Here is a 72089-nt window from a genome sequence, read left to right as displayed (position 1 = left end):
ATCACTTATTTTGTCGTTCTCACATCTCCATGTCACTGCATTCTCTCTACCACATTCTTTGACTCTCACTCGATATTAATGTTTAACTGTCTCCGCTTTGTGTATCCTAGTGACCCTCTCTCTTCCTTGAGTGTTTATCTTCATAGGTCCGTCAGTCTGTGTCTCTGTCATTAACTAGCTCGCTCACAATTTGTCTGTTTCGAACACATCCCTCCGGTTCTGTCATTCTTTCTATGTCAGTGTCTCTTCTTTGCCTGACGGTTTCCTATCTGCTTTGCCTATCTCCTTCCCTCTCTGTGATCGTCTCACTGATACCTGTCTTCTGTTGTCGAAATCTCTGAAATTTATCGCTGTCTAAATGTCTGTCCCAACCCTTTTCTCGCTTTTTTTATGTCTCCCTCAGTCACTTATGTCTCTCCCTCTATTTATGTTCTAAAATTGCTTCAATCGTTGTGCCTCCACCTCTATCGATTTCTCTTTTTCTTTTAGTGTGTTCCTCTTTCTGCCTTTCCCTCTCACCTTTCAGTCTGTCTCTTTCTTTCTCTGTGCTCTACTCTGCAGATTGATTCGCCAAATGTCTGCCCTTTCTTACAATCTATTTCTGTGCCACACTCTCATCAGCTCTGGGTATCACTCAGAGTGTTTGTTACTAATATAATAACTAGAATCATGGGGACTTCATTCAGCCCTTCAGGACTGCTGCGCCTTATAATATAGTCGTAGCTCATCTTACGTCAGCTTCAACTCCACCTCCCTTCAATCTTTCAACGCATTGCAAACTAAGAACCTGTCTGTCTTCCATTTTCTCAGAGTCCTGTATATCCAGTGCATTGGGGATCAGAATTCTACAAATTCGTGATTGTACGAGAGAATTAATCCTTCTCATCGCTGCTCGAATGTTATCCCAAAGCTATGACCTCTAGTTCTAAATTTCCCCACACAAGGAAACGACTTCACAAAATGTACTTTGTCAAACCCCTTCGGAATCTTATAGATATATATCAGCTCTTCTACTTTAGTCCAGAGTGAGTGAAGGCCTAAATGATGTGGTCCCACTTCATAAGTTAAACCCATCTCCTGTGGAATTTTTCGAAACTCTGTTTAAGTCTTTTGCACAAATGCGCCTATGCTGTCGAGAAATGAATTTCATGAGGAATGTCGGGAAGTTTGTTTTAACGAGACTGAGATTTACACAATACATCACAACATTATTCAGCAAAAGTGCTTCATGCCGACAAATCTATCAGGGGACATTTCGTGCTGGGTTTCTGGTCTTTCTTTTTTATTTTTATTCATAGATCATCTGCCAATGCGCAGAAGGATCTGATTGACAAATTGATTTAAAGCAGTTTAAAATCAAGAGAGTGTCAATTCCTGCACAGACACAGATACTATGACTGACAACACTCTCCCTCTGCTTGGCTCCATGTCAATAAATAGATTCACGTACTGTCTTCCCGTCTCTCTCTCTTTCACTGTCTCTCTCTCACGCACACATGTTCATAGCCACTCACACTCACTGACATTCAGATGCAAATACACAAATGAACACATGCACTGACATGCACACTATCACATAGACATGCACCTGTAATTTGACACGTATACACTCACATACAATGGTATTGACATACAGAAAAATTAGATTACTTGCAGTGTGGAAACAGGCCCTTCGGCCCAACAAGTCCACACCGCCCCGCCGAAGTGTAACCCACCCATACCCCTACATTTACATCTACTCCTTACCTAACACTACGGGCAATTTAGCATGACCAATTCACCTAACCTGCACATCTTTGGACTGTGGGAGAAAACCGGAACACCCGGAGGAAACCCACGCAGACATGGGGAGAACGTGCAAACTCCACACAGTCAGTCGCTTGAGGCGGAAATTGAACCAGGATCTCTAGCGGTGTGAGGCAGCAGTGCTAACCACTGTGCCACCGTGCCGCCCACAAAATGTACACACACATAAACTTGCAGTCACTGAGATATACAGATACACATAAAAACATGCGCACAGACAGGGGCATGCACACACAGTGACACATACGCATATTATCATGCACAAGCACACACTTTCACAGACATAAACGCACACACACGAAAATTAACTTCCACTCACGCACTCATTTGCAGAAACACAAATGAATCAAACACAAAAAGTGAAAAATCGACAGTAATATATCTATCGTGTAGAATCATTAATCTACGGGCACTCAACAGTATTCACCCAATGTATTGTGCACAGTAATGCAGTACCTACTGTGTAAATTGGCTGATACATAGACATTCAGCTGCGTTAAAGTGTGAATTGTCGACATTCATATCTGGCCTGTGAAGGCGACTACATATGCGAAGGTTCGTTGTTTTGAACCGTGTATGCTAACTATAGTAATTCAATGACTGCATAATGCAATATCCATTGTCGGGGACAGCTGCCACTCGTCTGTCCGTCGACTATGTTATCGCAACAACAGAACAAAATCAATAGTGATAAAATAACTGCTGCGTGGAGTCACCTGTAATTGGCATTGTGCAGTTTCTGTACTGTCAAAAGTAAAGCAATGTCTACAGTATGAGATACCTGGTATTTAAACAGAGTAAAAAATCACAAAACACCAGATAATAGTCCAACAGGTTTATGTGGAAGTACACTAGCTTTCGGAGCGACGCTAGTTCATCAGGTGTTACCACCAGATAAAGGAGAGTCGCTCCAAAAGCCAGTGTGCTTCCAATTAAACCTGTTGGACTATAACCTGGTGTTGTGTGATGTTTAACATTGCATACCCAAGTCCAACACTGGCATCTCCAAATCATGGTATTTAAACATTACGCGTCAGTAAATCTGGAGGTGTGGTTCCAAGACATATTTACGAATGGTATGGTTAGTCGCTCGTAGAAGTAAACGTAAGGGAACTGGGAAATGGCTGAGTTGGGGAATGAGGAAAGTCGCTTTCAAGATTGCTGAACTGGAAACGATGTTGAGAAGGGGAGCTGGTAGCTGAATCAGTTGTACCATGCAGCGTTCGAAGGAGATATGCAATAGAAAATAAAAGCCACATCAGTCCCAGCTGGAAAATAGAAGTGATAGGGCAGAAATGAATTCCCAATTCTTTCAAAGATCCAAATGCACCAATCGCTGCAGAATTGCGATATGTTTAAATACAGACTGTTGTTTCTTTCCCCCCATGCATAGGCTGACCTGAACAAACAACAACCATATTTATTTCTCAGCAAAAGTAATTGTGACGATTTCATAATTAGACTGATGAGGAGATGACCAGCTGGATGAAAGATGGAGACAGTTCTATATCAGCAAAAGAGCCCCAAGTAGTTTCCTTGTTATTTCCGTTTGACTATGTGGATTCTCCACAATGCTGCGTGCCCAAACATCAGTTGCTACACAGATTAAGAGTAATCCACTGCCGACATTGTGTTACAATAGACATGTAGAAAGCGCACAAGTTGCTCAATGCTGACGGTCCAAATATTTGGAGACCCACACTGTAGTACTGGAGACAGTACACGCTTGTACCAGCCGAGGTAAACCCCATAGGACAGAGGGCGAAAAGTACACACGTGGATACCTTACAATTGCTCTGAAATTCAACAGAATCAGAGCCGTTCCAACATTCTTCATATACGTTTTTCTATATTTTCTCTCTTACTCTGGATTCACCGATTGATTATGATCTATCTATCTCACCCTTAAATGTACACAATGTCTGACCCCACAGCTCACTTTCTCCTCATCTCAGTTTTGAATTGTCACCATATTATTTTGAATTTTTCATCCTTGTCTTGCCCATGAGGGGAAATTTACTCTAGGCAATTACCCTGCCAAGCCCCCTTCAGAATCACATATATCTCAAGTGAGAACACCTCTTAAACTTCTATATGTCAGTGGGCAGATTCACAGCCTGAATAACCATTGACCATGAGACAAATAATCTAGACCAGAAATCATCATAGGGGACATTTTCTCATCTCCCTGCAATTAATTGAATGCTTTCCTTCAATAAAAAGCTCCAACTTGCCCTTTGCTCTCCAGATGTGGTCCGACTAACACCTTTTAAAAGTGCAGTAAGAAATCGCGAAGCTTATCTTCGAACCACCTTGAAATCAAGGTCAGATTCCTTTAACCTTTCTGATTACCTTTTGCCCTTATGCTGGTTTCCTGTGTCTTATGCACAAGTTCGTCCAACCCTTTTGAGTGGCAAATTTATCCACTTAAAATATGTTCTATTCTTTTGTTTATCTTTCCAAAATGAACAACTTCACCTCTCCCCATTTTACGCACTGTTTGCCAACGTTTTATTTTCCCAATATCTCGTTATACACTGCTTTTATCCTTTGAGATATCAACAGCCAAACTAAAGTGATTTACAACATATCACGCAAGAATTGTTAAAGAAAACACTGCGTCAGACAATCCAGCAGGACGCGTACCACCAGGATAAATGAACACCAACTGGCCACCAAAAGACACAATTCACTATCAGTAGTCTTCAGACATACAGAAAATAGAAGGACAACACTTTGACTGGGACAACACACACACCCTAGTACAGGCGAAACAAAGACACGCACGGGCATGCTTAGAGGCATGCCATTCTAAACAGAACTCCATCAATAAACACATGGATTCAGATCCTATCTCCGTTCCGTTCAAAAAATAGAACTATAAATGAAGTCACCCTCCTTAAAAAACTAAGACCTTTCAAAGAGAGTCGGGACATGCCACCAGCGTTTCAATGGAGACTCCAAAGATGAGGTGATCTGGCATGGTGTCGAAACGTCTCAAAACAAACGTTCAGGCTCAGCTTGCTAACTTACATACTTATCATAAGCCTGACCTACAAATCTTCTCAAAAGTAGTTTCTATCCCTCTCACAATCTTCCTTCCCTTCTTTTGTTAGACATTTGCAATTCTGACGATGAGACATCCAATTCCTTTCTCCAAGTTAATAATACCGTCGACGTCCCACCTTCTCAAGATCTCCCATCACTTGAATTGTAATGACTCTCAAACGAAACAACTACTAGCTCTCTGCTAATGGTTCCACATTCCTTATGAGCTGCTGTTGTGTTATTCAATGTTTACCAAGTGAAACCATTCAGCATCATGCCTGGCCTTGTTTCTGACGCTACTGGGCATTTGTACCCTGAATGCGTCGAAAAACTCAATCGTTCGTTCAAAATGAAGCCGAGTGATACCAAAGTGCACAAGAGAGCCAAATGATTCCAGAACTACAGAGCAACATTTTATTTAGCCAAATTGGAGTTTAACCACTGTCTTCTTTAAATCACCGCCACTTCAATCATTGCACCGTTCGTGGTTTCTGTACACTGATGAATGTTTGGCTTGGTAGAAACATTTAATTTTTGACACCAGTAATATTTGGTGTGAGTGAATGAACTGACTTCATAATAAGCACAATGTAGATTCGTCCTTAATGGTCATCTGAGATTTTTATCTACAGAATGCCCTCACAGTTCCTATAAATAGTCTTCATGTTACAGTCATTTTATTGTGACTAAGTAGAATGATGTAAGTACTGCTTTTGCTACTCTAATCTTTCGGACTTGTCGACCTATCACTTGCCGATGCAACAATGAACTCAAGGTCAACAATCAGTTCAAATATGTCCCCGAAACCTACCTGTTCAAACTGTCTGCTGATCCTAACAAGGCCATTCAGACCTTTACGTGCATGCTTTTACAAAAGTAAACCTTAGTTGTTTTATGTCTTCATTCTCTTGCATTTGATTCCAAGGTCAAGATGAGTGGAAAATGATCCAAGGACTAGTCTTCGTCTTTGCTCCCTTGTTGCAAAATGGACAGTGAGTACACGTTCTGTACTTCGATGTCCAGTTATTGAAAGAAATTCAACATATATGAGAGGTATTTCAGAGAACGTACACAGGGGTGAGGTTGTCAGATTATTCTCAGCACGTTATTTCACTGCAGTTAATGATCAAAACTGATGACAATTTGACAATCGAAATTTCAGCATGTACGTTTTTCCATACAGATAAAAGTGAAAATCAGGATTATATTCGCGGTAAGCTCATCCTTTATAACTTTCCTCATGTGTCTCTTGCTCGATGGTGACTGGTGACTGTACAGGTCCACTTCAGAGCACTGAGTGCAACATGGAGCTTTGAACGGTTTCATTTCTATGGAACCATTATCGGTCAAAATGCAACAAGATGCAGAGAAGACACTCTTGTGCGGACAATGAGCAAAGGTAATCAATGTCACACAGTTATCAGTAAAATCCTAATTCCAACTGAACGAAACAAATCACTTCCTGTCGTATAACCATCTTGATGTTCAATGATGTCCTCTTTGCTGAATGCTGCCCTATTAACATCCTGTGGGCGTTCATTCATCTGAATCTGATAACATTGTTAATGCTGGTGAAACATCAGGAGGATAGAGGCTGTGAATTCTATTGCATCTACATTGACTCTCCCCGGAGACTGTCGGCGGTTTGACTAAAAATGCAGTGACAACATTCAACATTGACTCACTTCACTTCCAAAAAAAAATCATGTGCAATAAACACTGTTGCTACTCACAAAAGTTTCTTTGGCAGCGTTTTCTAAAGCCAATATTTCTGGAAACGCGAATAACCGAGACAGCAGATGCTGTGACATCATAAAGTTCACCTCAATCTACAATAACTCATGTGTGAGGATTCCGTCAATATTCTTGCACATTGATTGGGACAAAACTCTGGAAGTTGCTTCCTGACATCACTCCAGCATAGAGTCATAGAGTCATAGCGATGTACAGCATGGAAACAGACCCTCCAGTCCAACCCGTCCATGCCAACCAGATATCCCAACCCAACCTAGTCGCACCTGATAGCACCCAGCGCATATCCCTCCAAACTCTTCCTATTCATAAAACCATCCAAATGCCTCTAAAATGTTGCAATTTTACCAGCCTCCACCACATCCTCTGGCAGCTCATTCCATACACGTACCATCCTCTGCGTAAAATGGTTGCCCCTCAGGTCTCTTTTATATCTTTCTGCTCTCACCCTAAACCTATGCTCTCTAGTTATGGACTCCCCGCCTCAGGGAAAAGAGCTTGTCTATTTATCCTATCCATTTCCCTCATAATTTTGTCAACCTCTATAAAGGTCGCCCCTCAACCTCCATCACTCCAGGAAAAACAGGCCCAGCCTGTTCAGCCTCTCCCTGAAGTTCAGATCCGCCAACCCTGGCAACATCCTTGTTAATCTTTTCTGAACCCTTTCAAGTTTCACAACATCTTTCCGATAGGAGGGAGACCAGAATTCCATTCAATATTCCAACAGTAGCCTAACCAATGTCCTGTACAGCCGCAACATGACCTCTCAACTCCTGTACTTGAACTCTGACCAATAAAGGAAAGCATAACAAACGCCTTCTTCACGATCCTATCTACCTGCGACTTCACTTTCAAGGAGTTATGAACCTGTACTTCAATGTCTCTCTGTTCTGCAACACTCCCGAGGACCTTACCATTAAGTGTATAAGTCCTCCTATGATTTACTTTCCCAAAATGCAGCACCTCGCATTTACCTGAATTAAATTCCATCTGCCACTTCTCAGCCCATTGGCCCATCTGGTGGAGATTCTGTTTGAATCTGAGGTAACCCTCTTCCCAGCCCACTAAACCTCCAATTTTGATGTCTTCTGCAAACTTACGAAACTTACCTCGCATCCACATCATTCATTTAAAATCCAAAAAGTAGAGGGCCCAGCACCGATCCTTGTGGCAATCCACTGGTCACAGGCCTCCACTCTGAAAAACAACCCTCCCCCTCCATCCTCTGTCTTCTACCTTTGAGCCAGTTCTGTATCCAATAGCTACTTCTCCCTGTATTCCATGAGATCTAACCTTGCTAATCAGTCTCCCATGGGGAACCTTGTCGAACGCCGAACTGAAATCTTTATACATCACATCTACTGTTCTGCCCTCATCAATCCTCTTTGTTACTTCATCAAAAAACTCAATCCATTTTGTGAGACAGGAATTCCCACGCACAAAGCCATGTTGACTATCCCGAATCAGTCATTGCGTTTCCGAATACAGCATGTGCTTACCATAGCATGAACAGCAGTGCCTCAGTGAGGGAGCTTATCACCACCGTCAAAGGGGCAATTCCTGTGAGCAGTAAACGTTACTTTGAGCAAAACATGCAAAGTAATAATGAACCAACGTACGGTGAGACAAGTACAATGAAGAGGAACACTTGTACACATGCTACCACCTTCTAAGTTGTGACCTATTACAGTGAATACATCACAAAGTGCAGAGCGATGGAATGTGCAACAATGCCTGGGGGGCGGGGGGGGAGGGGTGAGTTGTTTCCTGTTGTGATAAAAATTAGGTGCAATAAATGAGGTACTTCAGGATTCGCTCGCAGTAAATATATTGGCTTTGTCACTGTTTAATGGATTTAACAATTTTATGAAAAGAATAGTTCAGCATGCTTTCCACTGATGTCTGAGCTTAGTCTGGGCTATGGCATTAATACACGAAGGTGTGCATGAATCAAACAACTAGAACATGAAACTTACTTCTTCTTAAAATCAGGTATCCATTGGGGATGCAATCAGAAATTTACATGCGAATCCACATCGAATAAGTCATCAATATTGTCGATATTAAGGTAACATTCACTCAGATAACAATTAATTACACGATTTATTTCCACTGATTATAATGCTCATTTCGATCTACTCATGTCGCAAAGAGAACATCACAGCAGACTGGAGAATATTGCTCTGAGATTCCAAGGATATTCAGTGAAACATGAAGCACGAAAGACTGTCATGTTGCAAGATAGCAGCCGGGCAGGAACGATCACCTGACGTTCGTCTGCTCCATTTGCTGTTCTTATTTGCCTATACCTCTTCTCGTTTTCATTCACATCGAGGTTTTGTAAAAAATCTTTTCTTGTTCCATCTCTGTCTTCTTATTTTTACTGGTTAATTCCCGACCTCCTATGACGACTCCAGCCTCTCGGTAGCTCTGGTGAGGAGTGATGCTCCCTGACCCCTGTTGCGCAACTCTCCACAGCTTGTGGCATCTGACGATTCATCACTGCTGAAGGCGATTACAGATCTCTGACGACCTCTCCAGTGATGACTCACTGGCTAGCGCAGTGGTCTCTATACAATGCTTGAAGAATAGCGTAGTGTCCTCCCGCTGTTGCGTGACACACTCCCCACTTCCTCCAGCACCTTCCTGTGTGGCATAGCAATGTTGTGGCCTCCAGCATCAGCCTTTTCGCAAGTTGTGTCCAGGTGTGGCGATCTTCTAGAGTAGTTTAGAAAACTCCCTAACTGACCCAAGGGCCTCACACAGCTGTCTTCCAGTGACCTGAACACTTCCTGCAGCGTCTTCCTATTCTGGAATTTCTGTGATGAAGTGTGGAGCCAGGTCCCAGGACGTGCCTCCGTGTTCTGCTGTACTGAACTAGTTTCTGTAATGCTGGATATTTCATTTCTCTATTGTCTTTCCCTCGTAACGAAAGAGGCTGTGCTGTTGAACTAGTGCATTAAAGTCGGCGCTTTCATTAGCGGCATATTCAATTTTCATTGGACTCATTGAGTTACTGTGACAAAAAGGGCTGTTCTCTTCCATTCCGTTCTATTCTATTCAAATTTTTCAAGGTGTGCAATTCAAAGCAATTTATGCTTTCCCCAAACTAAAACTGCCTGTTTAAACATTGATGAAGGGAGGTAAGCAATGGGTGTCACTGGACAGACAGCCAATTTTATTTTGGGGAAAACATAAATTACTTTCACTTGTTCAACTTGCAAAATTTGAGTAGAATAGAAGAGTAACAAAGAAAGGAAATGAAATGGAGAGAGAGACAGACAGACATGCACACATATACACACACGGAGAGAGAGACACACAGACAGACATACACATATATACAGACACGGAGAGCGAGAGAGAGAGAGAAACAGAGACAGACAGACAGACTCCGATACATTCAATTAATTCATTCCAAGTGTTTCCCAGTGCAGGCAGAGCTAGTCATACAGAAACGTTCCAACAAAAACAGAGATGCAACTTGACCACATAGAGACAGAGACACAGATAAACAGACATGTGCAGACACATATGTGTACGCACATATTAACAGAAATAGAAATGTTCACAGACTTATGCATATGCGGGTAGAAACAGAGATACTCAATGTTTCTCCACATATTGTCAGGCAAGAAGTCGATCTTTTCAATAAGCTGAATTTCATTGGTCCATGAAACTCGTGTTAATTTGTACAATCGATCTGTGTAATGACTTGATGCTCAAACCAGCATAAGCGTTTGATGCATTATATTTTAATTGATGATTCCGACATATGTCCCATTCATTGCAGATCTAGTATTACAGAGATGCATTTACATGCAAAGTATACACACACACACCGAAAAACATCCCTACACTTCCACAAACACCCGCACTCACGCACACACACCCAAACAGACAGACACACACACACACACACAAACCAAGATGTAAACAGACTCACAGATAACAAGCAGTGGAGCAGTTTTGCTTTGAAGACATGCTGGGTCAGCTGAAATGCATGATGTACCTGGAAATGCGTGTTAAACAGTTCAGTGCAGTCACTGTCCCCAGAAATGCAGTCACTTTTTTTTTGTTCTTTTTGGAATCCCTTTAGAGTGGAAATTGAACATTCGATCGAACAAGTCCACACGGAACCTTTCAAAGACTAATCAGTATTTAAGTTTCAGCGTCTGGCAACAATTGGTCACAAATCGATCAAAGGTGAAAGTGATCGTGAACCAGCAAAAACAGCATGTCATTGCACGAAGTAAGACTCTGTGGATATATCACACAGGGATGGACTTCAGGATAAATCAATGTATTCTCAAAAATGTACCCATTTAATTACTTGAGGGGCATTGTTCCCGGAAAAGACTTACAGCCAAGTAGTACATGTTGTCCTTGATCTGAACAATTTTTTAGTTCCTGCATGAATGTAAAGAAATAGCCTTAATCATAGATTATACTGCGGTGCATACTTGATCACCTGAAGTGACCCTTCTTCATGAGTTGATCCTGTGATTATAATTTATTTGGCCCACTATGTTACACATCAGAAACCAACCTGGAGAATGATAGAACTGATCTGTACTTGCATCGCGTCTCAGAAATATTTATTTACAAGCTGCACACTGCAAGATGTCAATCCACCTGGAAAAAAAAATAGTCACTCTCCGTTTCTTTTTAATAATTTTGGGTCATTTGTTTGGAACGTAATTTTAAATTAAATAGTGACTCAGTGAGTCGCTCACAGCGACAGCATCCGTAGTTCGACCCCACCATCAGACCTCTTCCCGTTTGGAGTTTGCCTATTCCCTCTGTCTCTGCTCTGGTTTTCACTCACAGTCCACATATGCGCTGGTCAGCTGTATTTGCCATGGTTAACCTTTCCTACAGTGTCTGGGGATGTGTATAGTTTATGGATTAGCCAGCGAAACGAGATGATAGGATGAGGAGGGCATTTGTTCTTTAGAGGATTAATGCAGAATGGCTACTTTCGGCACTGTCGGGATTATCCAATATATTATTATCACAGTAACAAAAAGAAATGAAACTGTAACTCTTATTGAATATTTTCTATGAAAATAATATTTTAAGTTCTCGTTTCAGACATAAGTCTTTCTGTTAACCCTTCTGCCGAGAATCCTCACCTGTGGACTTCTAATATACTGTGGTCACAATGCATTACTGCACCCTTCTCCCATCTTCCACCTCCACCCGTACAGGTAGTGAAACAAAGGTTGCAGGACTGGATGCAAGAAAAAACAGCATTTTTCTTCACAGATGGCTGGACGTTGTGGTGAAATTCGTACAATTCCTACAAAATCGCTAATGGATGTGTTTTTGAAACTGGAGTAAGTCCTGATTCTGTATCGAGGTTTTAGCGAAATAAACCTGGTCTCAACGAAAAACAACAACTAAACGGGGCATACTGCAGCAAAGCAGCATCTATTTATAATTAAAGACTATAGGTCGAGAATCTAAAGGAATGTATTTTCCTAAGTATATCACCTGAAAACCTGAGGGAACGTTGACGACCATCTTCTCAACTTCAATCTCCTGAGCAACAACAGCAAAAATCAGCAAAGACCGTTCACTGTTTTATTTCTCAGCCCAACCAGATTCCCACGACGTAATTTATGTTTAAACAATATTTTCCATTGATTGTCCGTCTATATTGATGGGTATATTCCCCATGATCCTCCTAATTAGTCAGATTCACATTGTCTGGTGTAATTTTCGACAAAGAGTGGCAGATAACAGACAATCTGCATATATGGGCGAAAATTAACACGAATCTCCCCCACCACTCCGAGTCACCAGTTTGTAATTTACGTGCAACAAAACCATACAATTAAATGTCAATCTGCATCTACAGGTGCATTTCCCATTGGAACACCCTTACCAACCAGAAGCATAATGCCCAGTTCAAATGTAACCAAACCTGGTAGTTAACTGTCCATTTGGAGCATTAGCTCCATTCGTGAAAGAAATGCTGCACCAATCAGCGTAATATTGCCAGTTTAAGTATAATCTGGTCTGGCCACTAACTATCAACTGTATCAATACGTTCATGGTCAATAGAAATACTCCAACGAATCACTCCTAACTAATCACTGTTCTCCTGTCCTAAAAGTGAATGGTGTTTTTGAAAAATCAGTTTGAAATATCAAAACATGTACTGATGAATACCAGGCAAACGTCTTCCTTCAACAGGAAACCTGTTTAGTCTGGAAAAACAGGTTATTGAACTGGATATCTTACAAAAAACAAGATGAAATGAAGAGTTATGAATGTAACTGGAGGAAATATAAAATGGTAACTGCCTAACCTCTGATACCTCAGTCCACGTGGATGAGAACAGGCACTATCATACATCCTATTCTCTACATTCTGGCCACAATTCCTCCTCACATTTATCAATCTGCCTTCTTACCCCCATCATATGTGGGTTCAGTTTAAGGCGCCACACGGTGTTTCCAGAATTTTAAAACATTCTTTTAGATCTTGAATAACCCGATCGTCCTCAAATCCACGTTCCTCCCTTTTTCCAATAATGTCCTATTACTTTCCTGGTGAAAATCGGTCTGTCTCAACTTTGAATATTTTTAAGGATGCAATCTCAACAGCCCTCTGTGAGGAATAATTTCACAGAATCACTTACTTATAAGAAAATAAATTCCTCCTCACCTGTGCCTGAAGTTGGTGACACTTGATCCTCACTATCAACCACAATACTAAATTTAAAGTCATCTGCCATTTTTGTAATTGTATGTTTCACATTCTCGCCCAAGTAAAGAATGCACAGTTCAGATTCCAGAAATATGGGATCCTATTAATAAAAATAAAGAAGATACTATTTAAAAGAGATGAGGATAATTGCTTCTCTCTAAATCAGAGAGGTGTGAATCTTTGGACACGTCTTCCTCGAAAAGCAGTCTTTGCAAACATTTTTGTTACGGCAGATGTTGATAGATTCCTGATGATTCAGACAATAAAAGATGATCAGATTGGAGACACCAATTCAGATTTGAGGATAAAATTGAAATAAGTAGATCTTAACGAATGTGGGTGGGTTCAGGCGGATTGGACGTAAAGGGTTAAATGTCCGGGTGTTCAATTGATTTCACAGAGAATGTCTGATGCCCTCTCTTACCAATAGATGGAGTTTGTGACAGGGAGATACTTTAGTGTATCATGCCAACTCACTCGCTCATTCACCTGCTAATACAAGGCATGCCTGGTTGCATTTCCCTCCCAGTTTGAACAATGTGGATTGTAATGCTGGCCAGCATTACAGTGTTTCCTTTTTGTTTATTTTTCCTCCTCTATCCTGTTATAGCTCCCAATTTCCTTTCCAGTCTTTGAGCTGAGAACATGAGGACACGGGAATTCCCAGGGTGGCGCCCAAAGTGGCCTTCGAGTTGAAAACTATGCTGACTCTTCGAGACCGTCCCCTCCACAACCAAATCTTCACTGCCCCCAACCACACCCACCTCCGCCACGAAGGGTGCAGAATGAATCAGGGACTGGCTGCAGTTTGAGTGTGTTCGAGAACAGCATCATAGCGCAAAAGATTATTAGAAAGTCTACGGCGTGAAAAGATGCTTGAATTCTACACTGGATTCCCATTACCCCAAATGTTGGCACATCGCTTTGAATAATAAGATATATCAAGGGGTTAATCCAAAGGCTTTCAAATGTTTGTCAGGTTAACGGCCTCAGCTACCAACAGGGCAGTGCATTGTAGGTGCCCAAAACACTGTGTTGGAAAATGTTTCTCCTAACCTCCTCTTTAAGCATTCTCCCTATCAATTCCAAACTGTGGTGCCACAGAATTAACCTTTCATCGGGGGGAGCAGATGTGTTCTGTTAACTCTGTCAGCTTCCCTCATAAGAAGAAAATGAGGACTGCAGATGCTGGAGGTCAGAGTCGACAGTGTGGTGAAAGTCTTATGCCTGAAATGTCGATTCTTATGCTCATCGGATGCTGTCTGACCTGATGTGCTTTTCCAGCAACACACTCTTGACACCGTGACCCTCATAGCCGTTACACCTCATGAGTATCTCCCCTACTTCCTCTGCTCCAAGGAAAAAAAAACAGAGTATATCCAGCCTTTCTGCAGAAAAGAAAACATTCTTCAATAAAACATAGTACAGTTCAGCGCAATACGCGGCACGTCTGCCCAACATTTCACTCTGAAACACAATGTAATTCTACACTCTGCCGATCTGTCTGGACATGGCTTGGCTCCCTTTATTCTCCGACTATGTATAAATGCCGATCATGTAAGCTGTCAGTAACCATTTCCACCATCTCCCTTGGCAGTATCATCCAGAAGCCACTCACCGACTGAGAAAACACTTTCATCACTATTTTCCATTCGACCTTTCTCCTCTCAACTTAGACGTAAGCACAATAACATTTCAGATTTCCAAACAGGAGAAAAGGCGCTGAAGAGATAACTTATACATGCCTCTCATAATTGTATATCCTCTGCTCATGGCATGTCTGCCTGTATTCTCTGTCTATGTACAAATACATTTCACCTTTGCTGTAAGTAACCATTTCGAACATGTCCCTTGGCAAGTGTCATCGAGACGCCAAACACCGACTGCGAAAATATTTTTCTTGCTATTTTCCTTTTGATATTTCCCCTTTCACCTTAGACCTAATCACACTTGTATATCATATTGCCAACATCGAGAAAGGGTACTGACGAGATAACTTATACATGCTTCTCATAATTGTATATATTGTGCTCAGGTCATCCCTGAGCCTCCAAAGGCCCAGGAAAATCAATCTACCATTATGCAATCTCTCATCATTGCCGATATTCTGAAATCCAGATGACCCTCTGTTAAATCTCTTTACATCCTCTCCAGAACCTCAATACCAGAACTTTGCACTGTCCTCCACTTTGGGCATAACTAAAGGCCCTCAGAGCAGACAGGCTTCTCCAAGCAAGATGCAATCAATGTCTGTTGTTTGTTTTCTGACCTTCCTCTGTCGTTTTTTTTAAGGCACTGATCTGAATGTGAAATGAGACAAAGACAATCAATGTTTCTCATGGTCACACAATTTTATTCACATGGCTGAGAAAACAGAGGGTCAGGTCTCATTGGATGAGCACAATCATATGGAGCCTGAAATGTTGAGATGACAGATCTCTCTAGTCGGAAACTCAGTTGCTTTCCAGTGTTGGCATTTCATCTTTAAAGTCAGAGAGGTAAACGACACCATCGTATGGACGGGCATTTCCCTGCTACCAACTTTGCCTTTCGTTTCTCACATTGCAGTCAACTGCAGAACCTTCCGTCCCCATCACATAAATCGATAGGAACTAGAATAAAGAATTAATAAAGATAAACGATGCATTGATTTTACCATTCAGATACAATATACTTTCGATAATAGGCGTGTATATTTGATTTTTTTTCAGATGAGCAGATCAGTGACAGGTCAAAATTAAACCTGAAGTAGAAGGTGATGCACGTTGAAAGCAGGAGCAAGACGAGGGAGCACCCAATGAAAGGCGGGTCACTAGGACGCTGAGAGGAGCACAGAGATCTTACTCTGCTTGTCCACAGATCCCTGAATGCGGTAGGAGTGAATAATAGGGGAGCGAAGAACGCAAAGGAGCAACTTGGCTTGGTCAATCGTGTCATATAGTTTAAGAGCAAGGAGGTTATTTTTTCGCTTTACAGGACTTTGATGTGACGCCAGTTGGAGTACTGGACAGCGTCCTGCTCTCCACAGAAAGGCTATGATTGGAATGTAGAGTGTGCAAAGGATGTCCACCAAGACATAGCCTGCAACGACGCATTTAACTTTTGAAGAGATGTCGGTTCAGTTCGAGATGTTTTCTATTAAAAGGGAAGGCACAGATGGGATCTGCCTGATGCATTTAAGATCATGAATCATGTGGACAGGTTGAATAGAAAGCAGTGGCGAAGTCAAAAGGCTATTGCAAGGGGGCACGATTTTCAAGAAAATGTCACGATGTTTAGACCAAACATGAGGGTAAATGGTTTGACCCAGAAGGAAGTCGGTTTCTGCAATGTATTATCTGATAGCATATTTGATGCAGAAAATCTAAAAACGTATTCAGAAAGATAGTGATGCATGCATTGAATTTACTGCTTTCAGTGGCAATATAATGAAATACATAAGAAATATTTAAGCGACGCTTGGATACATACATGTGAGATAGTACAATGAAGAGTATGTAGTTTAGCCTGATATTAGTGTAGGATAAAAGTCTGGCGCACAATCGAGGGCCGAAGGACCTGTACTGTCCTGTGCTGTGCTGTTCTATGTTTTATGTTCTAAGACGTGGATGAACATTTGCAGAAATTTAACATTCAGGCAATATGGCAGTCCTTGGATAATGAGGCTGTTGTAGATTTCAAAGTACTGTTTCATGCTGTAGATAAGATGGGGTGCAGAGTGTCTCCCAGACTCTGAATCCATCACACACAAACCCCAGCCTTCAGCCAAAGTCGCCGGTTCACTCCCCTCTGAAGGAATACATTTCTTCACTTTTTCTGTGTTTATTTGGAGGGACCTGATTAAGAAATTATGTCCTCTGTTCTGAAACTCTCCAAATAAGGGTACCAAATTCTCTTCAGCAACGCTGTCAAATCCAGTAAAAAAAATATATGTTTCAATACGGACGCTTCACGTTCCTCTGCACTGCACTCAGCGCAGGCACAACCTAATCAATGCCTCATCACAAAACATTCCGTCCACAGATGAGAACAACTGAATGAACTCTCAATGGACTGCCTCCAAATGCAGTTTGCATTTCCTTCCGTAAGGGAACAAAAACTGTTAACACTATTCTAGCTGTGTTGTAACTGGCGCCTTGGAGACTGTTAGCAAAACCTCCTGACTTTTATCCTACAATCACTTTAAATTTTGCCATGAATATGTAACAACGTCGCGAAGTTGCATTCGAATCAGTCTCATCAGAGATGTTATTGTTCACCCGTGGATCAAGTCCGATCTGAACAAAGATCTTCCCAGCTCAGAGTTAGGGACACTGTGTGTGCACCACAAGAACTCGCTGTTCCTGAAATGCAGTATGTCGATGGGACGCCTGACGAGGCAGGGAACAGCTCGTTGGCCAATAATGGTTGCAATGAGAATTAATTCAAGCGCCTAATGTTTGGAAAGACTAGGGAAATCCATTCAGTAACTTTCCGAGTGGAATACTTTTCCTTTTCTATAATTGCGGAAACTGCTTTGGCGGGTGGAAGGAGCACACATGATCAAACAGAACGACAACTAAAACTTAAAGACCACAGTGGCCATTGTTCTAAATCATGGTTCCTCTGTTCGCCGACAGAAGATGCACAAACATCTACAGGCAAGTTCAACAAATGTACGTACAAATAGTATGACTTCCATGAACACCAGAGCTCCAAGAAGCAAAAGCAGTGTCGTCCACATCACCGTTGTAATTCTGAGAAGGAGATTGTATATATTCGAACAAAGATCCGCTTCTTATGAGCTCACAGATACCTGTGGTATTATTAATTATTGGCACAATCGCAACTGGCGGCACTTGCAGTTCCATTTAGATGTAGCTTACTAACTGAGACTGACGACAATTGGATCATAAACGGAACGGGACACTGAACTGACTTTTGATTGTACTGACAGAGATCAAAATCAACTATACTTCATAACAGGAAGTGGCTATTCAATCAGTCGAGCCCAGTCAGCCACTCAATAATATCATGGCTGATATGTGGATAACGACATTTGCCTGCCCTGTGCACATATCCCTGATATTCTTGCTAAATTTTATAAGCATGTTTCTTTCAGATTTGTATTTGACTCTTGAATTGGCATTGACCGCTGCTTGAGGAAGAGAGTCCCAAACGTCGATGAATTTATGTCTGCAGAATTGCTTTCTATCATCTTTCCTGAATAACCTGGCCCTGACTCTTAGACTGTCACGTGGGCGTCATTGGCTGAGACTAACACTTACCCTTAATCTCTCACGCAGGGTCTGTCTAACTTCAGTGAGATATCGCTACTTCTGAACTCCAGTCCTCTTGCAATGAAGGCCACCATACAGATAGCCTACAAAAGCTTGCTGCAACTCAGACAGTGAGTAACCTGTTGGTTTCCAATGAAAAAAGAGTTTCCAAACAGCTTGAGAAAGAATGCCAGACAGGATGGCGACAGGCTTCGTTTCAGAGGCAAACACTGAATACAACAAAAGCGGCTCATAAAAGAAGTTTAACTATTCGAAGACAGCTGATAGTGGTTTAACTAAAAGGTCACCACACCTCAGCCGAGGGGTTAGCTTCAGAAAATGGGAACGGCATGATATTAATAATTTGGGCTAGGAATTTAACGTTCTGTCGCCTGAATTGCAGATGACTAAACCGGTGTAAAGGGAAATTATGCATGGGAGAGAAAAAGGGTACATAAATATATTGTTATTTTAAATAAGTCGCAAAAATGTTTTGTAAATGGTGATGTGAAGTTGTTCGTTTTGGAAGGGTGAACAGAATGTTATTTCAATGGAGAAAGCTGCAACACATAGACACTTGGGCACTTGCGCACAAAGCACAGAATGCAGCAGGTCTAAAGAACGCAAGATATTATTTCGAGAAAAGTTCATAATTTAATTTAAAGCAAGTCATTAATTAAGCTTGAGAAGATGGTGCTGAGCTGCTCTCTTTAACCGCTGCAGTTCTGCTATGCGTTGAACCACCATGCCAGGAGGGAAGGAAGTAAACTTTATGATCCAACATTAATAGCTCGCCTTCATTTTTCGACCCAGATTCATGACTTCGCACTTTGTCACGATAAACTTCCCCTACCACATTTTAGCCCAATCTCCTCATCTATCTATCTCAATTTGTGACGTTTTTAATTTTTCCTTGCAATTTACCATCCTGCCCATTTTTGTGATGTCCGCAAATTTGTCTATAGACCCTTCTATCTCTGTATTGAATTTGTTAATATAGATTGTAAATAGCTAGGGTCCAAGTGAAGGAACGGCATCACAATTCCAATTCAGAACAGTTAGTGGCTCGAGTAGAAACTGGTAAGTTGTGGTGGTGCCTCCTTTGTTCCTCTAGATGGAAGTGCTCACGTGTTTGGAAGATGTCGTCCAAGGATATTTGGTGAATTTGTGCAGTGTCTTGTCGAAAGTACAGACTGCTGCTGATGAGGTTCGTCGGTGCAGGGAGTGGATGCTTCCGGATATAGTGCCAATAAAGCGGCCTGCTTTGTCCTGATATTGTCAAGCATCTTTCATGTTCTGGGGCTACGGCTATACAGGCATGTGTGGCATATTCCATCACACTCCTGCCTTGTAGCTTGCAGGTTTGAACAGGTCTTAATGAATGAAGGAGTAAGCTCCTTGCCGCTTCTGGCTCGTATTGGCCACTGCTGGCTTGTGTTCATTGCTTCTGTTCTTTTTTCTCTATGGCCATTTTGTTTAACTGGTCAGCCCACTTCTGGTTCTTGTCAATGGTAACGACACAATGTTAACAGTCAGTGGCTCAATAATAGTAATACCATTGAGCACAAAAGGGCGTCGTTTCAGTTGTCTCTGATTAGTGATGCATATAACCTGGCATGTGTGTGGTGTGAATGCCACTTTCGACTTCTCAGCCGAAACCCATATGTTGTCCAGATTTTGTTGTATTTGGATAGCTTCCGTGTTTGAATGGTGCTGTACATTGTGGATTCATCCGTGAATGTCCCCAATTGTGATCTTACGTTGGAGGGAAAGTCTTTGATAAAGAATTTGAAGGTGTTTGGGCACAGGGAACTATCTTGAGGAATTACTGCAGAGTTGTCCTGGAGCTGAGATGACTGACCTGCAACAATCACGATCATGTTCCTCCGTGTCACGAATATCTCTAACCACCAGAGATGTTGCCCATTTGATTTCATTTCTTCCTAGTCCATTTGATGTGATACACAATCAATTGCAGCTGTTATATCAAAGCCTGTCACGCTCACCTCCCCTCAGTTGTCTTGCACGCCTTTGAACATGGGTGTAATGAGGCCAAGAGCTGAGTTATCCTGGTGGAATGCAAACTCAACGACACCAAACAATTCGTTGCTGAGCAGGTACTGCCTTTTGGAATTTTAATGACATCTTCCATCACTTTACTGATGATCAAGAATAGAGTCATGCTGCTGTATTTGATCACATTGGATTTGACCTAATTTATATTGTAAAAAAAGGGCTAAATAAACACATTATTTGCTCGAAGCTAGCACTCTAATTGGATCAGAATGACCAGGCGCCGAGACCTGAAATTCCTCGAATGGAATTCGCCAGGATTATTTTTTGAAAAGTTACCAGTGCCAGGAGCCTTTGCAGTATTCATTCGCTCCAATTGTTTCTTGATATCACAAGGCATGAATTGGCTGATGTATGGTAACTGTAATGCTGGAGTCCACTGGACCAGATCGCTGATGGAGCATCTATTTGGCACTTCAAGCTGAGCATTGATGGAATCGCTTGAACCTCGTGTTTTATACTGATGTGCTTGGCCTTTACGTCATTGTGAATGGGCGTATCTAAGAAGCCTTTTCCTCCAACGAGTTGTTTAATCGTCCATCGGCATTCATGACATGATGTGGCAGAACTGCAGATTTTCGATCTGATCTGTTGGGGTGCGGGATCGCATAGGTCTTTCTATCTCTGTGACTTACGCAGTTTGGAATTCAAGCAGTCCTGTTTGGTTTCTTCACGAGGTTTACACCTTATCTTCAAGTATTTCATTTCTTCTCATGACTAGATGTCGTGCGCATTCCATTGAACGAGTGTTTATCTCCTGGCATGATGGCATTGACTGAGTGCGGGATATGCTGGTCCGTGATGTTCCAGATTGTGCTGGAGTACATTTATTTTGCTATTGATTACCTAAAGCTCCCCATGGATAACTAGTGTTGAGTTGCTGGGCCTATTCGAAATTTCGTAATGCGATCAAGATGATAGTGTCACACAACATGATGGAGGCTACTCCCAAAGTGAAATTCAGACTCCATGCCCACATGAACTGTGCGGTTGTCATTCTTCCTGGTACTATCAAGGACAGTTGCAGCTGCAGCTGCCAGGTTGTTGAGGTGAGGGCAAGTCTGCTTTTATCTCTGTTATTGCCCTCATCATTTTCCAAAGACCCAGTCGAACAATTAAACACTTATATCCTTTTCCACCCTGACACGCCGCTGCTAGTGATGCATATTGAAATCTCTCACCCAGAGTACATTTCGTGCCTTTGATATTCGCAGTGCTTCGATCAAGTGTTGTTAATCATGGATTATCGTGATTCATCAGCTGAGGGACAACAATAAGTGGTAATCATCAGCAGTATTTTTAGAGTTGTTCAGCTTGAAGCCATGAGTTTTCACGGGGTTCGGAGCCAAAGCTGGCGACTCAAACGACAATATCCTCTCACCGAACAACAATCTGCTGCCACCTTTACTCGGTCTGTGCTGCCATTGAGACTGGACATATCCCAGAACAGTGATGGTATCTGAGGCATTGCCTCTATGGTATGATTCCATTGGTATGACTATGTTAGACTGTTGCTGAAAAGACTATCAGACAGCTATCCCAACTTTGGCAAATGCCCAATGACTTTATTAAGGAGGACTAAGCAGGGTCGATAGGGATGCTTCAGTGTATTTTTTTTGCAAGTGCTTTGGTCGATGTTAAATGATCGGTCCAATTTCAAATGTTTTAGAATTTGTAGCAATTGGTACAACTGAATGGCTTACAAAGCCAGCTCAGAGGTCAGTTGACAGCTACAGAAATTGTTCTTTGCTTGGAGTTACATTTTAGTCACACCAGGTGAGGACGACAGCTTCCCTACCATGATAAACGTCAGTGTATTAGATGGTTCATTTTCGACAATCGGCAATGAATTCATAGTCATCATGGGATTCTGATTTCCAGATTTGTGTCTTACTGAATTGAAATTCCAACGTGTGCTACGTTGGGAATCGAACCCGCCTCCTCATAACATTAGATTTGGTTCTGGATCAGTAGGTCACCAATATAACAACCAGCTCGTTGCCTTCTCCCTGGAGTATACGAATAAGAAAGTCTTATGCAACTGCACAATTTACTGGTGAGGGCAAATCATATGTGAGCAGTTTAGATACAATCATTTTCAGAAATATGCCATTACATTGGACAAATTTCAGGGAAGCTGCACTCGGATGCTTATTGGTATGGGAGAATTGTCATATGATCAATTGTTTAACAGTCTGGAATTTTACTGGCAGGAGTTTAGAAAAGTGAGATTTGCTCACACATGAAACGGAGTTGACAGGAAATGTTCTCTGCCTATGGGAGAAAGAAGTATCAACTCCTCAGAATACAAAAACGTCTATATAAGAGTGAGATGAAAAGCAAGTTCTTCTCTCAGAGATTTGTGGTTGTTTGGAACTCTTTGCCAGCGATTGCCATGGCGCTAATGATGATGAAAAAAAACACAGCCTGGACTCTCCAAATTTCTTGCAGTGTTGCAGTGTTCTTGGATATACTTAGTTAGGACGAGGAGATATATCCACGTCCCTACATCCGAACATTTCTAACACTTCCTCTAACGTGATACGGACTGGGCTCAATGTATGACCACTAAACTCTTAAAGGTAATGGGTCTTCATGGCGTTCTCCAGAGTAAACACAGAGGAGAAATATTCATTCATGAACTCACCCATCTCATGCAGTTCTGCATACATATGCCCATTGTGGTTCTTAAGCCATCCTGTTGTCTCTCTAGCTGTTCTTTGCCTTTAATATACTTATCACATCTCTTGAGATTCTCCTGAATCTTATCAACCGACGCTGACTTGTGCCGCAATTTCTTCCTCATGATTTCCTTCCCTCGTAAACTACTGTATCCTGATATAACTTCAGATTCCTTTGATCCCAACTGTTTGTACCTGAACAATGCCACCTTCGATTTTTTTCATTGAAGTCTCAATATCTCTTGTAATCCAGTGTTCCTTGTTCCTGGCAATTTTGTCTTTCAATCTCACGGAAACAAATAGAGATGTAACTCGAGCTATCTGACTTTTAAAGGCCTTCTGTTTTCCAGAGGCCCACTTCCCTGCATGCAACACATTCCATTCAAGCAGTGCAAGCTCCAAGCCAATTCCATCAAAATTTGCCTGTCCATACTTTTGTACTTGAGTCTGTGGGCCAACTTTGTTCACCTCTCCGAAAAATTTAAATTATAGAACTATGGCCTCGCTGCGACCTCTACTAATCCATTTCTCAACAGTAAATCGAGTTTTGTTCCTTCACAAATATTGCTCGTGAAAACTTTCCTGACAGCACTTAACAATATCCACACCATCTAAGCCATTAACGCTCTGGCAGTCCCAGTCCATATTAGAAAAATTAAAATCCGCTCCTATGACAGCACCCTCGCTCCTGCAAGTCTTCCCAATCTCACTGCATATTTGTTTCTGTAATTACAGTTGATTATTTGAGAGCCTGCAGTAATCCTGTATTGTTAATGTGAATGCCATCAAAGGAAATTGGATGCAATGAAATAAAAATACAGAGTGAAAGAGAGCAACAGAAAAAGCAAGAAAGAGAGAAAAGAAATAAATAAATAAAAGACAGAACAAAACGAATGAAATGAAGAAGGAAGGAAGAAAGGAGGAAAAATGGAAGAAAAGAAGAAATAAAAATGGAAGAAATAAATAAAGACAGAAAAAAGTGAAAACACGTTAGGAAGGAAGAACGAATGACAGATTAAGTAAATAAATAACTCAATAAAGAATGGAAAGAAGGAAGGGAGAACGAATGGCAGACAGACAGAATGAGGGAAGATAGAAAGGAAGGAAAAAAGGAAGAATAAAGGAAGTAAAAAGGAAAGAACGGAAGGAAGAAAGGAAGAAACAAAGGAAGCAAGGAATGAAAAATAAAGAAATCAAGAAAGCAGCAGAGACAGAAAGAAAAATGAAAGAGAAAATGAACAGGAAAATAAGGAATCGACTTAGAAGAGGGAGAGAGTCATAGAGTATGAAGAGCACAGAAACATGCCGTTTGGGAACCTTGCACAGAAAAATGTTACCATATGATCGCACTGTCGACAGACGAGCCACGAGTATTTGTAATCTTTCCATGCACATCCTGGTTCATTAAACGTGACGTGATAAATGCACACGTATTCATTACTCTGCCTTCATCGATCAGAGCATGGAGTAGAGGAATTGGGACATCATATTATTAGGTGAATGTGAGGACTGCAGATGCTGGAGTTCAGAATCGAGAGTGAGGTGCTGAAAAACCACAGCAGGTCATGAAGCATCCAAGCAGCAGGAAAATCTCAACAAAAGCGCTTCATCAGGATCCTGACTTTGTAAAGTCACACTTGGCGTACTGTGCATACTTCATTACGCACTGCTCTCGGAAGGGTTTTATCAAACTGAATGGGTAAAAAAAAAGGTTCTTAAACAAACTGGACAGTTTCATTTCAAGAAAACGCTGAACAGACTGACTTTTTCTTTCGCCTGGGCGCACAGAAGGCTGAGTATTGATCTATTATATGCTCAGGTAATCATAATGGACAGAGACAGGGTGAAAGCCAATGTCTTTTCCGAGAGTAAAGGAGTCCACAGTCGAGGTCAAGCAGTTGAAGGGAAACGTTTTCTAAAAACCTAATAAGCAAACTTGTTTCAAACAGAGGTCAGATTTGTCTGGAGCAAGCTGCCAGATGATTTGATTTGGTGAGTGCAACTACAACAGGTAAAAACCATTTGGACAGGCATACCGTTAGGTTTTTAAAGGGATAATGTTCTAAACCAGGAAAATGGGACTAGGTGGTTCACACAAAGTTGACGATTTCGCTTCAACAGTCTGTTTCTGTGGTGCAGTTGTGTGACTCTTAGATGATGGACGATGTCTGATTTTGGCACGTCAGTACAGGGACTCAGCGTCAACGGCTATGCGCCATGTATTGCTGTTACTGTCCAGAGGATGAACCATCACAGACTCCTGCGGTACCAATAGAATTTTGCGTCTGTTTTCAGTCGATTAACATCAAATCAGATAGCATCAAGAACCTGCTGGAGACGCTGACTATAAAAATTGCCATCACTCTCACGGTATCCAGCATCAAATACTGAAAGCTGGTGCATGTAAAATGGAAAGTACACACTTCATACACCACGCATCACCGGCAGCTCCATGACAATCTGAGAATTATACTGTTTGCGGCCTCTTTTGAATAACACAATGCAAAATAACGATCTCATCCAGCTACATCAAATTTCTCATTCGGCAAAAGTTATTCTCAGCAGAGATGGACAGTGACATTGGCGGAGGCATCAAAACGTGCAGGTACAGCTTGTTGCATTTCTGTGTCGGGGTAGGGTGAGCAGTAAGAAGTCATGATTAAGGTGACACAGTTAGGAAAATGCATGATGGCATGGCAACTGAATTTAAGGAGTTCGGAAGGAGGCGAAAAAGAAGCACTACAAGAATAGTAAACTGTGGTGTTCTCGCTATGCGACACGCCAGTGAGGGAAAGAAAAAGAAGTCTTGGCAGGCAAATGTTCGGCTGAAGAGTTAGGGCGCAGTGCGGGACAGGATTTCAGATTCATAGAACATTAGGTTCTCTTCTGAGGAAGCTTTGAAATGTATGAAAGAGTTGTGTTTCAGATGAACTCGAAGGAGAAGTTTACCCTTGCCGGGAGCTTTGCTCGAGCTGCTGGGGAAACTTGAAACTAGGTTGGCCGGGGCGAGGGTGTTTGTGAAACATAGCATCAAGTGAAAATTTTCCACGTTTGGTCTAAAGGCAGATGTGACAAGCAGAGAGACTTTGAGGAAGGTGCGCCAAAAATGGTAAAACTATGGGAAGTCCATACAGAAAGGCAGCAGAAAGCAATGCCAAGAGCAGAGCAAAAGTAAGAAGAGGAAAAAGTAAAAGTGGGCGAGAGAAAGGAAAGGAACAATGATGGCAGCATTTTAGAAAGCCCTTAGTATTAGAAATAAGGCCAATAAAAGTGTGCAAGTCGGTACAAAGAATTTGTTTGCCATGACACGAACGTGGTTGCAGCAAGTTGTTGGCTGGGATCTAAGTATCCAAGGGTATCTTGTAAGATGGATCGACAAGCAGGACGGTGGGAAGTGGTGTCACACTCTTATTTCAGGATGGAATTCGGGAAATTGGGCGAGACGACGGATGTAATGAGAAATATGTTGAATCCATTTGGGTGGAGATCATAAATAGTTTGAGAAAGAATTCACTGTTGGGAGGATTCTGCCAGCGAGCCAATACTAATGCTCGAATGGCATAGGTAAACGATCAAGAAGTAACTGACGCAAATACAAATGGAACGGCAGCAGCCATGCGGAGGTTCAACATGTACATTGATTTGCCAAATCAAGTCAGCAGAGGCAGTATGAAGACCAGTGAAAGTAACACATCCATAATAATAATCTTGAACAGCATGTTTCCGAACCTACAAGAGAGAGGGAAATCTTACGTCTGGATCTTTTGAAACCAGACAGGAATAAATAATGATATTGCATTTCGGAATCGTCTCGGAGAGAATGCTCAAAGTATGGTCGAACGTCGGATATAAATGGACACTGAAATAGTATCACCAAAAACCAGGGTATCATGCTTAAACAAGGGAACCTATAATGCGATGAGGCAGGAGCTGGCTAAATTGCACTGGGGATACAAGTTATGTTGCGGGAGATTTGAGGAACAGTGGAGGAAATTCAATGAGATATTCTCATAGAGCTGCAAGAAAGTATATTCCTGTTAGAAACAAAGACAGCAAGGGGTGGATTGCCAGCCTTGGATTCGTGAGGACAGATAAGTTCCATGAGCCAGATAGCATGTATAAAAGATTTCTACGGGAAGTAAGGGAAGAGCGTGTTGCACATTTGGCGATGACATCTGCGTTCTTACGATCCATTGGTGTAGTACCAGAAGATTGTAGGATGGAAAATGACATTCTCTTGTTCAAGAAAGGGATTATGGCTAACATTTGGGATTGCAGGCCAGTCTGTCTTCCATATCCGCTAGCAAAGTTATTGGAGAGGATTACGAGAGGCAGGATGTATGATTACTTGGGAAAATATAGCTTGGTTAGACGTAGTTTGCATGCCTGTGTTACGGGCAGGTCATTGCTCAAAAGTTCAATCAATTCTTTGAGCATGCGACAAAACACAATGACGAAGGTAGAGCAGTGGCTCTGGTGCATATGCAATTTAGCTAGGCTTTTGATGAGGTTCCGCACGGTAGGCTCATTCAGAAAGTTTGGAGGCAAGTGATACAGGGAAGGCTAGCTGACTGGATGTGGAATTGACTGGGACATAGCAGACAGTCTGGTAATGTACTATGGATACAGGGTATTCAGCCTGGTGCTCGGTGAACTCTGGTGTTTGAAAGAGATCGTTTCAGGGACATCTTCTTTGTGATTTTTATAAATGTCTTGAATGTGTAAATGGGAGGGTACATTATTAATTTTACGGATGACATGAAAGGTGTTAGCATTGTGGCGAATGTGCAGTGCTGTTGGAGATTGCAACAGGACATTGACAGAATACAGCTGTGGTTGAGAAGTGGCAGGTGATGTTCAAATTGAAAACATGTGAAGGGATTTTAAAGGTAGAATTTGATATAACATACAGCTTTAAATCTTGTATTCTTAGATCTGTGGAGGTCAAAAAGTAAACTTGGGTTCCACATCCATATGTCACGCAACATTTGCATCCAAATTGATAGGGATGTTAACAAGGTATATGGTGTGTTGGTTTCAAAAGCCTACGTATTAAGTTTAAGAGCTGCAAGGATATGCTGCAGCTCTATAAAACTCTGGTTAGACTAGACTTGCAATATTGTGCTCAGTCATGGTCGCCTCATCATAGGAAGGATGTGGAAACTTAAGAGACTGTGCAAAGTAGATGCTCCCTGGAAAGAATGGCATGAAGAATGTTTGAGAGAGGTGTACAAGACGGTGGCTGTCATAAATCGACGGAATACTCAGAGATATTCATTCCACTAGTTCGAAAATGGCAGTCACAAGTGGGCATAATTTTAAGGTGATTGGAAAACGTATCAGATAGACGTCAGATGTTGGATCTTTACACATAAAATGCACTGCCAGCAGTGGCAGTAGAGGCAGGTACATAACAGACATTGGAGCAATTTCTGTACAGGTGCATGGATACTCGTATAATGAATGGTATGTAGGGTTATGCACCAGACCAGACCACATTGACACATTTTAAGAAATAATATCAGACCCTCACTTTGCTCGTTGTTTTTAGTCGGTGCAACGAAGATATTGCAGGGGTAACACAAATGATTAAACCATTTATTTAAAAAAAACATATTTATTTACAACGTTACCGAATGAAACATAATAATACAGAGTACGCTATCCAAAACCCTAACCGATCATCTCAACTTAATGATGATGTTTCAAGTAATTGTAACAATACTCATAAATAAACTTTGTCACAAAAAGTACAATGAAGTGCAGGGTATTACAGGAGAGATGTCAGAGAGAGATTCAGCAATAGCCTACGTACGGTGCTCCAGTAGCTTGCAAAATCTGCCCACTCGACTGCTTTCAGTGAATAGCCAGACTGCCAAAACTAAGTAAAACCTGAGAAAAATCTGTGGTGGGAAAAATGGGCATCCACCTTTCATGTAGAATTGGGTTTTTAAAAAATCCTGATAACCATTGACCATGATGCAGTGTTTGTGTGCGATAATCAAATTGGTTCTAAAATCTTTCAAACATGGGTGTTTCGGAGTCTATGCCTTTTACGACCAGTCTGAAAAAAAGCCAAGGACGGCATAACTTTGTCAAACATGCATAATCGTCACAGTAGGTTAGTTTGATCTTAGAGTAGGATAAAATATTGGCAGATCATCAAGGACCGAAGGCTTGTACTGTGCTGTACTGTTCTATATTCTGTATCCTCAACAAGGATTTAAAGGAAGGCAACCAATTAACAGCTCAGGCTTAGAAAGTAACCAAGAGTACTGTAATTAGGAAACGGGAAGATTGGCTAAACTAAATTAAAAAGCAACAAAATAAAAGCAAGAAGCAAGCAATAAAGAAACGAAAAATAGACGAGACATGCGATCTAGCACAGAGTACAAAAGCAGAAGGAAACGCTTTTATAAATATGAAAACACAAAAGGCTGGCAAAATTCGAATTCGGGCCATTTCAAGATGAGAAAGGGAATTAACGTTGGCGAGCAATGAAAGGGTCACGGCCTTGAATAACTATTTTCTGTCACTCTTCACAGTGGAGAATATGTATTACATGCCAAAGAATAATGTTTCGCATATGATAGGAGATTAGATTGTCGATTCAAATGTTCTCACTAAAGGAGTAAAGTTCAGCAAACGGGGATCGAACGATCGTTCAATGTCGTAGAATCCACCCAGGTTGCTGAAAGGAATGGCGGAAATGTAATTGCAGTGTTAATGTTAACTTACCAGATTCACGGGTTAGTCCCGGAGAACTGGAAGACAGTGAATGGCATGCTGCTGTTTAAAATAGTGAGCAGGCAAAAGGCAGGCAAATTAAGACAGTTAACTGAGCATTTTAGAACTTAGAATCTCGAACGTGTGGAAACAGGCCCTGAGGGCCAACACGTTCAGTCGGAGCCTCCGACGAATAACCCACCTACCTCCATTGCCTTACCCTATTGTCTGACATTTACTAATGCATCTAACCTACACATCCTTGAATACTATGGACAACTCAGCTTGGCCAATTCACCTAAACAATACATTTTGGAATTGTGGACGAAAACCAGGGAACCCGAAGGAAACCCACAAAGACAAAGTGGGAAGATGCAAACTGCATACAGTCAGAGTATGGAATTGAATCCGGGTTCCCGGTTCTGAGAAGCAGTAGTGCTAACCACTGCATTGCCGTGCCTCCTCAAACACATACTCTGCAGGTGTGAACCCACAGCTTGCAAATCCCAAAGACACATCTGGTCAGTATGAGAAGTTACACTAATACGTTGTCGTTATTAGCACCACTGTTGAACCATCTCAGCTGCCCCTCCTACCTATTTGCAGTTTGGATATTATTGGAGTCTATCATTTAACAGGAAATAGTTCGACATCTGGTCGGGAAAAGGGTCCATCAGGCAGAATGTACCATCGATACAGGAAGGGAAGGTCGTTCGTGACAAGTCTATTGGACTTCTTAAAGGAAGTAATAAGGTGGTGGATGGGGGAGAACAGTTGGATGTTGACCATTTGCACAGAGAGACGGCGTTTGATTAGATGCTGCATAAAATACCGATCCATAAGATGCGAAAGCATGGAGTTGTGGGGAATGTACAAGCATGGATGGAGGATTTGATAATCGTTAGAGAGCAGAGTGTGCGGTAAATGTTTGATTCAATCATTGGAGATCAGTCGTCACCAGGGTGTCGCAAGAATCAGTGTTCAGCCCAAAACCGTTCATGGTATCCATAAATGATGTGAAAGTGGAGATCGAGTGCATCATATACAACTTTGCTATTGACATTAAATTGAGTGGAAAGTCAAACTGTGCAGAGGATGTGGCGGGGCTGCAGCTCGATTTACATTAAGGGAGTGGATAAGAGTTTAGCATGTGGAGTACATGAAAGGTGTAATTAACATTAGTCACTTTGAAATTAATGATAGTAAGTTAGCGTATTATTTAAATTGTGAACGATCGAAGCATACTGCTGTGCACAGCGAATTAGGGTAGACCGTACATGAATCGCTAAAAGTTGATTGGCAGATGCAATAAGTAATCAGGAAGAGAAACGGAATATTGGCCTCGTTGCTAGAGGGATTTAATTTAAGAGCAGGGAGTATCTGCTGCAATTGTACACAGAGTTGTTGAGGCTGTATTTGAAGTATTTTCTGCAGTTCTGATCTCCTTTCTTGAGGAAAGATGTACTGGTCTTGAAGGCTTTGCAAACGAGGTTCACCAGACTGATTCCAAGATCAGTGGGTCACACAATCAGGGAAGGTTGAGCCGCATGGGACAGTACACCCGCTAAGTTAGACGAAAAAGAGGGGACATTACAGAAATATACAAAGTTATGGAAAGGATTGTTAATAATAAGGCAAGAAAATTGTTTCCACTGGTCGTGATACTAGAACTCGGTGCAAGGCCAAAAAATTAGGGGAGCAAATCTAGCACAGTGATGTAGAAGAACTGGTATTTCCATACAGTAGTGAATCAATAGAATTCTCTGCACGAAGGTGCAGTAGACTCAACTTCATGAAATACATTGAAGGCATAGTTGGATTTGTTTTTATATAATAAGCGAATTAATGGTTATGGAGATAATGCAAGGAGGAGTAACTGAGACAATGGGTAGGTCAGCTGTAATCTGAATGATTGAACAAGCAGCTTCGAAGTGTCAAATGGCCTACTCCTGCTGCTATTACCATGAATCCTTGACTCAATATTCACAAGGAGCAATCAGAGCCACGTCTGCTTGTTTCCCTCTCTCAAGCATGAATAAAATTATATTCCATTGTAGAAAGCAAGAGGCAACATCATTGATCGGAGTTCAAATGTTGTCTGTCAACGACATCATGTATAGCAAGTCATTGGGAAACAAGGGCAGACTCTTCTCTTGCTGGTGTTTGTGACATTGCTGGCATATAAAAACGGTTATTTTGTCTTTGGAGTCGCTCAAGACAGTTCGTAGAGGCAGAATTGCAGTAGTGTGCGTTTTAAGTGACAGGTCAGTGGTCATTCTCCCAGTTCAGGCTTTTTCTAACTATTTTTAGCAGTAGCAGTCAAAAGAGGCTGAAGATCAGAAAGGCTCTATGCGTCAGGAGAGGTGCCCTGACTGAGCTGCTCTCGGAAATCTCTTTGGAAGTGGTTCCGTCATGCCAGTAAGAACCCAAATTTGAATTTACATTTGTTTTGCCATGGCATGTGTTTATATCATGTTACTGGATTGAAAGAGTTCCTTACTAACATTGCTGTATTGGGACAATTAAGTTGCCATTATTTCAGCAATTCTGTTGGTGTTTGTATTGCTGTGTTTATTGAAATTCTATTTTGCTTAAAGCCAAATTTTTTGACCTGGTGCATCACACTTGGAATACACACTTCACATCTATTTTGAAAATATGAAAATATTATAGTTGAGGCTACCATTTTAAAATACTATATGGGGGTTCTGAACGAGAACATAACAGATTGACTTTTTCTTCTGGGATTGATCTTATAATTTTAATTTTGATTCAAGGCTGTTGTCTCAATGGCGATGAGTCGTATGTGTCAGTGCCTTTTGCAGCAGATTTGGAATTCGATTGATTTAAACAGAGCTTATTGTAATAATGGCTCTTTCAGTCTGGGGGTGGAAGCAGTGACGTTGAGGCTTTACAAAAGAGGTGCAAGGTAAAGCTTTTAGATTTGGAAGACAAGCTGCAGTTGCGGTTGCTTTAGTCAATTCGAAAAAGATAAGTGATAACAAAAATAGCTTGGCATTTAAATTTGCTGGTAACGCCAACTAATTTTTTGGAAACGGCAAGAATTCAATTCCAGACGAGGCAGCATGAAGATGAAAATGATACGATACAATTACATCTACAGTTAAAAGCCGAGTGTAAAGACAATGAGACGAAAGAAAGAGATAAAGCTTGGGAAAAAAATTGAAAAACAGAGAGACGACAGGGAGAAACAGAGAGAGCTTGAACTTCAGAAATTGGCTCAAAAGAATGCCGGGTAAGATAGGAGGTGCACATCGTGAGGAAGAGAGTGAGGATGAGCAAACCCATCGTTGTGAATGCCTGGTGGGAATCTGTCTGAATATATCAAAGCAGTGCCTAAATTTGATATAAAGGAACCAGAAACCTTAATCATTCCGGTTGAAAAAAATGACTAAAGCAGAATACTGGCCAGTGAGTATGGTCGTTTGTTGATCCAATCAGAACTGGTAAGCATATCTCGTAAAGTGTTATTACGGTAGTATCTGGAGAGTCTGTGGAAGTGATGGAAGCACTCTAAAATGCACATGAGCTTGTTGCAGAAATAGAAATAATCTAAAGAAGGATCTGGTTAAACATACATTGATTGTGAAAGGATCAAACAAAACAATGCTGCGAGATGACTGCAGACATTAAAATATCTGATATATGTAACTCTCTCAGGGAGCTGACGGTTTTGGAGCCACTCAACTGTTTACTTCCAGAGGTAGTGAGAACTCACGTGGAAGAGGAGAGAGAGAACGGCAGCATCAGCAGTTAAAATGGCTGAAGATTATGATTGGTTTATGACTTATGGTTTGGTTTGGGTGTGCAGTCAAGAAAGGGGGTGGGAAAGTAAGTTTCCTTATTTTGGGTGTCGAGGAAATTACTCTGAAATTTTGAGACTTGTTTCAAGAGAATTCTTTTTTTCGTGAAAGGCTGTCACAGTCTTTTATGTCTCGCTGCAATTTTTTGAATTGAACACTCAGCCTATATTTATACAATGATGCATAAAACTTTGCTTGTTTTACTTAGATTACATTCCGCACTCAGGAAATGCGAAATATAATATATAATATGACACAACGTCAGCCTTTAACTCCAGAATTATGTATCAATGACAGCTGCAATTCTGAGAGCCGGGTTACCTTCCAGCTTGGCCCATCATGCAGCAGTGTGTCAAAGTCTTACTGCTTCCACAATACCCCCCTTGTTGACCTTCCAGATCAAAATCTAAGTTTACAATTCCGACTGATCCGATAAAGGGAATGCACTTCCTTCTGGAAAAGGGAGCATGCTTATTCATGTTTTTTCATCGTAGGAATCGTGATGGGGAAAGGTCGAGTAGATGATTATTGGATTTGGACTGGAAAATGTCGGAGAAACATACTGCGCACAACAACAATTCTCGGTTGGATACAAAGTGTCCGGAATATGATAGTAAAGGTGACGAGCTGAATGGTGTGGTGGGATCCCTATGTATCCAGCCAGAACATTTATCCAGTTGAAAAGCCATTCTGAATTAAAATAGGAGCGTAATTTCGTAATTTCCGTGATTCATGAAATCAGATCGACTTTCAGAACTATCTGGCACAGCATTCCCCAACAATAAAAGTACAAATTCCACCCGCCATTGATATTAGAAAATCGAAGGCCAAACCTTTCTGAACGGCCATTGTACCATATGCGACCTGCTCAGAATTGCTCTAAGTCAGGGCTTCAGTGGTATCATTATCAACCTTTCAAAACACTATTTCTAATTAGTGCAATTCTTGGGAATGCCAACACGTTCCAATAGGCGATGAATTCCCCACCTGCATGAGCAAACAAGTTAAGACATATCCCATTGTGCCATCATTACGCAGCTGGCACTCTTGGCACGCATAATGCAAGGCCACACATGTCTAATTTGCAGGGGAGAGCAGCCAACTGCACTCGGCCATCTCTTGCCCAATAACACTTCTGACCACACCGATTAAAAACATTGTTACCCTTTGATTGAGCTACCCCCTGCCATCCCATTCAATCGATGTGGGTATTCATTATAAGTTTATGATGTTGGAGAGACTGGCCTTCGGGGCCTAAGACACCTGGTTAAATGAATCGTGCTAGTCCACATAAGTGAGTGATTTAAAAACAGGCCTGCAATTCTATTGTTGACAGATCGGATTGATAAGTTTGAAAGCCTGAGCGTTCTGGCGCTCAATGCAACTTCCTTCCAGAGGTACTCCCAGGTATGTTTCCCACAGGGAGGGAGCATCGGAAGATGTAGCGGAAGACGGAATGAATATTTTGCTTCACTGTTCATTACTGCAAGGGACATTCACGTTTCTGAGGACAGCATGAAATAGGCTTTTTTTGAGTTTAGAAAGAAAATTGCATAGAAAGTTTTGAAAATCATGAGGATAGAAAAATCTTCCCCACCAGACGAGACATAACCGAGGTCTCTCAGGGATGGGTCAAAAACGGTTGCGCCTTTCGCGGCAATCTTTGAATCCTCACTGTCCACTGCCTTAGTGCGAGATGATTGGAGTGTGCAATGCCATTCCCTTGTTCAACAAATGGGAAAAGACTAGTGCTGCGGATTTTAGGCCTGCAAGTCTTACGCCTGTGGTGTGCAAAGTATTTGAGACAGTTCTGAGAAACAGTGTTTGTGATTGTTTGGAGAACCACAGTTTGATTAGAAATAGTCATCAAGGATTTGGCAGGAGCAGGTCATGTCTCACAAACATTCTTGAACATGTTGAGGGTGTGAGAACACACCTTGATGAAATTAGTGCAGTTGTTTTGATATATGTGAATTATACAATGGCGCTAAACAAGGTTCCACGTCGTTTGCTCATTCAGTCCGTAACAAAGCATGGATGCAGGGCAACCTAAGTGGCTGGATAGAGAATTGGCTAGCTAACAGAAGACAGATGGTAGTCGTAGACGGAAAGAGTTCAGCCTTGACTAAAATGACCAATGTTCTGCAGATATCAGTTCTGGGAACTTTGTTCTTTGTGATTGTTTTAATGATTTGGATGAGGAAGTGAAAGCATGGGTTAGTACGCTTGCCGATGCCATAAAGGTTGGCAGAGTGGTGGACACTGTGGAGGGCTACTGCGGATTGCAACGAGACATTGACGGGATGCAGAACGATGCAAATAAGTGGCAGATGGGGTTCAAAATGGAAGAATGTGATGGAATTAACGTTGGAAGATTGAACTTAATGAAAAAAAAGGTTTTAAGCCAGGATTCTTTGCAGTGTGGAGGAACAGAGGGATGTTGGGTTCCTTATCTGCAGATCTCTCAAAGTTGACACGCAAGTTGATCAGCTTGTTAATAAGGCGAATGCTACGTTGGCTTTCACCAGCAGGGTGATTTGGTTTAAATGCCACAAGGTAATGCTGAAACTCTTTCGAGTCCGAGTTAGATCACACCTGCAATATTGTGCGCAGTTCTGTTCACCTCACAATAGGAAACTTGTCAATGGTTTAGACAGGATGTAAAGACGATTTACCAGGACACTGCCTGGACTGGAGGGCATGTGATATGAATAAAGATTGAGAGTGCACGGGCTTTTCTCATTGGAGCAAAGAAGGATGGAAAGTGAATTGACAGGTCTAAAAGATGCTGTGCTTCACAGACAAGTTGGGTAGCCAGAGACTTGGGGATGCACTGCCAGCGGTCAGACAGGTTAGGTACATTTAAGCAACTCTTGGATAGGCACATGGAAGTTAGTTTAATGAAGGTTAAGTCGGTTTGTCTGGTTTATGAGTCGAACTGAATTCCAGCACAGCATCCAAGGCTGAAGAGTCTGTTTTGTGCTGTACTAGTCTGTGTTCTATGTTGTTAAGTTATATGTGTCCTTTAATACAGGGGATGAAATCATTCAGGCGTTCCCAGTTCTTTTGAAGGCATCAAGTGATCTCCACAAAGACACGATGCTGGATGGTCCCATTTTAGATGGTCTGCACAGCTTGATTGCTGACCCACCGTTTCTGGGGCTGTTTCCTAGACCCCTCTGCTCCTCTTTGGGTTCATCCATCCAATACCCATTCCCATGGCTGGGACTGAGAATGAAATACATAGCAGCCGCCATTGAGTTGCAAGATGCAAGTTTGAAGAGATGACAAAAAAAATCAAGGTAAAGAATTCTCTAAATTTGGCAGGTGTGAATGAACCAGTTATCTCATGCGCAGGCTGCTTCAATGGTTCAGGAGCTTCATTAATCATGTTTTCACCTCAGAGTGGACCAAGGCTTCAGGTCAGCTATATCATCGACAAACAACCACGCACACACGTGGCAGGATAAGGGGAAATAAAAGCTTCATTAGCATCAGTGCCGGCGGCGAGCGAACCAGATGATATATTCAGATGACAAATTTCAGTCTGGTGCCGTCATAATGGGTTGGGTAGAATCAGGTGGGGATGTAGGCATGCCAGTAGTCTGGAATGAATCATGTCACTGTGAGTTTTGAAGAGGCTGGAAGTACTGTTGCCCAGCTGCAGCCAGGAGGATATTCTCCTGAACTGTTTCCTGCTGAGATTCATTCTGAGGATACAGTTCCATCGAGGAACTTGAATGTGCCTTTTCAAGTGCATGAGTGTCTTTACTTGTTTCAGATTTGGGAGCTTGAAGACTTTCAGCAATCTGTAACCATTGAATGAAACATTGCATCATACAGCATTTATCCAAGTTGGATCGCCAACTCCTTCCTGAGTAATTTCTCACCATGAGACCCAGTTCCCGTTTCAGCTCGGAATTACCCGAATATTATTTGCACAATTTCCTCCTTTACCTTTTACGGATACCGTAATAATTGGCATACTACCGGATTTGCCAGATTCTGTTGAGGAAATTACTTAATCTGAGACTTCGTGGCCTATTTGCCCTGAAAATGCCACTCTGAAAGTATCCTCCAAGGTAAATAGTGCGGTGAAGAAGGTATGCCTTGGCGTACTGGCTTTTATTGGTAGAGGAATTGAGTTCTGGAGTGCTGAGGTAGTGTTGCAGTTGTATAAGACTCTGGTGCTGTCGCATCTGGAGTATTGTGTGCAGTATTGATCGCGATACTATAGGAAGGATGTGGAGGCACTGGAACGGGTGCAGAGGAGGTTTACCAGGATGGTGCTGGTATGGTAGGAAGATCGTATGAGGAAAGGCTGAGGCACTTGGGGCTGTTTTCATTGGAGAAATGAAGGCTTAGGGGTGACTTGATAGAAGGTTACAAGATGATTAGGGGTTGAGACAAGGTTGACCATAAGAACGTTTTTCCACGTATGGAGTCAGCTATTACGAGGGGGCATAGCTTTAAATTAAGGGGTGGTAGGCATAGGACAGATGTTAGGGATAGATTCTTTACTCAGCGAGTCGTGAGTCCATGGAATGGCCTGCCAGTAGCAGTGGTGGACTCCCCCTCTTTATGGGTATTTAAACGAGCATTGGATAGGCATATGGAGGATAGTGGGCTAGTTTAGGTTAGGTGGGCTTGGATCGGCGCAACATCGAGGGCCAAAGGGCCTGTACTGCGCTGTATTCTTCTATGCTGTTTTGTTCTATTTCAAAAAAACTATACTTTTCATAATTCTCGGATAAGCTGTCACAGTCTTCAATGTTTCCCAGCACTCTACAAAGCTGAACAGTCAGCCAACATGTAGCAATGATATAAACAATTTTGTGCTTTAATTATATTGCATTCCGCACTCAAGTAATGTTGCATGAAATAAATCAAGATAAAGGAAAGGACAGTGCAGTTTTTCCAGATCTTGTTCAAGGACAGATCAACGAATGAGGTTAAGATACACACTCTATAATTATTCAAACGAAATCACACAACCTAAGACTCGATATCAAACAGTATTTTTCCACCTTAGCTGCAAGTCTGAGGGCCAGGTTATATTTTCAGATTGGTCAAGTAACCCATCATCCTTACGACTTGTAAAATAGGGCATTAGTATTGGAGCAGAAGGGATCTGTACCGACACTGAAACCGCGTTGGGGTCTCTGTTCCAGCGGAGAGGGTAACTCGGATGATCAACAAGACTTTAAACGAGGAAGTGAGGAGAAGGGAAGTGAAAAAACTCCAAAATGTGTCATGAACAATTGGATGCAAAACTGCAGTTTAGATTGTGGGTGTGGATTCAACTACAATGAAAAATATGAAAAAAAAGAAACTACGTGACAACTCAGGAGAGTTTATTAAAGACTAGAGCACACAAAATATTGCAGAGTGTTTGAAAAGAGTTGGAAACCATACTTTAAACAAATTTGATTAACGAATAACAGTGAGAACTGTGACGATCAGTACAGAACTGAAGGTGTTATTTGCGAAGTCATGACATATACGAAATAAGGTAAATGAATTTGTGGTGTAAAACAATACTGGCAGGCATGATGTCACGGGGATTACAGAGACACGGCTGCAAGGGAATCGGAACAAGGGACAAATTATCTACGGGTGAAGTTCTACATAAAATAGGGCAGTTTTGGCAGAGGAGGTACGGTTGTGATTTTGTAAACATGGAGCGACATTAACAACAATATGTTAAATAAGATCAGGCGATATAGAATCTGGGCGCGTGAGGATACGGAAAACTTAAACAGATATAATCTGATAATGCTCTATAGATCTCCAAACCATAGTCAGGATTTTAGGCATACGCTAAACAAAGAGACAGACAAGCTGTGCAAGTAAGGCAAGATTACAGTAATAATGAGTGAATTAAATATTCAGATAGACTGGAAAATTCAGATTGGTCGTGGATCCCATCAAGACTAAGTCGTGGAACGTCTACGAGCTGCTTTTTTCCAGCCCATTGTGGTGGCTCCCATGCAGAAGAGACAGTTTTTTATTTTGTGCTGTGCGGAAATATAGATTTGATAAGGGTGCTTAAGTTGAAGAAACTCCTGGGGGCAGTGACCATGACATGCTGGAATGAACTTTTAGGGAGAATATGGATTGTGATTTAACAGTATTACAGTTGAATAAAGGCAAGTACAGCTGCATGATGTTGGAGCTGACAATGATTGACATGAAGATCACAATAATTGACGAAGAAGCAATGACAGTGCTACAACAATGACAGTGGATTCCGATAGAAATGAGAGAGAAGCAGCATTCTATCCGAGAGAAACAATTGTACTAAAGAGAGGATGATGCAACTATTTGACCAGCGAAGTCAGGGACAGCATCCACGCAACAGGAAAAACAAAGGATTTGGCGACTGCCAGTGGGAAGGCAGGTGGTAAAATATCACAGAGGATATAACATAGAACATAGAACAGCACAGCACAGAACAGGCCCTTCAGCCCACGATGTTGTGCCCACCATTGATCCTCGTGTATGCACCCTCAAATTTCTGTAACCATATGCATGTCCAGCAGTCTCTTAATATCCCCAATGACCTTGCTTCCACAATTGCTGCTGGCAACGCATTCCATGCTCTGGCAACTCTCTGTGTGAAGAACTCACCACCGATATCCCCCTATACTTTCCTCCAACCAGCTTAAAACTATGACACCTCGTGTGAGCCCTTCTACCCTGCGAAATACTCTCTGGCTATCGACTCTATCTATGCCTCTCACTATCTTTTATTCCTCAAGTAGATACCCTCTCCTCCTCCTTTTCTCCAATGAAAAAAGTCCGAGCTCAGTCAAACCCTCTTCGTAAGATAAGCCCTCCAGTCCAGGCAGCATTCTGGCAAACCTCCTCTGAACCCTCTCCAAAGCATCCACATCTTTCCTATAATAGGGAGACCAGAACTGGATGCAGTATTCTAGGTGCGGTCTAACCAAAGTTTGATAGAGCTGCAAAAAGATCTCATGACTCTTAAACTCAATCCCCCAATGAAGAAAGAAATAAAGGAGAAGATGATTAAATGTGTGTGTAAGCTTGAGAGTAATATTAGGAAAGATCGCAAGAGTCTCGTTCCATATATAAAGGTCAATTGACACAATTGACTTTAATGCAGGCAACACAGGTTAATAGTGAAGGGATACTTTTCAAGCTGGAGGCCTGTGACTAGTGGAGTGCCTCAGTGTATGCCTCGTTGCTGGTCCCATTATTGTTTCCTTTTCATATGAATTGGAAGAAAAAGTACAAGGCATGAATGGAAAATTTGCAGATGTCACGAATAAGTGTCCCAGTGGAACTTAAGGAAGGTTATCAGAAATTGTACTAGGACCTCGATCAGCTTGAATACTTAGCCAAGAAAAGTCAAATGGAGTTTAATATAGATAAGTGGAAGGTTTTGCTTTTAGAAAATCCGAATCAGGGTAGCTGGTTCATAGTGAATAGTGTGTGGTAGGCCTGAAGGAGTGGAGGTGAATAGAAAGATTGTTTTCGTTCAGATTCTCTGAAAGCAGGGTCACAGATAGACAGGGCATTGACGAAGGCTTTTGGTACACTGGCATTTGTCAGTCAGATCATTCAGAATAGAGGTTGGAAAATTATGTTGCTGTTGTACAGGATGTTGGTGAGGCAGCGTTTGGAGTATTGCATTGAATTTCGTACATCTTGCCATCAGCCAGATATTATTTAGCTAGAAATAACGCTGTAAATATAGTTTTTGTCAGGACTCAGGTGTCTGAGCTATATAACAGAATGGACAAGGTTGGATTTCTCTTTCGAGTGTAGGAGACTAAGGGAGGACGATATGGACGTTTGTGAGAGCATAAGGAATGGATAGTTTGAATGTGCACATTTTTTTTCGCAGCGTTCGGGAATTGAGAGTGAGAATGTATCAGCTCAATGTTAGAGGAGAAAGAAAGGAAAATGAACTAAGGGAGAACTTCTTTACTTAGAACATGGTACATATATGGAATGAACTGCCAGAGGACGTTGCTCAGGCGAGAGCGCTCACAACAATTAAAAGACGTTTGGACAAATGCATGAACAGGAATGTTAAGAAGGATATGGGCCATTTGCTGGGGAATGGTGCAAGCGTGGATGGACGTTCCGGTCGGAATGATCTCCTCGCTGGGGGTCTCTTTGACTCTATTACTCTCTAAATTAAAATAAAACTCAGAATTTTGCTCATGGAGATCATGTGTTAGTGTATTAGTAAATGTGTTTCTATACTGCTGCTTCAACAAAACAAAACTGGTACTTAAAGCGAGTGCGAAGTTAGCATCACTATCAGACACGGTATTTTGTGCGTATGAGACGGTTAATCCACCCATTTTCACTGCATCTGAGCTTGTGCCAACGTTTCATGAAGCTAACGAGGAAAACAGCATTGAGTTGGAAAGGATCAAACAAAGTATTTTTGATCAGGGAAAAGAAACTGAGAGTGAACTTTATGTTGGAGGAGAGTATGGAGTACTCATGAGGAAGAGTAGACAGTTAAATCAGCAAGATTCACAACCGAAATGATCGATAATTATGAATTGGTTCCGAAGTCAAAGTTTGGCTTCTGACATCAATTTCAATCCGTGAGGGACAGAAATTGGGAAAAGAGAAAATCTGGTGTGGGAAGGAAAGGTTGGATCTCGGTGAGCATTATCAGGATGAAGGAAATGCTTCAATCAGAAAAAGAAGTTGAAAAGCTCCCGCAGTTTCACTGAACTGAAGTAGGACACGTGCAATAACAATGTTGGTGGGTTCAGAAAAAGCATGGGAAGCCAGAAGTAGGAAAGCATATTACCCTTTGAATTTTGTCGAAGTGATAAAGAAAGGCAAAGTGAAGGTTAAAAGCCAACAGCAGAATGCACAAGCCAGTCGGAGGTTGGATCACAAGGAAGTGCCAGATCTTTTCAAACTATGTACCTGCAAAGCTTACTCGCACAGTAAAAGCAGGTAAAGATGTTACAATATGTCGATAAACAGGATCCTCTCAATCTTTGATGTTCAAAGATGAGGATGTACGTACCTCTGAAGAATAGTTGTCTTAATATATGAGAGTAATGGGAACTCAGTGTGAGAGAAGAAGTGTTCAATTATGCAAATTGAGGCCAAAGTGTCAAGTGAAGGGTGGAGAAGTCGTGATAAGAAAACGGGGCAAATGATCAGTTACAGGAATACAATCTGTCATAGCTATTCATTTAGCTAGTTCAGAGTTAGGAATACTTCCTACTCTGGTTGAATAGACAGTTGTTTACTTAAGGAGAAAACCAGTACTGCAAATGCTGTAAACCAGACTCGAAAAGTGTGGCATTGGAAAAGTACAGCAGGTCAGGCAGCATCCGAGTAACTGGAAAATCCACTTTCGGGTATGACCACTTCATTGGGAATGTGGAGGGTGTGGACGTGGGCAAGGTATCCAAGTGTGTCCTATAATTGCTGTGGTTGGAGCAATGGAGTTCAAGGGTGGAGGTGCAGCAAGTGAAGGATATGCGCTGGAGGACATTATTAAACACGTCAGTGAAGAAATTGTGATACTGGGGATACGAGACCGTCTGGGATACATTGGAAGTGGAATTGCTCCCCGTGGGAGCAGATGCGGTGGAGACAGAGCAATCATAGTAAGGGAAAGTGTTATTAGAGAAGGGAGGAGGGTTTACTCCACGTAGCTGTGGGTGTTCACAACGTTGCCCATGTTGGTTCAGTTTCCGGATTGATTATGGAGAGGTTCAGATAGGGGAGGGCTGTATCCGAGCTGGGTCAGAGGAACTTGAGGTCAAGGAGAAAAATGGTCGTGAAGTTGATGTACTGGTCAACGTCCTCATGGGAGAACGAGATGTCGCTGATACACTCATTAATGTAAGGGAGGAAAAGGTGTGGAATCATGCCAGTGTAACTTCCGAAGATGGACTGATCTACATATCCGACGAAGAGGTAGGTAGATATAGGGCCATGGCTACCCATTTTGCCTGATGGAAGTGGAAGATTTCGGATCAGAAATTGTTAATGGTGCGGACCATTTCAGCCAATCGAATGAATGTATCGTGCTTGTATTGGGGTACTGGTTGGTCTAGCGGCAGGGAAGGAAACAGAGGGCTTGAGGTCTTTACAGTGATGGATGCCCATTGTGAAGATGAGGTGTTTTGGGCCGATGAAACAAAAGCCACGGAGGAGCTGGAGGGTCGTGGGTGGTATCCCAATCGTGTGTGTGGTGTTACTGGACCAAGGGAGAGCAGATTTTGAGCTATTACTGCAAGCATATCCCAGGAGTTTTGCTGACTGTGAGGTAACAACAAATTACAAGTTGAAAAAGGAGAATGTAAAGAGAACCTTCAAAGGGATTTTGCAGATACCCTGTTTGATTCGATGGTTGAAAGAATACAGGAGTAAATGGGTGATAAAGGAGAGATCTTCAGCTCTGGAAAATTAACCGAGTTACAGCTGAAAGGTGAGAAACTGAAGGCATTGATCAAAAAGCATAATTAAAAGAAGACTCTCGATGCATCTCGTATGTTACATTCTTAAAAGTGGTATCTTAATAATGAATGGGGGCCGCGACATATTCAGTCAGATAGAGATGGTCTGAAGTGCATCAAGTTATATTGCCAATGATATTTAGAATGGAGGTGCTGCGTGTAACACGCAAATTACTACGAGTTTATTTTGGTTGCAAGAAAAATTCAAGCTGAAATATCAAAACATTTTTACTGGCTTGTACTATCCAAGCATGTAATTGAATTTTGTCAGTCATGTTTTGTCTGTCAAGTAATTGGAAAACCGCGGGTAGTAGTAAAATTCGCATCTTTATAACTATTTCTGCATTTGAGGGACCTCTGACAAGAGTCTTAATTGATTTTGTAGGATTGCCTACGTAAAACAAAAAGCGGGAATCAATATGTGTTAACATAAATGGATGTGTCCATGAGACTTGCAGACGCCACTTCTTTACGCAATATCCCAACTCAACTGAAAGCACAGAGACCAAGGGTCACACTTTGCACCAAAGGTAATCAATGATATTACGGGCAGATCAGAAATAAAACACTTCAAATAAAGTGCGCCCCATACAAAGTTGTATGGAGGGCTGGAAAGGTGGCGTCAGACATTACAGACTATGTTCAGTGCTGACACTCAAGACTATTCATATGATTGTGATGAAGTAATTCCATTTGTAGTTTTGGGAACAGAGATGCATGAAATGAATTGAACACATTCTGTCCACATGAAATCGGTTTCCTTCATGAAGTGAGAGGAAAAATAAAATTGATTGACGTGAAAATCGGAGATATAATTCAAAGACCACATTTTTGGGCTATGTGTCAAATGACTGTCAAAAACGACAATTCAAATCGATTGGAGTTTGGTATTTTGCAGCATAATTTAAGCCGATTGACCGAATTTGCATTTGTTTGTGTTGTCTTCGGGTAACCCACCTACTCCAACTGTTTGACCCAGTGTTTCACTTTTACCTTGTTCAGAACACTTGATACTGTGCCGGGTAACACTGCTCACCTTTAACGTTGTTAAAAGTACAGTACCGTTTACACCTTCATAACACCTCCGTCCTTAAGAAACAATGAACCATCATAATGAAAGGTTGTCTGTTTTTTAGGAGGCAAAAAGATTACCCTAACATACAGATAACTTTAACTTAAGGTCGCCTTAACCTCTTCCCATATACTGCGGAAGATGAACCATTCAATCAAAAAATCTTCGCTAAACTTTATCAATCAAATCCACAATAACGCACCTGCGATTACATTCATACGACCCGCAAGATTTACGATTTTTATGTTGAAACTCTGCAACCTAAGCTTGCAAAGGAATAGTCTCATATTCTTGTATTGACAGCTGTTTAAAAATGCAAGAGGATTGCTTTCTGCATACGCAACCGTCTTGGACAAATTGTTCGTGTCATACACATTATGGGCGGCACGGTGGTGCAGTGGTTAGCACTGCTGCCTCATAGTGCCAGAAACCCGGGTTCAATTCCCACCTCAGGCGACTGACTGTGTGGTGTTTGCACATTCTCCCCGTGTCTGCGTGGGTTTCCTCCGGGCGCTCTGGTTTCCTCTCACATTCCAAAGATGTGCAGGGCAGGTGAATTGGCTATGCTAAATTGTCCGTAGTGTTAGGTAAGGGGCAGATGTAGGGGTATGGGTGGGTTGCGCTTCGGCGGGGCGGTGTGGACTTGTTGGGCCGAAGGGCCTGTTTCCACACTGTAAGTAATCTAATTTATTAAAATATGTAAGGCCAGTCCCAAACTCAATCGTTCCTCTCGATCATAGAGCATTTCCACTGCTAGATGTTGCACTTCCTCAAAATTTTACCAACTGGCAGTTCAATCCCATCCTCATGTTACTGTCGCAGTACAGCTCCAATTCCGATGTCACGAGCGTCAATGCCGACTATAAAAGGCATTGAAAAGCTTGGTGCAGGTAAAACTGGTTAGGTGATTAACAATGCTTTCAAATGATCGAATGCCTGCTGGCATTTGTTCTGACTATTAAAACTTAGTTTTCTTCTTCAGAAAATCGGTTAACGGTGCCACTACACTTTCTGATGTTTGGAACAAACAACTGATAGAATACGCCAGTTCTCAGAATTGAAGCTTTCCTCGAGGTTTGTCATGGAAACTCCCCCATGGCCTTCGTGGTTACGTTCCGTGGGGTCAACCTTCCATGACTGGTGTTATTCTTCAAGAATGTCACTTCCGCTTTAATGAATTCATATTTGTTTAAGTTTACCATGAATTTTGCTTCTTGTCGTCATTCAAAGTGCTGTCCAACTGTAACATGAGACTCTGCCACAACTTACTAAAGATCACAACATCATCCATATAGACTGCACAGTTTTGTAACCCGGCCACAATTCCATTAGTGAGTCTTTGGAATGTGGCTGGTGCATTCTTCATTACAAAGATCATTAAGTTAAACTTATGTAGTTCATTTGGTGTTACAAATGCAGACATTTCTTTTGCCGCCCCTGACAAAGGTACCTGCCAATAACTACGCAATACATTCACCTTGTTGATGAAACTGGCCTATTAATTTTCTCGATACAGTCCTCCAATCTAGAAATTGGATTTGAGTTTGGTCTTGCAATGGCGTTGACCTTTCAATAACTCAAGCAGAATTGCTCTGTCCCTTCTCTTAGTTTTGGAACTAAGACAATCAACGAACTCCACTCACTCTGTCTTAGTTTGATGGTATCCTTTTCAGTCATGGCCTTTACGTCCTTGAGTATCTGTCTGGCTTTGAAAGGATTAAGTTGTTTGGGCTTGTTTCATTGCAGCAGTATTACCTACATCGACTTTATATAAAATATCATTAGTCCTCTCCCAATGATACTTATGTCCGAAACGCAGTAACAAATGTTTCAATTACTTTCCATGGTCTTGAGACAAACCGCTGACTGACCTATCCCACTCCTCAAGATCTTCCTCACTTTTTAATCTATTTTGAGGCACATCAAAAACTACATGATCTGGATTTGATTCCTCACTTTACGGGGCAAGAAGTAACACCTCTTTCTCCAGTTCATTCTCGTATAAAACGGTTACAGCATGTTTAAATGACAGACTGATGCTTTTTTTCGATCTGACATCTTTACTAGTTTGTACACCTGACTCAACGTTTTCTCAGTTTGATAGGGACCACTAAACTTCGCTTTGAAGGGATCTGCTGTCACCAGAAAGAGCACTGCCACGTCATCCTCTCGGGAAAAAAATCAGGTTCTCAAAGCTTTGATCTGCCACCTGCTTCATTCAATACTGAACCCTTTTGCGGTGTTATCTATTAACTCACCTATTCGATTTAGTCTCCCCCTCAACAATACATAATCCAACTGTGGGATCTCCCAATTTTGTCCTGTCAATATTTCTTGAATTAACCTCAAGCGCCTCTCACATTATCACCGAATATTAACTGGAAGGGAGTGCACTGAGTCGTTTTGTTTGCTTCAGCTCTAACTGCAAACAATGCGATTTGGATACATTTAGCCCAATAATTTCCGTTAATCCGAACAGTCTGCTCACAACAAGGTCTGATGCTCCTTGTGAGTCAAGGTCTATGCACTGGATTTAAAGCGTTATATACTTAAGCTACCATAACATCCTTAGACAACATAGAATAGAATTTGATCTTTGGTCTAAGAAAATCTCTCTGGGTAGTCCATTCACTGTGAAGAAAGCTACTAACTCCTCTGTTACCTTTTTTCCCTTGATAGTCCACAATGTAATTGCCTCAAGAGAACTGGTAGGCATATTTATTACAGATAACAATTATCACTTACGATCATTAGTCTCGGGATGGGACGTACTCATTCAATTGGAACCCGTGTGACAGGTTCTTCGAAGGAGGGAACTGGATCGAATTCCATTTCAGGCCAACAACATTTGTTTGTATTTTAACCTGAATCTTTAGTATCCCAGGTGACGTCCCAACGGCAGTTAATGTGGGACCCATACACCTCCTGTCTTTATGCTCCTAGAAAAACAATCTGGTGCACTTCGGCCCATTACTCCTCTGCACTAACCTGCTGCAGTCTCCATTTGCGTCTTAAGATTCTATGTTTCAGATTAATACCCTCTGCAATGTTCTCTGCCTCTTTATCAGAGTATGCATTCACATATGTATACTTCATCGTCTTGTGTTGCGATTGCAAGCCTCTTACCCTTTGAGGACAGAAGACTTCTGTCTGACCCTCCGCCTGTTCAGGTTTTTCCTGCATCTTTACGTCACACAGGGTGCCCGCGAACTGTACCTCAATTGCCTGATCTTTGTCTTTATTTTTGCTTCACGCTCTGACTTCGAATGGTGGGATCTGGTTGTGACACAGTCTCGGAAAATACCAAGATGTTTCTGTTTTGACTCTTCATTTCCTTGGTCTTCCTTTGGTTTCTGCACAAAAACAGGTGTCATTCGGCATTGGGTCCTGCTAATCATGCCAAAGAACAAATTGAATTCCTGGAACTGACACTCTGTCAGTCATTCCTACTGTTATTTGCCCAGACTTGAGTTTGTATGATAACCTGATCTAACATAGGAGAAAGCTAAATTGCTGTTCATCTCTCCCACAAATTACCACAGTCTCGGGTAACCGATCAGAAAGAGTGCATATTCGCTGAGCTAATCGTTAGAGCGTCTGTTTTGATCCTGTATCCCTCAAAATTGTATTTGTTTGTCCTTCTGTCCATGTTCTTTCTGAGCAAACTTCACAAAGAAGAGCATTCTTTGTTGAGATCAGGTACAACTTCCATTGCAAGCCCCTTCCCAGGCTGTGCGCTCTTCTGCAACTCCTCCATTGGGATTTCATTTACTAACTTCACTAATACCACTGGCTTAGCTTCATTTACCATACCTTTTCCCACAGTGACTGTCTTTATCGACCAGCAATGTGACCGTCAGTGTCCGACCTTCTGGCACTGAAAACATATTTTTCCAGTGCCCTCATGAAACCACCACCACTGTAATTGTCTGTGTCCCTCTCCATTACAGTAAAATCACCTGAAGCCTTTTTAAAAATATTTTTAGGCTTCTTTAGCCTTGGGCTTCTTTAACATGTGGTAAATTCTTATCAGTTCTCTCTACTCATTCTTTCATGGGGACGGATCCCCCTCAAAGGAAGAATTTCCCCAGCACGTATTCATCTCGTAATCATGCTGTCCTCTCACTTCCTGAAGTTTATGCTCCTCCACCTGAATTCTTACTACCTCGAGAAGTGAGTTTTCAAACTCCTGCAGCAGAATGTTCTCTCGGAAAGTCTCAATGGTCTTATCGATTTTTAAAGCACGCAGTCATCCATTAAAAAAAAAGACTGTTTAGTTCTTTCAAACTCAACAGAAGGCTGACCTGGTTTCCCTCTTTACGTTTTAAACTGCTGCCTGTATACTTCTGGTGCCAATTTATTAGCACTTAAAATATCCTGTTTCACCTCTTCACAATTACTTGACCCCTTATCTAACAGCACAGGAAATATCTCAAAAGCTCTGTTTACCAGCTTAGTATGAAATAGCATGACTCATAAATCTTCGGACCACTCAATCGACCAAGCCAATATGTGTTAAATCAAATTATGAAGGCTTCACCATCTTCCTCATCAAAATGTAGCATAATTTTGACATATTTGTAGTAATTACAAGTTTTATATCAATCTCTATCCTGTCAATTACATTTTGCTAATACGTCGTAACCTCTCAAGGTCAAATTCTTTCTGTTTTTGCTTACATGAGAAGTTACTCGCTTTCTTTTTTCCTCACTCTCCCTTTCTCCTCTCTCTAAACTCTAACTCAATTTCCTAAATATTAATTTTAGTTTGTTTACCTCTTATCTGTTTTTCTGATATATCTAAGTGTTTGAGTTATTCACTTACAATTACAACTTTTGTTGTGCTTCGTTGGTTAAATCTTTCCTCATTCTAAACGTATCGCCTTTTTGTTGCCTTCTAAACTTCCGTGGCAAATTTGAGAATCATTATAAAATCTCAGAAAGTCTTTAGCAATTTTAAGAGCTATTTCTCTCACTTCTAATTTAATCAACGATAAGTCAGCGAAATTAAGGAAAAATTGTTTAACCTACACTTTCACGAAAGATAAAAACAAACGTTTAAATCTGCTGGGACTTTTCTTAACTCAGAGTATATACACATGTGTCTAATTTACTGCAAAACTCAGACTGGATCTATCTAAAACAGTTTAAATCGCGCACGAAAGCCTCCAAACTGTTACGACATGAAAATCACTGATTGCGAATTTAAACAAGCAACACAGAAAAGATGCTAACCCGTGCTGTATTCTGTTAAAATTCGAGAGGCCAAGGGCTATCATAATAGTCAAAAATTAAAATAAACACATCGGTTCTTTTTAACAGTCTAACAGAGAATAATCAACTATGTGCAACTCCTCTCTCTGACACATTTCCCTCTCGACTGGTCCAATAAAACACCTGATTAAGATTTGCAAAAAAAATCCTATCTCAAAACCAGCCGCATGTTGGTTATTTTATTGGTATCTTCCTCTATAGATTCTCCATCGATGTTTGAGTCGATGTTTTTCTCTGTGCAAACTCCTTCTCTATGCAGGTACCTCTCAGAGAGTTCTGACTCGCAGCCGACGTCTGTTAGTCTTTCGGCATTTTGTTCCCAACTCTTCAAGTTGTTGAATATTTATACCAATCGTTCCATTGGTTTTAATATTGTCAAAATACCAAATGCAAACTTTATTGGATTTTAGAATTTTGTGTACAATTTAAACTGTCTGGGCGAATTCGAATTTTTATTGGTCTTATCGCAACCCCGGTATGTGAACTGCTGGACCAAACATTACATTATAAATTTTGCAGCACTCTGTGTCCTTGCTGAGTCCTTCACTCTCTTAAAGGTACAGTACATCTCTGTACCTTCATAATATGCGAAACAGGTTTCACGATTATTTGGAAGATCACATCTTGATTAAAGACAGTCAGCAAGACTTTGTGAGAGACAGATCATGCTTCACAAGATTTACTGAATTCTTTGAGAACGTGACAAAACACGTTGATGTAGGTGGAGCAGTGGATGTGATGTTCATGAATTTAAGCAAGGCGTTTGATAAGGTTCCCTACTGTAGGCTCATTAATAAAGTAAGGAGGTGTGGGAAACAGGGAAATTTGGCGAACTGGATACGGAATTGGTTGGCCCATATTCGAAAGAGAGTGGCGATTGATTGAAAGTATTCAGTCTGGAGCTCAGTGACCAGTGGTGATTCGCAAGGTTCGGTTCTGGGACCTCTTCTCTATGTGATGTTTATTCATTTCTTGTGTGAGGAAGTGGAAGGGTGAGTCAGTAAGTTTTCCAATGACACAAAGCTTGCAGATAGTGGGGTGGAGACCTGTTTCAGGTTACTACGGTACGTTGACAGGATGCAGAGCTGTGCTGAGAAGTGGCAGATTGCGTTCAACCTGGAAACGTGTGCATTGATTCTTTTTGGTAGATCTAAACTGAATGCAGAACACAGGGTTGAAGATAGGATTTTTGGCAGTGTGGAGGAACGGAGGAATCTTTTGACCTCATCCACAGTACAGTCAACTCTAATACCCAAGTTGCCAGGGGTGTAAGAAGGCGTCAGGTGTGTTGGCTTTCATTGGCACCGGATTGAGTTTGAGGGGAGTTAGGCTATGCTACACCAATAAATTGTTTCTATTCCTGTCAGAACCTGCCATTTCACCTATGTTTATGTCGTAAGAACTTTGGGGACGGGACGATCACTTCAGTAATCCAAATTGTTAGTACTGTGCAGGTGCGACCTTCTCAGTCTATCTCGTCACCTGAGGTGTGGCAACCGTCCAGTGAAACCAACGCCAGTTTCTCCGCAATCTGATGATTTTGCTACTTTATAAGGGTTATTTGCCTTTTATTCCACAGTCGTCAAAAAGGCACAGGCTCTGGCTGTCTAGTCAGAAAACTGCAAATCAGTAAGACAGCATGAGCTAGCAGAGGGTGTGTCAGCTTTGATGGAACAACGATGTCGAAATTTGTTAACGAAAATAAAAACAACGAAAATACAGATATTTCAAGCAAAGTTTTACAAGATCATTTCTGAAAGCTAATAGATATTCCAACTGCGAAGAAGGAAGATGAAATCAAGCAGTTTCAATATTGCTTCAAAATATTGGAATAAGTCAATAATCTTGTATTTTTTAGCCTTATAAAGGCACATGCACATCAATTTGGATGAATGCTTGGAAGAATGCGCACGAGTGGAATTGTTCTCAAACCGAAAATATCGGGGAGACAATGCACTGTTAAATTTATATTCATTCGTCGAGAACATTTAGTCTGAACATGTGACAGACTTACTGGAGTTCACAAGACGATCTTACATCAACGAAAATTATTATGAACACGCATTCTCAGGAAATGAAATGAAAAGTGTCTTGTTTAAAGACGTTTAGGTAAGATGCGACTTTGTGACTGTATTGTTGAGAACATGCCTTGTGCCTGCGGCCGGAAAACCAATCAGAAGCATATGGATAAGTAGACCAGAAGTCCAGATGGTGACTGGCATAACGTAGTGGGAGAAAGGGTTTAAAATTAAGGCATAAAAATGATAGTGGAAATAAAAATTGTATAAGTTGCTCCATGTACCAGCTGTTAGTTGTAGCAGAATGTAAAGTGTTTTTATTCTTTATTAATTCATAGTACGAGGGTATCTCTGGCTGGACCAGTACATATTGCCCATTCTTAATTATCCGGAATGACAAAACTCTGATTATTTCTCGATTTCGTTTTTAAAAGCCGAAATAGGGTCAACAATGAGAAAAAATGAACCATCCCTGAATTGCAATGATGCCGAGAAGTTCTGATGCAATTTACAAGGCACATCAGGCAAATTTCTGAAAGAGTTGTGGATACTTGAATTCTGAAACAAAATCAGGAATTGTTTGAAATTCTTAGCAGTTTGGCAGCCTCTTTGCAGTGAAATCACGGTAGAAGTTTTTATTCCAGTGGCCCTACATCAACTCTGATGGCAGCTTGGAAAATGATAATTTTTTTGCACAAGATGGAATGTGGGAGGTGGAGAGAAGGAGAGTATGAGAGCAAATGATAGTTAGAGATAGTGAACAATGCTGCTTCAGTTACAACGCTATGTTGCCGTTTTCATCAGAGACATCGTAAAGGCAGAGGTTCTGATATGTCTGGAACTATCCATTTGAAAATATTTTAAGCATGTTTTCTTACAAAAAACATTGATACAACGAGTGGGGAGTAACCAGTCCTCTCCGCTGAGGTGATTAGGGAGCAGTCTGTTTGGCGCTGTTGGTTCGGTTTTAACTGTGGTTTAAGGAAGCAGCTCCATGCTGATCATTTCGTTTTCTGCCATTTCTCTTGCAACACGCTGTGTTTAATCGAACCTTTTTTTTGACAAGGGGGTGTTGATGGGGATAATACACTTTCTTTTCGAGCAGCTTATTAATTTGTAATAGAGTCAATCGGGTTTTAAGATCGTTTATGTTATTACAACTGAGCCACAGAGACAAAATCAAACGTGAAGAATGCGTATTGCAACTTCAGTGGATGCACCCTCGAATTATCTCAACTTTGCATTTCTTGTTTTATTCCACCTACTGTTTCAGCCAAAATAAACCTCCCTGATTCTACTTGTTTGACGACTGTGATTATGTAACTGAGTGATTTCCCCGAAGGATTGAAGTATGTACAAATACAGATTCCCTACTACTCTCTCCACTCTGTGTACTCAAAGTGTTCCAGCTTCTGCAGACACCATACACTGTCATATGAAATGGAGAAGCCTGCAATTCTGCTGGTGAAAGAGTTTTATTACCCATTACTTGCATCTGTAGCTGTTCCTGGTGAGTGCATTCTGCTTTTTTAAAACAAATATTCCTAATCAACTTCTTTCGTGACACCGTTTCTTAATACCAATCTTGTAGAACTGTTTATCCCACTTGCGTTTTATTCACTGTTTTTGCTTCATCTCTTTCGTGCGATCATAATGCTCCTTACTGATTCCGTGTATATTTGGACTGCCTTGTTATCCCTTTCAAGCTACTCTCAGCACTAGATGACAAAATAAATATTGGACGTTGTTAAGCACATGAAATTGACTGACATTGTCATATTTCATTTAAATCTGGCACTGACATATTATTCACTGCTTTTCTTTCTGTCTCATAGCGAACTTGGCCACAATTTGGATTCTTTCACAAAGGAAATGTGGTCTTTCCAAATGTATCACTGTTTACATGGTGGCCATGGCAACAACGGATCTAATGGTCCTGATCAACAATGTAATATTCTATCACATCTGCAGTTACTACTTCCCTTTTTCATTTCTGTCCCATACTCCTGTTTGTAGAGTCATTATATACATGACCGCTGTCACTCACGATTTATCTGTTTGGTGCCTTGTTTTTTTCACACTAGATCGATTTGTCGTGATTTGTTGCCAGAAATTTCAAACAAAATATTGCACCGAAAGAGCTGCAATCATTCTGGGAATTACGATCACGATTGTGATCATAAAGAAGGAACTTCCCGTTTTGTTTGCTTATGAACCTGAGAAAATTATTAACAACGTGCAGTGGGGCTGCCGTTCAAGTGCAGCTTTTTTTTTATCTTCTGCAGGTGTATGTTATGTCTGGTTTTACAGCGCCTGTGTCATTTGGATTCCCTTCACTTTGATTGCCTTATGCAATACATTAACTGTCCAACGCATTGTACTGGCGAAGAGAACCCGCACTGAACTCCGCAGCTCCAAGAGTGGAAATCAGTGTGACTCAGAAATGGAGAACCGCAGAAAATCCATCATTTTATTACTCTCAGTATCAGTAAGTTTTCTCTTGCTCTGGTTGACAAATGCCGTGAGTTTAGGCGTTACAAAAATAATAAATACTGTTTATTAAAAAGGCAAGTTCACAAATCCTGAATTTGTCGCCATTGAAGTGGGAGACATCTTGAAGTTTTTTACTTGCTTACTGAACCCTTGTATTTATGCAGCGACCCAGAACAAATTCAGAGCAGAATTTAAAAGTATGGTAAAATCTCCGTGTGTATTATTCAAAATAAATTTCTACAGAAGTCTAGAAAATAAATTTCGTCGAGAAATGGTTCTGCCTTCAATGTTTTAGTTTCAGGTCTTTCTCCATCATAAATTTGCATTGTTTCTGATAAAATGTAACATCATTCATTTGTACATTCACATATCTTGAACATTCCAGAGCACATTCGGTATGTATGTTGTTTTATTTTTACCATATGAAAAACAGATGGTTCCATTTCAGCCACTGAATTCGAAGAAGTCTATTTGAAAACATCAATCAAATTCATTTAATCTGAAATGCATTACGGCATGATCACATGCCTTGACAATTCTCGCGGACACTGTATCAGAATACTCTATTGCATGGACCCGTTATGGGAGAGATGTCGTCAATGGGAAATGTGACAGGACTTTTCGGACAGCAGATGTCATGTGGAGGAAAGTGCACACTCTCACCAACCCTAATTTGTACAACAGTATATTTTGTTGCATTATCAATTTAGAATTAATGGAGAAAATCAACATGTCTGGCAAAATTCCGAAGAGAGGCATCGGCGTCAAGAGGCCTATCTGGATAGCGGGGGTGGGAGTTGCTGAGACCAGTGGAGGGGGATTGCAGTCAATGCAATGGGGGCTAGCCATATGATGGGATGCAGAGGGTGTAAGAAAAACAGGAGGACTGCTGGGATTATGGGAACCTTCCATTGTTCTCAAACACTCTCCCACAACTCCTCAAATGGTCCCAAACAACCCAGAATATCTTGACCACACCAGGCATCTCTGCCTTCCACAAGGACCATTTTCTTTCCAAATCCTTCGTATGTGCCACACTCCTTCCATCTCTCCTCCACCTGTACATTTCTCAGTCTCTGGAAAAGACGCAACAGCTGTCATCAAAACATTTCCCTCAACTCCATCCAAGGTACGAGGCAGGTGAGACACATGTTCACCTATACTTCCTCCAACCTTGTCTACTGAAACTGATAGTTCCTGCTTGTTTTTTTTTTCAGAACCAGTTTGTTTGACACCAATAATCAGGTTTTATCTGGAGACCAAAGGAAGCAGCTCCATGTTGATCTATTGTTCCCTGCCACTTCTCTTGTAAAGACCTGTGTTTGATTTTACCCTTCATTGCCAATGGAATGCTTACTAGGATTGTGCACTTTTTTTCGAACACCATCATTAATTTGTGATATGGTTAAATGGTTTGTCAGATAGGTTATGTTATTCCATATCGGGTTCACTTTTGTTCATGGTTTTTCCGGTAGTCCGTGAATAAATTTTGTTTCATTTAAAACTTTCCCAAGATAGAAACATTCTGTGAACAGATCACTCGGCAAACAAAGGAAAAATAAAGCCCAGATTGTGATATGCAATACTCCAATCCAGAATGGGAAGAAAAATCTGATAAAAATGTAGTCAAAAAGCTGCTGAGAGAAGTTCACTGAATATTTCAAATGTTTGAAACACCAACAGCGTCCGAATAAATCTAGAGTGAAAAAGCAGGAAGAAACGAGAACGTTTCCTCTGTGACACAACTCAGGTTGTTCTATTTTTGCCAACATTAAAAAATAAGGTCAAAGCTTCGGAAGCTGAGTGATTGAGTGGTCTTCAGTAGCCAGGTCTGAAAATCTCACTCAAACCCTTTGTGAAAAGACATCAGGACAAAGGGAATACTTATAGCGACTGCATCAGCACAATGAGGACTACAAGTGGCTGACTATGGCTATTTTGTGGAATATGCCCTTGAGATGATGATGCCTGGTGTATGGGGTTGACGAAAATCATAGGGGAAGGTGCTGGACCTCAATGATTGTTGAACTGGATATAACGTGTCAGTATTCCTATTCGGTAAAAGATGTACTGATTTTCCACATTGCACTGATTTTCACTGCAACAAGCCTGAGACAGGATCGATCGCCCGAAAATTCTATGGTATGTTGAAATAAAGGGCAGCATGGTCATGTCTGTAGACAGAAGCTAGTTGTACAAAACACAGTAACATGGTCTGCGTTTCGCTTCCCCAGTGTGCAGTGCAGGACATTGTAATCAGTGAATAAAGAAGGCTCGATTGCCTGAAGGCAAGTTACAACCTTGTCTGGAACAAGGGAAAGTCAGGAGTGACAGAGTAAACAGACTGGAGTTAAACATTCTACAATTGCACCGATGTGTGCAATGAGACTGTAGGGTCGATTTGGGAGAGAAGAAGGAGTTGTTATGGACAAGGCCTGACCACCTCAGAAATATGTTAAGAAGGTAAACTCGACCCTAATTTTTCATATTTTATAGGCAGATACGAAGTGGATATTCCAGGTATGGTGCAGCTGGTCAAACCACTCGGCTTTAAGCAAAACAGAATCTATTTAAACACAACTGTAGAAGCACATCTAAATAAACAACAAATTTAGATAAACTTAGGTATTGGAAATCTTAACTGGCCCGGTACAGCAACTGAGCCAAGGAACTTTTCCAATTCAAGATTTATTCCAGAAACAGATCTATTGGCAAAAATGTAAATTCGAATACAAATTCTTATTGGCAGGAAGGAACAACGTTCAAAAATATTTCAGAGGAAACATCAGTCAGGAAACATTTTCTTGAGTCGACATTATCTCGTTAAAATGACTTTATCGTCACAGATTACACCATTGAACCTGAGCTTGAATGCTCCTTAAGAAAGTCTGATACGGGATCAGAGGGGAACATTTAACTACTTGTGGCAAACTGATCGAGTGATACAAACGGCGGATAATGGTCCTTTGAATGCTGATGCTGGTGGTAGCAGAGAAGGTGACCACTATTGGAGTTGTAAGGGTGAAAGAGAATGGCTGGGGCAGAAGGGTGGGAGACGGCTCAAGGCCCTGGCGGCTACTTTTCCAGCTATCAGCAGGAAATTAATGTCTGTTAATCTGTTGCATGGAACAATTCTGCCAAACACATTACGACGAATTATTCAAAGGAAAGAATTTACTCGATATCGGTGTCACTGCCTGTACTAGCATTTGTTGGTAAAATTGACAGAGACCAAGAAGTGTTAAGCACAGTGCCGTGGATCTGCATCACATGTAAAACAGGCAAAGTAAGGAATGCTGTTTCTCCAAAGATCATTAGAGAACTCACAGCATTTTTCAACAATGATCCTTAATTCAAGATTCGAATCTCCTCCCCTACCGTCCCTGCCTTTCCCTCATTCAGTTCAAATTCCCTAATCAGAATTGTGCCAAAGAAGGGTCACTGCAATTAAAACGTTAATATATCTCCACACAAGTTTTCAAGTCTGTTCAATTTCTGTACAATTTTTGCTGTGTTACAGTAAAATCATTAATCTTTGTGCTGGCCTCACACTCGTGCAAATTGAGCTTCAAGTCTTTTTTTTTCATTCATACTGTTCAGAGATATGTCAATTGCATTGACAAAATTAGTGGGGATGCAGTAAGTGAAGTAACCTCCCACGGGCAGCAATATTCCAAGGAATGCATTGTTGTTCAGGTTGTTACAGTTCTCATATTTTCTAAGATAACTTCATTTACATTGAGATCATTTACGTAAATAATTTAGGAGAAAGGACACCAAGAATATTCTGATAATTGCAAACAGATGTTAACTGTGATAATAGTCCATTTTCACAATGTGTCGGGAGAGACGCCGCTCGTGTTTGATCTGTCTAGCTTCAATTTTCATTCACCCTTGTCAGCACCCTCGTGGCTAACATAGTAACGTAGAAGTTCTTTCCTTTGAGGTTCTTTTTTGTAATTGGCCGCGTTTATTGACATTTGAGATCCATGTGCAGTGTGCTGAACTGAGAAGCTGGCTCACGAAAAAAGTCAGTTTGATTTGCTTAAAAATACTTAACTCGTGTCTGGCTAAATGACTGGAAAGACTGAAGGAATGGCATATGGGAGAGTGTTAGAGTGGTAGATATCCAAGACCCGGATTTTGGAAATAAGTTCATTCAATTTCACAACCCCTCTGGTTATGTGATGTAACACAATTTCTCTCAGGTCTGGGTCAAAATTCTGATTCTCCACCGCATTCGAAACCCAACGCTGCATTTCTCATGATTACGCTTCGCCTTAAAAAAAACACATCAGACACATTTTGATGAGCAGCCAATCCTTCAGGAGCCTCCGGTATCTCCACAAGGGGGAGAGTTAGAGAGAAACTGAAATGTAATTCCAAGAAAGAAAACATCACCATAACCTTTCTGTATCTGACCTCTTCCACGATTAACCTGTCGTTGTCAATATTATGTATGATACTGGATACATATTTTGGGTTGTCAATCAATGTATCTAATTTACATTGTGCAGGATTTGCGCTTCATGCTGCAGATTCTCAGATGCTGAACGGAAACTGCAATGTATGCTATGACTCAATGTGCATTCAGGCAGCATCTGAAGATGGTACTAAAATATCCCCTAATATATCATGCAATCAGAAGTCACTGCCGACTCAATAAATCCCGAATTTTATAATATCAAATCAAGTTTGCAGCAATGAAACAGCCCGCCGCTGTGGTCAAATTCCATGCGTAGTTCTGGCTTTACTATCTTCTCACAGAGGTTATGGGACACGTTTCAACGTCTCTGTCAACTTTGGGCGAGCAGTTTACTTCCCCTGTCGACAACGTCAGCTTGTGATTTAAAAGGGTGTTCATTTAAAATCGCCAAGCGGCAGAGCTAACTGGTGATTTCGCATTTTCATTTAAGGGGCTGAGCGAATTAAAGACAGACTCAGATCCAATGCGTAGTCCTCGAGGAAGGTGAGGTGATCGGGATTGAGTTCAAGAGTTGGGGTCAAATAGCCCTGTTCTAAATTGCACTTCTGAAGTTAGGACTCACTCTGCGCCTTGCCCTCCCACTCATTGCTCCATCCACGCTTGAAAATTCTCTCTTTCCCAAAATCTGTCACCTCCTCCTGTAAAGTCCTCCCGTTTGCTAACTGTCTTCCGTTCTTACTTCCCCCTCCTTCATGCGTCGCACTCTCTGCCTCGTGAACTTTCTCACTCCCGGGGGTTCTTCTGAGCTAAAAACGTCTTCACTACCCCCATATCTTTCCTTCATCCATTTGTCGCTCTTCGACCTTTTCCTCCCTCTTTCTTGATAATTGTTCTCTCACTCTGTCTCCCTCTATCACTCCATCGCTCTCTTTCCCTTACTCTCCTCCTCTTTTGCACTTCTGTCTGTCTCACCATTATTACCAAAGAACAAAGAAGAGCACAGCACAGGAACAGGCCTTGCGGTCATTCAATCATGAGCCACCAAATTTTGTCTTTCCATTTTAAAGTTGTGTTCACTTACAGGACCCATACCACTCAATTCCCTTCCGACTCATGTATTCGTGCATTGATTGCTGAATACATCCATTATGTCTGCTTCAACTATCTCCTCTAAATGTACGTTCGAGGGACTCACCAATACGAGTTTGAAAAAAAATACTCGCACATCTCATTTAAACTTCACCTCCGCCAACCCACACACCTTGAACACATGGCCCCCTTCACCCATAGATAAAGCTTCATAAGTTGCATATCCATCACATTCACAATCCTTTAACTTCTCACAGATCGCTTATCAAACTCCAGCATTCTCGTGCAAATCGTCCATAACTTCATCAATCTGTATATCGTCTACAAACTTATTAACTGGACCAGCAACGTTTTCCTCTGAGTGATTAACACACACACAAACAACAGAGAACACAGCACTGATCCCTGTATAACACTGCTCGTGACAGCCCTCAATTCTGAGAAGCGTCCATTAACCCTTACCATCTGCCTCATATGACTTATCCAGATCTGTATCCATCTTGCCAGATCTCCCCTAACATTGTGTAAATTTATCTTTTATTCCAGCCTGCCATGGAGAAATTGTCGAATGCTTTAATAAATGCCATGTAGATAACATCAATCACTTTGCCCTCATCAATCATCTTCATTTCCCCGGCAAAAAAGAAACTCTATCAAGTTAGTGAGGAAGGACCACCTCTGCAGTAACCTATGCTATTTATAACTAATACGACCTTTTATTGTAAAGGTGCATAGATCTTGTCCCTGGGAATCTTTTGCAATAATTTCCCGAACACTGATGCGACACGCACAGGTCTGTAATTTCCAGGATTATCCCAGTGACCCTTCTTAAATAATGGGACAACATTGGCAATTTTACAGTCCTCTGGGACGTAGTCTTTGGCCAAAGAGGATACAAAGATATCTATCAGTATTCCTGCAATTTGGTATTTTGCCTCCCAACATATTCTTGGAAAGATCCCATCAAGAGTGGGGGATTAATCTAGCCATAACATTTTTGAAGATGCTCAAAATTTCTTGCTTTTTATAGCAACTTTGCTAGGAAATAAAATTATCACGCCGTTACCTGAGATCATTCTCTACCAGTTTCTGCTTTTTACTGAATATTGACACAAGATATACATTTCGGGACTCACTTACATTTTAGAATCCTATAATCTCTGCAATGTGGAAAAGAGGTCCTTCAGCCTATCAGGACCACATCGACACGCCAGAGTACATTGCACACAACGCATTCTCCCGATATATCCCTGAACACTGTGGGAAAATTAGTATGGCCAATTCACCCAAAGTACACATCTTCAGATTGTGGGAGGAACCTGGAGCACACCCGTGGAAACTGTGCAAACTTCACACAGACAGTCACCAGAGACATTAATCAAACCCAGGTCCCTGGCACTGGGAGCCTGCAATGCGAACTACTCAGCCATGGTGACTCCCTGAGTTCTACACCAGAATTCGCTCCGTTTTTCCTAGTTACCTTCTTTCATTTTGTAAATGTATGATAAAGACATTCATGGAAACTCTCAGCAAATCTTTAGTTCTGCTTTTTAATCATTTCTCATCACGCATGATTCTCTCAGGAAAGTGCCGCTCCTGAACTTTTAGCAATTGCCAGTTGAAATACTCGCAAGTGTCACGTGTTGATTTCCCCTCAGCACGAGAATTCAAAAACTTGTTTTTCCACTTGCTTTCGAATATTTTTTAGTTCACCTTTCCCCAATTTCACACCGTCACCTGAGGAATTCTGTGATCCCCATCTGTGTGCATCTTAAGACTCACGTTATCTCAAAAAAAAACTCTGAATGGTCTCGACAAAGTAGTTGCTGGAAAGATGTTACCAGTGGTAGGAGAGATGATGACCCATGTTAACAGCATCAGAGAAAATGGAAGAAGTTTTATTAGGCGATTTGGATAAATTTCCTCAGCCAGGGAGTGGTGAATATGTGGAACTCACTGCCAAAGAACGCTATGCAGACGAGGTACTGAGCACATTTTAGCAGAGAGAGATAGGTCCTTGTTTATCAAGGGAATCCAAGGTTACAAGGAGAAAACGGGAGAATGGGGATTAGAAATGTATCAGTCTTGTTTGAATGTCAGAGCTGACTCGATAAGCTAAATCGTTTAATTACCTTGCCAATGTGTTATGGTATGATGATACTTTGGTCACGACTCCCGAACCGCGCTTCAGCACTGAAACGTCACTCACCTGGCCCAAGGTTCACTTGGAAAAACCAGGTGCAGTTTGACGTCTTCCCTGTTTGGAATATTTACAAACTGTGCGAAGAAACCCTCCTGAACTGCCCTGACAAATTCTATCTAATGCAAGCCCCGAGCATGAAGTGATTCCCAGCCAATTTGGGGAGTGAAAATCTCTCAGCACAACCTCCCTTTTTTAAATCATATTTCCAAACATGGTCCATGTATTAGATTAGATTAGATTCCCTACAGTGTTGAAACAGGCCCTTCGACCCAACCAGTCCACACCGACCCTCCGAAGAGTAACCCATTTCCCTCTGACTAATGCACCTCACACTATTGGCAATTTAGCATGGTAACTTCACCTGAACCGCACATCCTTGGACTGTGGGACGAAACCGGAGTACCCAAATGAAACCCACGCAGATACGAAGAGAATGTGCAAACTCCACACAGACAGTTGCCCGCGGCTGGAATCAAAGCTGGGACATTGTTGCTGTGAGTCAGCAGTGCTAAACACTGAACCACCATGCCGTCCCTTTATCTCACGCTGGATTTTAGGAGGCCTGTCGTTCATCAAAAGCGTTGTGATTTCACACTTTCCATGTCTGAGTTCTACACAGATTGCCTCGCTGCACGAATATTGTGATGTATCGTCCGTCAGTTATTATTAATGGATACTCCTTTAGCAGGGATGTTACTCACTCACACCTTCTGTAATTTTTTCTACCACACATCAAAGATCTCAATCCTGGGACATCCAGCTGTTGGTGCTGTTTCTCTTTCAACAAAGAAATGGCAATAATTGTGTAACCACCATAATGTCATTGTACAAGTGCTCAGCAAATCTTTAGGTTCACTTACCTTGCCTATTACATTTCTCACATTGATACACGTGCATTTCTGAACACCTCCCGTGCTCTTTTGAGCAGCGTATCAAAGCCTTTTTTGCCCTTATTCGTGTCTGCCTTGATTTCTAATTTCCCCTCAACTTCTGCATGTACTGCACTACTCCCCTGGTTACCACCGCTCTGCTAAATGAGACTAAACGCTCCCTAACCAGTCTAACAAATAATACCAAACAGTCCCTTCCCCCACTGGACATCAGTGCCTGTCCTAACCAGGTATAAAAGTCTAGTGTATACATGTCCCATTTACCCCAGAACTGGCCCCAATCTCCTACAGAATCTTTACAGCCACGTGTTGTCCAGAGATGTCCTGTTGTTCCTGCTCTGACCATCACGTGACAATGGCTGCAATCCTGAGATAACTACATTTGAGCACCTACATTTCAACCTCCGTACCCGTTCTCGATATTTTACTTTTCGGAACGTCTCCTTTTTACTAACCAATGTTTTTTGCACCAACATGTTCCACAACGACTGGCCCATCTGAAATGACCTGCACACGCTGAGGGATAGCTGGAATCCGCGTTTAAGGGACACAACCTACCCTAAAATCACCTACTTATTCCCTTAATAATTGAATCCCCGAAGACTACATCTTTTCTGTGCGCATTTTTCACTCCCTCTGCAGCAAAGCCAGCCATATTTACAGGATTTTAGATGCTGCTGATCCCCAAAACGGTATGTTTGTTTTGCAGGAGAACATCCCCAGAGGATTCCTGCACTTCACGCATAGCCGTCCTGACCTGCCTTATTGAGTCTGAGTCTGCGGTGTGACCACGTCTCTGTCCATTCTGTTCACGATAATCTCCGATTCTCAAAACATTTCTCAGTGTTCCCAAATCAGGCAATGTAGATGGCAGTTTGAATTTCAGCTGCCACATGCTGCCATTGTACATAATCAATCCAGACAATATCAAATAATGTTAGCATTAAATTGGAAAACCTGCTGCTGTATAATCCGATAACAATTTCGCAGAATTTACCTGCTACTCACCAGCAACTGCTTTCAAAAGTTATTTCGGGTTACGCTCCAGTACCCGCTGGAATGCTCACTGGCAGAATATCAGTGATTTGTAGATTAGAGTGGTGCTGGAAAAGCACAGCAGGTCACGCAGTATCCGTGGAGCAGAATATCGACATTTCGGGCAAAAGCCCTTCACCAGGAATGGAAGCAGGGAGCTTTCATGATGGGGAGATATGTGGGCGGGGGTGGGCGGCTGGGGAGAAGTTAGCAAAGTGTACAATTGGTGAATCGTGGTGTGGATGGAGGTGATCAGTCAGAGGGGATGTTGGGACGGATAGGTGGGCAGGGAGATTGGCAGGTATGACATGTCATGAGGACTGTGCTGAGCTGGAAGGTTGGAACTGCAGTAAGGTGGTGGATGGGTAATTTGAAAACTGGTGAAGTCCACATTGATGCCCTGGTGTTCAGTGATGTCACGATGTTCTGTCTCTTCTTCTCTGGAAGTTATCTTTCTTTTATTTTGGAGAGGAAGGAAGAATGGAAGACTGGAGGTGAGCAAAGGCTAGGCCTTATTTAGGATGGGCTGTAATTAAAAACCATGGAACTAGAGACCAGAAAAGGAAAAATCTATGCTGAGTCAGTTATCCAAAATGATTTTGAGAGATAAGATAGACAGGGTTTGAGTTGCAACAGTCAGCATGGATTTATGTGTGGTAGATCATGCCTCAGGATTGGCACATCCAACACCTGACAACGGTAGAATGGGAAAAGACGTTTAGATTAGAAGATAGAGTGGCGACTAGCAAATCAGAAGATGGAAGACAGGCAGGAAATCTCGATGAACGGTAGTGTACAACAAGCGTTGAAATGGACTTGGTGGCAGACTACTCAGAAAGCGGAGGCAGGTTTTATTGCTTTGATGGACAACGTACAGTTCAATCAGATGGAGGGGAATGTGCAGGACACGATGAGAGACCGATGCTCAGACCGATATGAAAGTGTGTTGGGTCGAGAATGTTCATCATAGCAGCTGAGGACCAATGAGGTATTGTGGTTGGAAGGAACATGACAGTAAATGTGGAAATCACACCAACCGACAAATGAGGGCAGACATTAACGTGTTGCAAGGTCATAGAAAGAGCGAAGCGAATGGAGGGATTGGGCCTGAGAACAAGATGGACATAGGCACTAATCAGTTGGAGAACGGGGTAATGGTGCGACGGGACGATGGACATGAGAGGCGACCGATCCGAGAATGAGGGACAGGTAATGCCTCCTACTTTCAGTTCCACCACCCATCTCAATATGTTCTCGAGCTCCCAACGCCCAACCTCAGACCATGTATAATCCTTACCCTCCTCCACGCCTCCTTGAACTGACCTTATCAGTCTTTTTTTCTTTCAAATGACTTAGCACAAGGACTCCCCACCTGGTTCCACCAATCACTATCCCACCCACCGTTGCCCTAGCTGCAACCATTCACACTCTTTATATCACAACTCACTGACCCCTTCCCTATTCGTTTGAATGCTGTGGAATGGGAAATGGCCTTGCCCATTTACCATATCATGATTTTGATAAACCTCTATAAGGTCATGCCTCAGTCTCTGTTTGCTCAGGGAAGATTGCCCCAGTGTGTTCAACTTCTCCCTAAATCTCACATCTTGAGGACTGGTGTACGATGCAAGGAGATATTGAACGGATGCAGAACTGGGCTGATAAGTGGCACGTGGTATTCAAATAAAAAAACTGTGAAGTCATTCATTTTGTAAGGCCGCATTTGAATACAGAATACAGGGTTAAAGGCAGGATTCTTGGCTATGGGAAAGAACAGAGGAATCTTGGATTTCATGTCCATAGATCTCTGGAAGTTGCCACGCAATTAGATAAGGTTGTTAAGAAGGCATGTATTGTGTTGACAGTCATTACCAGGGGATTGAGTTTGAGAGCCAGAACGTTCTGTTGCAGCTCTATCGAGACCTGGTTAGATCACACTTGGAGTATTGTGTTCAGTTCCCATCACCTCGTTACAGGAAACATGTGGATGCTTTAGAGAAGGTGCGGTGGAGATTTATCAGGATGCTGCCTGGAATAGGAGGCATATCATAAACAAATGCTTGAGGGAGCACGGCATTTTCTCATTGGAGGGAGGAGGATGAGAGGTAGCTCGATATAGGTGTACAAGAGGTTGAGAGGCCGAAAGAGATGTGGACAGACAGCCACTTTTATTTTTCTCGTGGTGGCAATGTCTGTCATGAAGGGATCGAACTTCGAGGTATTTGGACGAATTACCTTAATGTTAGATCCCTTCATGATAAATATTTCCGTTTAAAAGCAAATATTGTCACGTGGCATACAAGGAGCAGGAGGGACGGCGTTTCCGGCATTTTAATAAGGATGGTGTGAGTGGGGGAAGGAGGCTGAGCGCTGAATTGAAGTGTGCAGTTGACTTTGGGGGAAGGTAGATATGAAGGCGACAGGTGGAGATTTCCACAGATCTTTGTCGAGGGAGAATAGGGCTGAGATGTAAATGTGGTGAAGGTGAGGGTGAGTGTGGGGCTTGGTCGAAGCTAGGTGGGATGGCGGTTGGTGGATGTGGTTGGGGAATGATTTTGATAGGTCAGTCAGCAGGGTAGAGAAGAAAGTTGGGAAGGAAGATGGGCAGGTAGGTCAAATCAAGATGGCAGTGCACATTGGAGGATTCGGTCTTGCATGATGTGAGGGAGGTGAAATTTGGAAACTGGTGTAGTCAATGTTGCTGCGGTGTAGTTGTCAGGACCCAAGGGGAAGATGAGGTGTCATTCGTCCTGTGAGTGGATGGTTTAGAATTGACAGTGGTGGAGGCTCTGGAATTTCATGCCCTAGGGTAATGTGAGGGGATGTTGGAGTTGTTGGCTTGATGTCTAACATTCCAGTAGTGAGTTACTTCATGCGTGCAGACGAGCAATGTTCTCTGAAACACTCACCAAGTTGTAGCTTGGTCTCCCTGATGTAGAGAAGACCACGTCGATATCATTCAATGCAGCAAATTTGTCCTGTTTATCTCTCAGTCCTCCGCTAATTCATTTTCCTGAAAGAAGGGCTAATGCCCAAAACATCTACTCTCCTGATCCTCGGATTTCTGCCTGACCTGCTATGTTTTTTGCAGCGTAACACTTTTCGCCAATGATACAGGGATCTGATCACACACTTTCTCACACATGCACACAATGACTAAGGGATACGATGTCTAATTAACACAGAATATTGACACAGCTTGGTCAATCTCAGGACTCACCTCTCCCGACTTTCTATCACGATAATGGAAACAGTGTTGCATTTGGAAGCAGTAGATCGCAGATGGGATGCAGGCGAATGTTCATGTGGATGTTAAGTAGCGGAAATCTCGCACGGAATGAAAAGAGAACACAGAGAAAATGAGATGCTGGAGATCAGAATCGAGAGTTTGTTATTGGAAAAGCATAGCAGGTCTGGCAGCATCGGAGGCGCAGGATATTCGACGTTTGGACATGAGAGCTTCATCAGGAATGAGACTTGTGGGTGTGGTCTGAGAGGTAAATAGGACGAAGTTGGGTTGTTGGGAGGTAGTTGGGAATGCAATGGGTGGATGAAGGTGAGTGAGAAGGTGCGGTTAGATCAGAGGGGGGAGAGATGGACGGGTTCAAAGTGTTGTGCTGAGTTGGAGGCCTGGGACTGGAATAATGTGGGGGGAGGTGAGATGAGGAAGCTGTTGAAATTCACATTTATCTCATGTGGTTACAGGTCCTCGAGGCAGAATATGAGCAGTTCCTCCTGCAGGCGTCAGGTGGTAAAGGTTTGGTGAGGAGGAGGCCCAGGACCTGCATGTCCTTGACGGAGTGGGAGTGGGAGTTGAAGTGTTCAGCTACCGGGCGGTGAGGTTGGTGGGTGCGGGTGTCCCAAATAAGTTCTCTGAAATGATCCACAAGAAGGCCTCCTGTGACCCCAATCTGCAGGAGATCACACCAGGTGCAACGGATGCAGTCGATGACAATGCCAAATTTACAAGTGGATTTCTGAAGGATGTGGAAGGATTTCCTCAGGCCTTGAACGGATGTGAGGAGAATGGTATGGGCGCAGGTTTTGCTCTTCCAATGGTGGCAGGGAAACTTGTCAGCGTGTGCGCTGGTGGGTTGTGTGGACCTGACGAGGATTCGCAGAGGGAATTGTCATTTCGGAACGCTGATAGTGGTGGGGAGTGAAATATATCTCTGGTTGTGGGGTCCGTTTGGAGATGGAAGAAATGACATAGGATGATGAGTTGTATGCGGACTTTGGTAATGACCGGGGAGTCCTGTCTTTGTTGCGTTGTGATGGATGGTGTTCAAGGGCAGTGGTGCGTGAAGTGGAAGAGATGGGCTGGTGGGAATCGTCAATATTTGTGGGAAGAGAAGTTGTAATTGTGGAAGAATGAGTGCTTCTGTATCTTTCAGTGCTGGAATTGGTCATCCTGGGAACAGATGTAGAGTAGGCAGAGTAATTGAAAATAAAGGATGGCGTTTTTTCAGGAGGTAGGATGGGAAGAGGTGTACTATGGGGAGCTTGGGATCAGTGTGCTTTTAGAACATCTCTATGGTTAGACACTCGCTAGACACGGTGATGACGTGGTCCAGGAAGAGGAGAGCAGCTGTTACAGGCTGGGGCTGTTTTCCCTGGAGCGTCCGAGGCTGAGGGGTGACCTCATAGAGGTTTACAAAATTATGAGGGGCATGGATAGGATAAATAGACAAAGTATTTTCCCTGGGATCAGGGAGTCCAGAACTTGAGGGCATAGGTTTAGGGTGAGAGGGGAAAGATATAAAAGAGACCTAACGGGCAACTTTTTCATGCAGAGGGTGGTACGTGTATTGAATGAGCTGCCAGAGAATGTAGTGGAGGCTGACACAATTGAAACATTTAAGGGGCATTTGGATGGGTATATGAATAGGACGGGTGCTGGCAGGTGAGACAAGTTGGGGTTGGGATATCTGGTCGGCATGGACAGGTTGGACCAAAGGGTCTGCTTCTATGCTGTATATCTCTATAACTCTATGATGATCCAGGTCGGCGTGGAAGGTGTTGGTAAAGTTGATGAGCTGTTCCACCTCCTCGGGGGAACAAGAGGCGCTGCGGATACAATCATTGCTGGAGCAAAAGCACAGGTGCGGATTATAGCTGTGGAAGATGGACGTTTCCACGTATCCGACAAACAGACAAGCATAGCTTGGTCCCATGCGGTTGCCCATGCCTACCACTTTTGTTTGGATGAAGTGGGAGGAGTGGAAGGTAAAGTTGTTGAGGGTAATGACCGGTTCAGCCAGGCAGATGAGGGTGTCGGTGGAAGTCTACCAGTTGAGATGACGTGAGAAGAAGACCCAGAGTGCTTGGAGAAATTCATTGTGGTGGATCAACGGGTACAGGGACTCGAAGTACATGGTGATGATGAGGCACTGGGGGCCAGCGAAGCGAGATTCATGGAGGAGGGGATAGGCATGGCGTTGTCCATAAAGTAGATGAGGAGTTGCTGGACTAAGGGGGACAGGATGGTGGTGAGCTAGGTAGAGATGAGTTCAAAAGTACAGGCCCAGGCTGAGACGATGGGTCGACCGGGGCAGTCAGTATGTGAATCTTAGGAAGGAGGAAGAAAATGGGGAAGATCCCGAGAGAGAGAAAGAGAGAGAGAGCTGAGATGGTCACCTTCTCCAGGACGTCTACACAGGAGGCACTGTCAGAGGGAGGCAATGTCCTTGTGATACTGACCCCGCACAGTTCATACAGAATTTCTCCCACCTTTTGAGGTTTAAATATCGCCATGGCAGGTGGTGCAATTTGAATTTAATAAGTAAACCAAAGTTAAATAAATGAAGAGGTAGTTGCCTATTCCCAGGTTTAGGGAAATTTCATGACTAGTGGTGCAGGGGAGAACAGAGGGATTTAAAGTAAATACACGCGAGGGAACGTTTTTTCACAAAGAGTGATTCATGATGTGGAATAAACTACCGCTTGTAGTGGCAGATGCGGGTCGAATTACAAACTGCAAAAAGCATTCGTTTGGATGCAGGAATAGGATATGCATGAAGGAATGTGGGCCAGGAGAGTGCAGGTGGGACTAGTTTAGTTTGTAATCATATTCGTCATGGACTGGTTGGAACAAAATGTCTGTTTTGTGCTGTGTGACTCTGTGGTTAATGGGTACAGTAATGTTCATGGCACTCATGGTCATTGTTTGAAAATCCCTCTTGTTCACTGATGACATTTCGGGAAGGAAATCTTACCTGGTCTGGACTACGTGTGTCTCCAGGTCCACATCAATGTGTTTGATTCTTAACTCTCCTCTGTCTAATTATGAATAGGCAATGAATGATGGTCTAGTAGGCAATGCCAATTATTCCCTTGTTGTGAATGTTTTTTTAAAAAGTGGGAAGGTTGAAAATGCAATCTCGCCTGATGTTTTGTGACGAGACCTGACGAAAGAGAAGCGCTTTGAAATGCGGAATTTCTCACGAACATGGGTCATGGTTTACACAAGGGAGAATATCTAACAACTTCAACAAGAATGCACATGGATACGGACAGTATACAGATTTTAAAAAGATGATATTTCGGTCAGGTGAATAGTCCAAACAATGACCAATATCTGCTGTTCATAGAGGAAGAGAAACGAGGATCGTTTGGGTTAGGAGAGTGCAGCAAGTGATTATCTCGACGGCCATTATACCCGCCACTGAGAACTGGAATTGCCCAACAGATAACTAGAATTGCAGGTTTAAAGTTAAGTAGTAGCAGAGGCTCAAAGGAGGTTATTCCTGAAGATCAGCGTTACCACTGTGCAGATGGCCATGCAGGAAAATGCACAAGGGAGAATCAGGTGGAACACCAATCCTCAAGAGCGTCTGAGAGTCATGCAGCACGGAAACAAGGTCTTCATTCAACATTGTCCATGCCCACTATGTTTTGCAAACAATATTAGTCCCAGTCACCTGCATTGAGCCCATATCCTTCTCAACCTTTCCTGTTAATGGATCTGTGCAAATGGCGTTTAAATGAAAATCTACCTGCATCTACCATTTCCTCTGACCGAACATTCAGAATCGGAACCACCATCTTTTGGAAAAAAATTGCCTCTCAGGTCCCTTTTAAATCTTTCTCCCTTTGCCTTAAACATATGCCTCTTTGTTTTTAGCTCCATCAACTTAGGGAAAAGACATTTGCTATTCTACCTACCTTTGTCCCATATGATTTCTTACGCGTCTACAATGCATCATCCTCCGATCTTGCACTGAAAATGTC

Source organism: Chiloscyllium punctatum, chromosome 51 (genome assembly GCF_047496795.1).
Source record: "Chiloscyllium punctatum isolate Juve2018m chromosome 51, sChiPun1.3, whole genome shotgun sequence".
NCBI classification, from domain to species: domain Eukaryota; kingdom Metazoa; phylum Chordata; class Chondrichthyes; order Orectolobiformes; family Hemiscylliidae; genus Chiloscyllium; species Chiloscyllium punctatum.
This window is presented reverse-complemented; position numbering follows the sequence as displayed.